Source organism: Lactuca saligna, chromosome 5, assembly GCF_052625555.1.
Source record: "Lactuca saligna cultivar CGN05327 chromosome 5, ASM5262555v1, whole genome shotgun sequence".
NCBI lineage: Eukaryota > Viridiplantae > Streptophyta > Magnoliopsida > Asterales > Asteraceae > Lactuca > Lactuca saligna.
In genome coordinates this window covers 44,099,953-44,172,041 of record NC_136421.1, presented here as the reverse complement: position 1 = coordinate 44,172,041, position 72,089 = coordinate 44,099,953, and the positions used below count along the sequence as shown (strand labels likewise).

General features: G+C 39.5%; 2 protein-coding genes across 2 annotated transcripts; one reads left to right on the top strand and one right to left on the bottom strand.

Annotated features, from left to right (window-relative positions):
- The first annotated feature begins 22,592 nt into the window (after positions 1-22,592).
- Positions 22,593-23,893, top strand: LOC144997865 (B-box zinc finger protein 20-like). Its single transcript, XM_078957731.1, has 2 exons — positions 22,593-23,300; positions 23,376-23,893. The coding sequence occupies exons 1-2, from the start codon at positions 22,722-22,724 to the stop codon at positions 23,754-23,756; spliced, it is 960 nt and encodes a 319-aa protein (XP_078813857.1). The 5' UTR covers positions 22,593-22,721; the 3' UTR covers positions 23,757-23,893.
- Positions 23,894-29,366: 5,473 nt separating this feature from the next.
- Positions 29,367-30,095, bottom strand: LOC145045242 (secreted RxLR effector protein 161-like). The gene is made up of 2 exons (XM_078993583.1): positions 29,603-30,095; positions 29,367-29,512 (listed from the first exon to the last, which is right to left on the bottom strand). Exons 1-2 carry the CDS (start codon positions 30,093-30,095, stop codon positions 29,367-29,369), a joined length of 639 nt encoding a protein of 212 aa, XP_078849709.1.
- Between the last annotated feature and the right edge of the window lie 41,994 nt (positions 30,096-72,089).

The following is a 72,089-nucleotide window of genomic DNA, read 5'->3' as shown; positions in this document are numbered from 1 at the left end:
CTGCCACAAGATAGGACATTGGAAGAGAAGCTACCCGGATTACCTGCAAGCCATCAAGGAAGGAAAGATCAAGCCATCTTTCGCAGGTATATACACAATCAAATCTAACGATTCTAATCATGCTATTTCTTGGGTTCTTGATACCGGTTGCGGTTATCACATTTGTTCTAATGTGCAGGGACTAAAAAGAAGTAGGGATGTGGAGCAAGGAAGGATCAATCTAATCATGGGGAACAGAAGATCATCGCCTGTGACCAAGATTGGAGTGTATTCTTTAGTGCTTAGGAATAGTTTAGTTTTAGATTTGAACAATTGTTGCTATTCGCTAGAAATGGCTAGAAACACCATTTCATTTCATGGTTTATATAGACAAGGATTTAGATTTTCTTTTAATAATGAGAATGGTTCTATTTTGGCTTATCTAAATGGTGTCTTTTACTTTGAAGCCATACCATGTAATGGAATATATGAAACTGTTATGATTGTTGATAACTTAGGAAATGATGTTTTGAATATTGATTCTTCCACTAGTATGGATAAAGCATCTTTGTGGCATTGTCGTCTTGGACATGTTAACAAGAAACGCATAGCCCAACTCCAAAAGGATGGAGTGTTGGAGTCATTCGACCTTAGGGAAGATGACACATGCGAGTCTTGTTTACTTGGAAAGATGACTAAGTCACCCTTCACGAGTACTTGTGAAAGGGGTGAGGGGCTATTGGACCTAATACATACCGATGTATATGGACCCTTTAGATCAACCACGAAGGATGGGAACCGCTTCTATGTGACTTTTACCGATGACTATAGTAGATATGGGTATATCTACTTAATCAAGCAAAAGTCAGAAACTTTTGAAAAGTTCAAACAGTTCAAGAATGAAGTGGAGAATCAATTGGGCAGGAAAATCAAGATGCTTCGATCCGATCGAGGAGGAGAGTACCTAAGTCTTGAATTCCACGATTATCTCAAGGAGTGTGGAATAGTTTCGCAATTGACGCCTCCTAGGACACCGCAGTTGAATGGTGTGGCAGAAAGGCGTAATCGAACCTTATTGGATATGGTTCGCTCTATGATGAGTCGTGCTTCACTACCTATCTTCTTTTGGGGGTATGCCTTAGAGACTGCCGCCCATATCCTTAACCGAGTCCCAACTAAGAAGGTTGCCAAAACACCTCACGAGATGTGGATAGGGAAAGCTCCCTCGTTGGTACATATCAAGGTTTGGGGTTGCGAGGCTTTCGTAAGACGAGATACTCACGACAAGCTTGAACCTCGAAGTGAGCGATGTATTTTCATCGGCTACCCGCAAACTTCCTTTGGATATCTCTTCTATAGACCGAAAGACAATGTTGTTTTTGTTGCGAGGAGAGGAGTTTTTCGAGAGCGAGAACTCATAAGCCAAGGAGACAGTGGGAGGCAAATTGAACTCGAAGAGATTCAAGAGTCGATAGATGAAGGAACCTCTACCGCTGGCATTCAACCCGAGGAGGAAACTCCGATTGAACCGATTGACGAATCCTTACCTCTCAGACGTTCCGATAGAGTTAGAGTTCATCCCCAGTTTTATGGTTTTCATATTACTACCGAAGGGGACACGTATATTAGTGATGGTACACTAGTAAATCTTGATGAACCTAATAGCTATAAGGAAGCCATGGCAGGCCCGGAGTCTGCGAAATGGAAAGAGGCGATGGATAGCGAGATCCAATCCATGTACGATAACCAAGTTTGGAATTTGGTTGATTATGTGCCCGAACGTAAGACCGTAGGGTGCAAGTGGATCTTCAAGAAGAAGACTGACGTGGATGGGAATGTACACACATATAAAGCGCGATTGGTCGCGAAGGGCTTTACTCAAACTCCCGGAGTTGACTATGATGAGACCTTCTCACCAGTTGCGAAGATTAAATCTATTAGAGTGATGCTAGCAATTGCCGCATTTCATGATTATGAGATTTGGCAAATGGATGTCAAGACCGCTTTCCTTAACGGAAAGTTGGCTGAGGATGTTTACATGGCTCAGCCAGAGGGGTTTGTGGATCCGAAGCATCCGAATAGAGTGTGTAAGCTTGAGAAGTCCATTTATGGACTTAAGCAAGCATCTCACAGATGGAATCTTTGCTTCGATGAGAAAGTCAAAGAGTTTGGATTTGTAAGAAGCGAAGACGAATCTTGTGTATATGTCAAAGCCAGTGGGAGTATAGTAAGCTTCCTCGTTCTATATGTCGATGACATATTACTCATAGGAAACGACATCCCGACTCTGCAGGAGGTTAAGTCCTGGCTCGGGAAGTGCTTCGCTATGAAGGACCTCGGAGAGGCTTCTTACATTTTGGGAATAAGGATAGTAAGAGAAAGAAGTAAGAGACTAATTGGACTTAGTCAGAATACTTACTTAGAGAAGGTACTAAAACGTTTTAGTATGGAAAACTCAAAGAAGGGAGAACTACCGATACAAGGAAATGCCAAGTTGAGTAAGACTCAAAGTCTGAGTACCGAAGCTGAGATAGCAGAAATGAGCCGAGTACCATACGCTTCCGCAGTTGGCTCAATCATGTACGCTATGACTTGTACTCGCCCTGATGTAGCCTTCGCTTTGAGCATGGTTAGCCGATATCAAGGGAACCCTGGCAAAGCACATTGGATTGCGGTGAAGAACATCCTTAAGTACCTTCGGAGGACAAAAGAATGGTTCTTAGTCCTTGGAGGGAGTGATGACTTGAAGGTGCGAGGGTATAGTGACGCCAGCTTTCAGACCGACAGGGACAACTACCGTTCGCAGTCGGGCTGGGTCTTTACCCTAAATGGAGGAGCAGTGACTTGGAAGAGTTCCAAGCAAGAAACCGTAGCTGATTCAACGTTCGAATCAGAGTACATCGCAGCAAGCGAAGCGTTGAAGGAGGCAATATGGCTAAAGAAGTTCATTGGTGATCTTGGAGTTGTACCGGCCATAAAGGAGCCCATGGAGATTTTCTGTGATAACGAAGGTGCGGTTGCCTTGACCAAGGAACCGAGGGATCATGGTAGATCTCGACATATCGATAGAAAATATCACTTCATTAGAAATCGTGTAGAAGAAGGACAACTCGTAGTGAAGAGGATATCATCAGAAGATAACCCAGCAGATCCGCTTACGAAGGGACTGAGTAGGGTTAAGCACTTGCAGCATGCTAGGAGTATTGGGCTGAAGGATGATATTAGTATAGATTAGATAGTATTAGAAACGTATAATAGATAAATGTAATTAACATTTGATGATTAAATAAAGGAGTTTTATTTATGAGTAAAGTTACTGTCACATGTTAGTTGTTTAACTATTGTTTCACTTTGCATGTTTTGACTTCCAGAATAATTGAGTTTATTAGGAATAATCGAATTATTCAAATGGTCCACAATCGTTCATATGTTGGAAGTAGATATGAATGAAGATTGTCATGAATTGGTGTGTAGAATGTCTAAATGGTGTTAGACATAGCAAGGGTTGCTGCAACGTTCATGAGTGCTTATGAACTGGTTTTGAGCATTGGAATAAACCCGCGCTTGCTGGAATCACCTTATGGAATACGATATAAAAGGTGATCGCAAGACGATAATATCATATAGTCTTAAAACCTAGATATATGGTTTATTATTTGTTAATTGATTGTGCATTGATAATGCGAAAACGCATCAGTAACTTGATGTTATAAAACGCATTGTTGTGTATTGTTGGTTAATGAATAAGTAAATGCATATAAGTCGAAGTTTATCTGTAAATTTTATCCTAAGAGGGTAGAAGAGATATCTTGGCCACTCGATGATTTGATTTGACTTATGTGCCGGGCCCGGTCAGAACTAAATTGATGTGTTCGATTAAGTTCTATGTCGAATAAATCGGAGATCGAGAAATTTAAATGCATGACTAACCATTCCATAGGATTGTCAGCATGATATCTAACAGAGGACTGTACGATCCCTTATCTAAAGGACAAGATTGATTAGATCAGAGTTGACAGCATCTTTGAGAGCTACGATTGCAAACCAAATTGTACTTGTATAGTTACTAGACTTATCCAAGTGGGAGACTGTTGGAATAGTGTCTAAGGCTATAACTATATTCGGTTGTGCATGGTCCTTTTGGGTTGCCTTCACCATAGCAACTTGAAGGATGATTTGTTAAGAGAGAGTAAATATTATAGGGAATAATATATGGCTATTTGATTAATATAAGTCATAAATTAATTGGTATTAATTTGGTGACTTAAAGAGATTAATTAAATAAGAGGGTATAAACTGTCAATTGTTTGATAGTTACACTTTAGACTGTAAATCCTTATCCTAGATAGGATGGACGATTTCTAGGGCTTGGATAAGCCAAGATCGTCCATAGGGTTATCTATGGAATGGATTTGGATAGCCTTAAGAGAAGATTATCCAATTAGGGTTTAGGTGGTAACCTTTAAGGAGTCTACAAGTATAAATAGACCCTAGGGGTGAGGAAATTCGACACACAACCTAAAGCAAGGAACCTCTGGCCGAATTCCTCCCCTCTCCTCTCTCCTAAATCATCTTGCTTGCCATTGGTATTTGTAAGCCATTAGAGGAGTGACATTTGTGACTCTAGAAGCTCCAAGACAAACAAGATCAACAAGGAACTCAAAGGTATGATTCTAGATCTGTTTCATCATTGTTATTTAACCTAATTAGCTATTAGAAGTCTTGGATTCAAAGCATGTTTAATTAGAAAGCCTAGATCCGAGCAATAGGGTTTAGCATGCGCACATAGGAAAGTTCTTATGGCTAAAACCCAACACGATCATCTTCTGATCATGTGAGTGTGTAGTTACTTTCTTCTAAACGCATAATTATGAAGTATTTTATACGAAATACGTGTTATGTTTATAATTTTGTTGTTATGTGCGTGAATGTATATTCACTCTCTTTAATCTCATAGATCTGATTTGTTTTCTATGAAATACGTGTTATGTGGGTATGCCTCATCTGTTATGTGAAATACGTGTTGAATGAAAATGCTATACAGGTTTTAAACTATGTATAAAAATATATATTTTTATCTACTAATATGTTGGGTAGAACATGGGTAGATAGTTGGTGTGTAATAAACAGATGAGAGGCCTCGATGTTGTTGTTGTTGTTGACCTAGTTATTCAGCGGAGTATGGATAACGACCACAGACTCCTTCTAGACAGTCTCGTGGAATGCTAGCAGGTTCATAACCTGTAGGTGTTGTGAATGATGTGTTCACCGGTGTACTCTATCCCCCTCACGGTTGCCTTTAGGATATCTATTGTTGAGGAAACCCCTTAGCAGTAATGTCCGTCCCGATGAAAATCCTAGATTAGGTCCCTTGAGATAGATGTTGTTTTAGGGACGTAAAGTGAGGATAACGGGAATGGGTAATCGGGATAGTGATTGGTTGGTGAAATTAAATATAATTTATTTATTGTGGGTTGAAAACCCTATATGCTCACCAGGCTCCCAAGCCTGACCCACTCAGTTTTATTTGTATTACAGGAAGTGGCGCAAGGGCGTAAGATGGATTTGTTTACAAGTCTGTATATGTATATATTTGTTGAATGACTTGTAATGTTATTGTTTATGCTTAATGGTCTGTATCGGAACATGACACCCCGAGTTTTGATTATATAATGAAAATACATTTCTTTTATGAAATGCTTTGGTAAACATTGTTTTATCATGTTTTGTTTTTGGGAACAAATTCCGCAACTCTTTCAAATCAAAAGGATTTACTCTGAAATTATTTTAAAAAGCATAAATGAAATCGGTCTTTTCTGGCCGTGATTTTGGGGATGTCACATCATGTTACCACGACATGTTGGTGGGGCGGCCCGCGACTGTTTTGTCGTATTCAACACCACGACATGGTACAAGGGTACCACAACGTGGCGGTCAGCTGAGTTGACTTTTCTTCACCTTTTGACCATTTGACTACATTTGACCCATTAGGGGTAATTTGGGTATTCTGGATTATATTTGAGAAATTATCTTTGATGGTTAGGAGTCGGTTAGAGGTGAGATTCAGAGTCGGGATCTCAACCGCTATTATTCAGATTGAGAGGCGAGTTTTTCACCATGTTCATGGGTCAAATGCACCAATGTCGACCCATTTCTTACTTAGATGGTTGTTGACTTTTGTGATAATGGTATGGAAGACCATGGGGGTAACCCATGGCACTTGAGTGTAAAACGGGGATTTGGCCTCAGCTTCACAAGGAAAGACCATGGGGGTAGCCCATGCTACTCATATGTAAGACAGGGATTTGACCCTCAACATCGTGTGTAAAGACCATAGGGGTAGCCCATGGCACTTGCATGTTTACTTGCTTTTAAGTATGTAATATGATTGGGAAACTCACTAAGCTTTTGCTTACAGTTTATATTTGTCGTTTCAGGTACTTCGGGTACTAAAGGGAAGGGCTCGACTTGATGGCGCAACATTGACTCCTCACTAGTTTTCTACAATTTGACAATTTACTCTGATGATCTGACATTATTTTTAATGAATAGCTTAAAAGTCAACACGCCCTCACAATCCCACAACAGGTGCTAAGCACCACCTAAATAATCACACAAGGCAAAACATTAATATACCTATTAGGACATAATAGCTGAACAAAAATCCACAAGTTAAAAGTCAACCCTCAAGGTCAACGGTCAAAGTCAACAGCCAATGTTGACTCCAGCCGAACACCACGACATGGTTTTCCTTGGCTACGCCGTGGCCCACATATGACCAAAAAGTCAGGAAAATCTTAGCCGCCATGTCGTGGTTCCTAGGACCACACCGTAGTAGCTAGGGGATCCAACAACTTAATGCATTAAGTTGTTTTCTTTGATTCAAAGAGCTCTAAAGCTCATATCATATCCAAAATGTGATCTAGAAGGATAAAGTATATAACTTTATCCATTAGGACCACCCAAAAGGTCCAAAACCTAAATCTCTATGTCCCAAAAGGCTTAACAAGGAAAGAACTTAACCAACAAGCACATATTCCATAAAGACCAAAGTCCATCCTTTCCAGAAGTGATTCTAGCACCAAAACTAATCTAAAAGTTGGTGCTCTATAGACATACATGTCCAGTGCATGTATTGAACCCATATTATGTCAAAATGAGGGTTTACGACCTAAATCTCATGCATGGATTGAAAACCCAACCAAACTACAGATCCAAGGCATAAAGTACACCAAATTCCCTAGAGATTCATAAAGTTGAAAACTTTAAGAGATCTCACCATCCCAATAAGCAAAAACAAGAAGTTAATGGGACAAAACTCAAGATCTAGCAACCTAGCATGCTAAAAATCGAGTCTTGGATACTTACAAAGGTCCAAAAGAGTGCTAAGGTGAAGAATGGAGACTTGCTTACTTGATCTTTGCTTCCTTATTCCTCCTTCCTCCTTATTTATCTTCAAGGAACACCAAAACTAGCTCAATAATTGAGGAAAGTGATTAGGGTTTTCATTAGGGATTGAGGGGGCTGATGGATGTTGAGGATTAGCAAACCCTAGCCTCCTCATTCCTTTAAATTGGTAGCAAACCCAAAAAAATAGGGTTTTCACGTCAGTCGTCCATTACACCATGGCCAATACTGCCACGTCGTGGTGGATTAAACGAAACACGTGAACCCTTCTTTCCTCGCCACGCCGTGGTGGTGCCTCCACCACGCCGTGAAAATCCTAAAAATGATAATTTAATTATGAATAATGTACCTCACGATCCGGGCGTTAAAACCGATGTTGAAACTTGTTTATTGCATGTTGTTGTGGCTTTTGAATTGGTACAAGTAGCTTGACATTGATGACCTGGAGAGGTTGGGATCTTTTGGGTAGTTATAGTCTTTTGACTACAAGTGATGTTACCAGTTTGAGACTTCATGTGATGTTTCATTTACACTTAGTTTTGATACTTGTTTTTGTTGGGTTTTACTACTTCGGATTTTGATGGATTATTTTTGAAATATTTTCTAAGTATCATTGGTGATGTTTTCTTAAGACTTCCGTTAACGTTTTCCGATACAAATTGGTGAAAAGTAAAAGAAAATTTTTGGGTGAAAAATCAAAATGTTACATATGTGTCCTTATATGTAGGATGTTTTTATGATGTAGTGTTATGTTAGACTGGTATATCTATTATGATTACTTGTGCTAGCTTGTAATGCTATTGGTGCATATGTCGACATAGTGTGGTTGGGCTGAGGTGGTACAACTTTGTGATGTAGGTCAACAAACCCATGGGAAATACACTCTTATGACTATGGGTCAGGGTCAATCTAATCTTGTTACTCTAGGCCGGGGGGAAATCTAGTCTTGTGACTGTGGGCCTGGGGGTAATCTAGTTTTACGTTGTGGGCCTGATGTGCATGCATTGTATATCTATCTTTGTGTGGGGTATTTAGGGGGAACTCACTAAGTTTTAGCTTACAATTATGGGTTTTAATGTTTTCAGCTACTTTAGATGATCGGGGTAAGACGCAGGCGTGATCGTACACATCCTCTTATGGATTTATGTCTTGAGAGATTATTTTGGTACTCTGATTTTGTGGATTTTTTTTGAAAACAATGTTGTCTATCTTAGGGATTTATGAAAATGCCTTTTAAAAATGAAAAATTTTATCATGGTTTTTGGGATGTTACATAGACTCAAAATCATTCACTTAATTCCAACATAATCTCAATAGAGCATTATTATTTTACAACCAACATAATCTAATAAAAGCGTATGCATTATCACACATATACTTATTAAGATTATTTGTGTATTATACCACTTTAATCCACCAAAGGGCCAATGGCCTAGCGGTAATGAGTGACCTCTCATATGAGAGGTCATGGGTTCAAGTCTCGGTGAACACATAACTGGTTATTTAGGAGTAGGTTAGTTAGTTGTATTTTTTAAATAAGGAAAACTTCTTTAATCCAAAACAGCTACATTCATGCATATTAGAATAAAAAAGTTTTTCAAAATTTTGTATCAACCCAAATAATCGAACCATTTAGAACTATAAAGCTCAACAACAAACCATGGGTGTTTAGATTGTAACGCCTCGATTCTCGAGTATCAATTTATGGTTATAAATTCTCATGAATTCAAGATCTACTCGACGAGTTGGTTGCCTGACTCGTCGAGTAGCAACGGGTTTGGGTCACGTGTTTAAGTGACCTACTCGCCGAGTCGGAAGAGTGACTCGACGAGTTGGAGCTGGAGGGTGAAACCCTAATTTCCGGGGTTTGGCAACCTATTTATGGGATCATTAGCTTCCCTTAGTTCCTTTGCAGTCTCTTGAGAGTCCAAAAACCCTAATTTGTGTGTGTGCTCCATATTAGTGTAAATTTCAAGCTTGGAAAGAAGACCTTGATGCAAGAAGCTTGAAGATCAACAAGTGGGAGGCAAGAATGTTTGTGGGTCTGAAGTCTATCTCAGCTAGCCTCATCTGAGGTATCAATTTATGATCTTGGCCTCATTCCTTTCTAGATCTCGTTGGATGAAGTTAGGGATTCTTGGCTTGGTTATGAAGCTATTATTGGGTATGAGCTCAGATATGAAGTTGTAACTTCAGATCTGAACTCTCTTTGATTTGTAAGTCCATAAAGCTATCAACATTGGCAAGCATAAACCCCTCCTTAAGTGTAAAACCCCATTTCAAGCTTGGTATTAGCATTTTGAGTCATTAGAGTCTTGCATGCACGTAAAGTTTGCAACTTTACGGGATAAGCATGCCTTGGGAACTTGGATCTGCAGTATGGAGCCTTGGCATGGCTTAAAAAGCATCTGTATGGATGAAGGACTGAAGGGACTCGGCGAGTCGCATGGTAGACTCAGCGAGTCATATGAAGATGGCCATGAACTCAACGGGTTGGATGAAAAACTCAACGAGTTTGATGAAGATTTCCTTGGGCTCGACGAGTGGCATGGTGACTCGACGAGTTGGCAAGTTATGCAAGGAACTCAGCGAGTAGCTGAGGGTACTCGACGACTTGAGGTCAACATGGACCGTTGACCTTGATAGTTGACTTTGACTTTGACCAAGGGTTGACCGTTTTGACTCTTGAGGATAATTGGTAAGCGGGTATTTATAAATCGGATCATTGATGGTTATAGGTGTTGGAGTTCGGGGCAGTGTTTCGGGAGTGTGATTTCATGGTTCAGTCCAACATTGCAAGGTGATTTATCCTCACTGTATCATCAGGGTCTAAGGCACTAAGGATGGACCTTTCTCGGATTGTATATTGGTATTTGTTTGATATGCTTATTGATCTGTTAGATCGGCTTCGAGGTAATTAGGACGCTATTATGTTTAGTGAACAGGTTTAGGTTGGTATCCTGGTATTTAGGATGATGCTATGTTTAGTGACCTTGGTTTGGTCGGTATCCTGGTATATAGGATGATGCTATGTTAGTGACTTGTTAGGTCGTTATCCTGGTTAGGATGTTACCATGTAATATGATCTACTGGATCGGTTTGTTTGTCTATGGACTGTTATGTGATTATCTGTTATATGTGCACATGGTTATTGTTTGGGGGTTGGGTTGAGGCGGGTCCTATTTCATGCTGTAGGCCAACATACCCAGGGCAGACCGGATAGACTAAGACCCGGAAGGGCACAAAGTTAGGCCGAAGGCCCAACGAGTGGTTCAGATAGGCTGAAGGCCCCAAGAGGGCGGTCCAGACGTGCCGAGGATCAGAGTGTCGACCAGACAGACTAAAGGCCTGATGTGGGAGGTCCAGTTATACTATAGACTCAGGGAGTGGACCAGGTGGATTGAAGGCCCGGTGCGGGTGGACTAGTCACACTGCAGACTCGAGATGCATGGTTGTTCTTTGTTTGTTATATGATATGGTTATGGTATTGTTGATCTTGGTATTTTGGGGGTAACTCACTAAGCTTTCGGGCTTACAGTTTCAGTTTATTGTTTCAGGTTCAGCAGATGGTTGCGGGTAGGCGAAGGCGTGACCGTATACTTTTTCGATTGACGATTATGATTTCTGGGAACTATGATGTATAAACTATTTTGAAAAGAAATTGTAATAATTGAATGGCTTCAAATGATTTAAAAAGTTTTAAATTTGCTCGAATTGTATGGGTGTTACAAGTTGGTATCAAAGCCTTGGTTTGAGTGAATTGGAGGAACACTCGTGTGAATCTAGTCTCAAATCAAGGAAAGATTTTCAAAATGGTTTTCAAAATAAGTAAAAGAGGATGTGAAGTGTATGATCAGCCGGAGCCAGTAAGTAGACTCCAAAATACCATATGGTTATTTAATATTGTGATATGTTAGAACAGCATGCTAGTACTAGGCTAGGGATCTTCAGGAACTGCATTATAGAATCGCCTGATTACATGATGCCTGCTAGCCTACGATTTTCCTTATATGAGATTGACATCATTACTGTAGCTACTTGTGTATGCATCACAACTATATATAATTAAGACCTTATTGCCTGAGAATGTTTGATCTGGCCTTATATTCTGTTCTTATTGATTAGGGCTTAGGGTAGGATTGGATATTCGAAAGTCTATAGGGTCCAGTGTTATGTATGGATAGCATACACTAGTGTTGCATGGGTTGGTGGAAGTTTCATGGATGGGTGGGTAGTAAGAGGCTAGGAGGCTAGTTATGAGATATTTAGCATTCCTCTAGGAGTGAGGATTTATCGCTCGCTATGTATATGTATACTTGAGAAAAATATGGGTAGGTGTGGAAGGTAGTATGGGCCCGTACTACTGAAAGCATAGGACCCATATGCGTATCAAGGAAGTCACAACCCCTAGGGTTGGGTTGGGAGTCGGTTCCTAGTTATGGTATGGATTATTCGAGACGTCTTGAGACCGGATCCTGGTTAGGATCGGGAGTAGGCAGCCAAGATAGGCCAGCATTTTCAGGGGATCATGTTAGTGAGATCATCTGGGAGAAGGTGATCAAGATTATCCGGGGGTAGTTTCCAGAGATGTCGGGTCTATTAAGACCTCCATGGTTGAGTATTTCCACGAGCGCTATGCAGCCATTTCCGAGACGATTGTCGCGACAGCTTTAGCAATTGTAACGACGGCAAAGGGAGGAGCTGGTCGAGCTTCCTAGTTTTGGGACATATTCTGATGAGCAGAGGGCTACAGTTATTTGGGATCGGGAAGATGATATGTACTCGTTATATTTTCGCGGGTGGAGCGGGAGAGGTTAACACGCGAGTTTCTAGATTTGAGGCTCGGGGGTTTACTCGAGGCCGGAATATGGGTCGCGGGAACTCCGGAAAGGAGTGATGATTATGTTCAGCTGGGGTTTTCCAGCTGGAAGTGGAATGGTTAATTGATGGATTGGACCGTCGTTTTATAGGGAAATGATTGTGCCCTGTTAGTTTTCCGAGCTCAAAGGAGTAAGCAGGCTTGTGACCCTAGGACTAGGTTGTATTCCAGCTCAGGGTCAGTTGGTTGCAGGAATAGGCAACATTATTTCAGCACCGGTGAGCGCAGGCGGTCGACGTGACATAAGTATTTGTGAGGTCCGGTTTACCTTGGATCTCTTGTATCGAATGTAAAGGATTGATTGTTTGATCTATTGCACTTTTGGGATTGTAGACTATGTCATGGGAGTAGTTTGTATCCCGGTTTAGAGTAGAGGTTGTTTCAGCTGCTGCAGTTCAACTGTGGGCGTTTGAGCTGGTAAGTGAGTCAGGGTGCGAACCCTGAAGGGAATGATTTCTAGAGCCTGAGAACGGGAAGCTTGTTTGGAACACCTTTGGAAAAGGGGTATTATGTGGGAGGCCTGCGGATAGGGTCCCCCAGAAGGGTTATTCAGCATTGTCAGGATTCAGTGGTTAGCAACCGTTAGTGATTGATGGACTAAAGCGCCAAGAGAAGTAACTCGTTGCCGAGGTATTAGTTGGAGCATCTATCTTGTGGTCTTCAGGATGTGAGTGTGGGATCATTTAAGCATTAGTGGCTGTCGGTTTCTCTGGGATTTAGGAAGTGTTCATCTGGTTCTTAAAAGTGTGTGATCAATTGGGACAAACTAGCAATGGAGCACTAGTGGTAAAGAGTGGGTTGTCATCAGATCGATCATTGGGAAGTGAGAAGGATTGAGAATCCTCCAATTTTCATGTATTATGAAGGCTTAGTCAAATCTAAGTAGGGGGAGTGTTACCCCGAGATGCGGAAGTGGGAGAGGTTTTGAACCAGGGATAAGTTTCACAACCCGACAGGGAGAATGGAGGCCCTAGTGGCTGCTTGGTTTGAGGGTTGTGTTGATTGGGGTTTCGGCAAAACTCCCCAACATAAGAACACATTTTCTGGGTTCTTGATAGCAGAAGTTGGGGAACCAGGTTGGAGTTCTAGTCATGAATCGAGTTCAATTCGAGTATTCGATCGAGGGTGTGCTCGACTCTAAGGGTTTTTGGATTGATAGATTGAGGGTTTTGTTAGCTTCCAGGGCTCAGCTGTGCATTCAGGAAGGGAGTGTGGGTTATTTAGCGTGTGTGGTAGACACGTGGGGTCAGGGAACATACCATAGATTTCCGAGAGGGTGGAAGATCGAAATGAGGCCTAGAGTTAGGCTGGGGATATAGTCCACATAGTAGATCAGGAGTTCGAAGCCCCAAGTGGGTGAGAACAGGATGCAGGGGAGAGAGCATCAGGAGGGGTGGTCCACGGAGATGCTCAACAGTTTAGAGAGGTCCGGATAGACTGAAGGCCAGTGGGGCGTACCAGTCAGACCAAAGGCTCGGAGAACAGTCCAGACAGGCTGAAGGCCCTGAGAGGTGGTCCAGACATGCTGAAGGTTCTGAGAGTGGTCCAGATAGACTGATGGCCTGTTAGGGAGGTCCAGTCATGATGAAGACTCTGTATATGTTTGTAGATCTATGTTCGGGTATTGAGTAGGCTCCTATGCTATAGAAATCAATAGGTTTGTTCCAAGTATTGAACATGCTGCTGGAGTAGGTTGAGGACTCCGGTGTATTTTGGTTGATCGGAAGTTGTTATTAGTGGTTGGACGGAGTTCAAAGGATCTTGGTGATCTCATCAGTTCAGAGTGTCTCCGAGGTTTCATCTTCTTGGATCGGGTAATACTCTAGTTGGGGAATGAGAGTGGACCCGAATGGGTATTCGTCAGTTTTGGGAAGGTTTGGGAATAGAATATCCTATCATTCAGGTTTTGGAAACCGGGTTAGATCTGTCTCATGATCGTCTGTGGCATTTGGATAGGGTTGAGGCGGTCCTGCTCTATACAGTTGGCCAAGATACCCAGTGCGGGCCGACTGTAAGTCGTAGGCAAGGAGGCTCGAAGGGAGCGGTAGGGTTGAGGCGGTAGGCCAACAAACCCTGAGAATTTTGACTCGATATTTGGATTGATTAGACATGTTGGTATTCTAACCCGAAGGGGGTGATATGGGTTAGATATGAGTGTCGTACTGGTTGGCTGGTAGTGGTAGGTATGTTGATGATGGTTTGAGTTATTGTGATGTGTATTGGGATTCATGTGTGGTAGTAGTTTTTGTATCATTATGTTGTTTGTTGATGAGAGGAGCGTCGATTAGGCCTTTCGAGTGGCGGAGGAAAGTGGATATCTACAGGGTCAGAGTGTTGGGCAACTGAACTGACGACAGTAGTGTCGATCAGTCATCAGGGGCATTCCAGTCATGAGCTAAGGGCCGGGGAGGGCATACCAGACTCATGTTGTGGGCTTAGAGGCAATCCAGAACTATGTTGAGGACCACATAAGGGTATTCCATTCATATGCTGTGGGCATAGAAATTGGGTTGGTTATGTCTGTTGTGGGAGCGCGTTCGGGTTGGATGTATTGTTAAAGATTCGGGGGAGTTGCACTCGGTTGTGACAAATCTGAGGATGGTGGAGGAGACGCAAGGATAGATGCTTGGATCTTCGGTTATGAGTAGACCCGAGTTATGTTCATGGAGGTATTCCAATCTAGGGTATTCCATCCTAGGAATGATTGGAGTCGTCGTAGGCTCTCCTGGTATTCCGGTCCGAGGCTGATTGGGGCTAGGCATGAGTGTTTGTATTCATTAGTGGATTGATTATGTATGATATTCGGAGAGCTAAAGGATGTATTATCATGTCAGCAAATAGGGTTCGCTCCAGGAAAAAGGGAAAGTTGGGTTTCTGATACCTTGGATCATCAGGATTTTGTCAAGTGGGCTAAGTGGAATGAAGGATATACCTTGTGAAAAGGTTCGATTGGGATTCACATCACCTTTCACGATTCTCACTTGCGAAAGTGCGTTATGGATCAGGAGGCGATAGTATCGTTGGATAACATTCAGGTCGGTGAGAGCCTGGATTATGTGGAGAGGCCTGTGGCCATTCTGGAGAGAGGGATGAAGGTTCTGCAGGACAAGGAGGTACCTTTGGTAAGGGTACAGTGGGAGCACCAAAGAGGGTCCGAGTGGACGTGGGAGCTGGAGGCAGAGTTGGGGGAACACTAGCCAAGGATGTTCACCACAGCAGACTTCAAGGATGAAGTCTAGTTCAAGTGGGCGAGAATTGTAACACCCCGATTCTCGAGTATCAAATTATGGTTATAAATTCTCATGAATTCAAGATCTACTCGACGAGTTGGTTTCCTACCTCGTCGAGTAGCAACGGGTTTGGGTCACGTGTTTAAGTGACCAACTCGCCGAGTCGAAAGAGTGACTCGACAAGTTGGAGTTGGAGGGTGAAACCCTAATTTATGGGGTTTAGCACCCTATTTAAGGGATCATTAGCCTCCCTTAGTTCCTTTGCAGCCTCTTGAGAGTCCAGAAACCCTAATTCATATGTGTGCTCCATAATAGTGTAAATTTCAAGCTTGGAAAGAAGACCTTGATGCAAGAAGCTTGAAGATCAAGAAGTTGGAGGCAAGAATGTTTGTGGGTCTGAAGTCTATCTCAGCTAGCTTCATTTGGGGTATCAATTCATGATCTTGGCCTCATTCCTTTCTAGATCTCTTTGGATGAAGTTAGGGCTTCTTAGCTTAGTTATAAAGCTATTCTTGGGTATGAGCTCAGATCTAAAGTTGTTCAGATCTGAACTCTCTTTGATTTGTAAGTCCATAAAGCTATTAGCATTGGCAAGCATGAACCCCTCCTTAAGTGTAAAACCCCATTTCAAGCTTGGTTTTGGCATTTTGAGTCATTAGAGTCTTGCATGGCTTAAAAAGCATCTGTATAGATGAAGGACTGAAGGGACTTAGCGAGTCGCATGGTAGACTCGGCGAGTCATATGAAGATGGTCATGAACTCGACGGGTTGGATGAACAACTCGGCGAGTCTGATGAAGATTGCATTGGGCTCGACGAGTGGCATGGTGACTCAGCGAATTGGAAAGTTATGAAAGGAACTCGGCGAGTAGCTGAGGGTACTCGACGATTTGAGGTCTACATGGACTGTTGACCTTGATAGTTGACTTTGACTTTGACCAAGGGTTGACCGTTTTGACTATTGAGGATAATTGGTTAACGGGTATTTATAAATTGGATCATTGATGGTTATAGGTGTTGGATTTTGGGGTAATGTTTCGGGAGCGTGATTTTGTGGTTCATTCCGACATTGCAAGGTGATTTATCCTCACTGTATCATCAGGGTCTAAGGCACCAAGGCCGACCCTTTCTCGGATTGTATACTGGTATTTGTTTGATATGCTTATTGATTTGTTAGATCGGCATCCTGGTAATTAGGACGATATTATGTTTAGTGACCTAGTTTAGGTCGGTATCCTGGTATATAGGATGATGTTATGTTTAGTGACCTGGTTTAGGTCGGTATCCTGGTGTAACGCCCATAGATCCGGGCTAGTCAATTTAGAGACGATAAGCATCAAAAATGACTTTTTGATGGAAGATTATTCAGAAGGATTAATCTTAACTAAGTTATAGTATATGTTACAAGGATTTCGTACATATAAAGAACACCGGAATCCGAGTTATAACGAAGAAGTTATGACCTGTCGAAGTTTCGCGACAGAACCGGCATGACACAGCGCAACGTAAATAGTGAATTTACGTTAGATTGATATTTGACCTTAGAAATCTAAATGAAAGTCGTAGAATTCATTAAACCGAGAGCGTGCATAAAAAGAACGTCTAAATCTGACTTCATATGAGGAAGTTATGATTTTTCGAAGTTTCAGCATTAGCAGTATGCAGCCCAAAGTTCGAATATGAGATCGAGTGATTTCTAGCCGAAACGATCTAAACGAGAATCGAAGATCTCATCGATAGTAGTTCAACAGTAAAAAGACAGACGAAAATGGACGTCAGACGAAGAAGTTATGGATTTCTAACGGAGTTTTCCTATCCCGGCCTACTAAAAATAATATAATAAAAATAAGTTGAAAATTAGACGACGGAGTCTAAAAGAGAGTTGTAGAGCATAATATCACCTACACATTCATATAAAGAACGTCGAAAACGGAGCTCGTATGCGAAAGATATGAATTTCTGAAGTTCGGGGATTGAAATTCGATCCTGTGTCAGAACTCACGACGTGAACACCGTGTTCACGACGTGAACTTAGAAAAACATCACCTGGACTCTGTCAACCGCCACTTGTGATGACGCATGCAGTGACGATCAAGCCCCACGACGTGAGCATTAGAAACACACGACGTGAGTGCATAAATTTCACCCTATAAATAGATATCAAGGGTCAGCCGATTTTGGTTGCTCCTCCCTTACTCTCCCACTCCCGATACCCTCTCTGGACATCTTGAAGTACCCTCGAAGCCGCGGTATCATCCCAAGACCCGAAGCAAGTCCCGAAGCCCGAAGATCCCGAAAAGAAAAAAGTTTCCGAGCGGAAGCTTTGCTTGCGAGAAGCCCGGTATGTAAAGATATCCCAGTTTCACCGGAGAATTACTACTCAAAGAGCCGTAGTGCTGTCCGAGGATCGTCTAATCAAGTGAGTGTATAGTCCCTTTCATAAACATGATTTTAATAAAAGTATCAGTTGAATGTATTACATCTATGTTATGTGTGAGTGTGTAGTTACTTTCTTCTAACACATAAATATGAATTATTTGCTATGAAATACGTGCTACGTGTTAGGTATTCTTTGTTTATTTGAGATGGGTGTGGAATGGATGTTTTATACAGGTTTTTTTAATGATTTAAACTGTCTATGTATTTTATATCTACAAATATGTTGGGTAGAACATGGGTAGATGAAATATTTGGTGTCTATGAGACATAGTGCCTACTACGTAAACCCTGATGACTATGAGACGTAGTGCCTATTGTGTAAACCCTGGTGACTATGAGACGTAGTGCCTATTGTGTAAACCCTAGTGACTATGAGATGTAGTGCCTATTGTGTATACCCTGGTGACTATAAGATGTAGTGCCTATTGTGTAAATCCTGGTGACTATGAGACGTAGTGCTTATTGTGTAAACCCTGGTTACTATGAGATGTAGTGCCTACTGTGTAAAGCATGGTGACTATGAGACGTAGTGCCTATTGTGTAAACCTTGTTGACTATGAGACATAGTGCCTGTTGTGTAAACCTTGGTGACTATGAGACGTAGTGCCTATTGTGTAAACCCTGGTGACTATGGGACATAGTGCCTATTGTGTAAACCATGGTAGTGCCTATTGTGTAAACCATAGTGACTATGAGACGTAGTGCCTATTGTGTAAACCCTAGTGACTATGAGACGTAGTGCCTATTGTGTAAACCTTGGTGACTATGAGACGTAGTGCCAATTGTATGAACCCTGGTGACTATGTGACGTACTGCCTGTTGTATAAACCGTGGTAGCAAATGGACTTTGTGCCAATTCCTTAGGTCAATCCTTAGGAATTAATGAACGAGGAATAGTTGATTCTTAGGGTAAAACCTTAAGAAATAAAGAACATAATGGGGATGGGTAATTGGGTTGATTGTTTGATGACTAAATCTAATAATTATATTATTGTGGGTTGAAGACCCTATATGCTCTCCAGGCTCCCAAGCTTGACCCACTCAATTTTCTTTGTATTACATGTAATGACACAAGAGTATAAGTCGAATAACTGGACGAGAGATTTTGGATTATAGACCAGTAGTTATAAATAACTGTTGTAAGGTCTGTATAGTACTGTTTATGCTTTTGGTCTGTAACGGAACATGACATCCGGAGGTTTTATTATTTAATAAAAATACATTCTCTTTGAGAAATGTTTTGATAAATGGTTATCATATTTTGTTTTTGGGACAAATTCCGCAACTGTTTTCTTTAAAAGATAACTATGATTTTAAAACAAAGCATAAATAAACCGGTCTTTTCTAGCCGTGAAATTGGGGATGTCACACCTGGTATAGAGGATGATACTATGTTAGTGACCTGTTAGGTCGGTAACCTGGTTAGGATGTTACTATGCTATATGATCTGCTAGATCGGTTTGTTTGTCTATGGACTGTTATGTGATTATATGTTATATGTGCACATGGTTATTGTTTGGGGGTTGGGTTGAGGTGGGTCCTGCTTCGTGCTGTAGGCCAACATACCTAGGGCGGACCGGATTGACTGTAGACCCGGAAGGGCACATAGTAAGGCCGAAGGCCCGGCGAGCGGTCCGTATAGGCTGAAGGCCCCAAGAGGGCGGTCCAGACGTGCCGATGCTCGAAGAGTGGACTAGACAGACAGAAGGCCCGGTGCGGGCGATCCAGTCATACTATAGACTCAGGGAGTGGACCAGGTGGACTGAATGCCTGGTGCGGGCGGACTAGTCACACTATAGACTCGAGATGCATGACTGTTCTGTGTTTGTTATATGATATGGTTATGGTATTATTGATGTTGGTATTTTGGGGGTAACTCACTAAGCTTTCGGGCTTACAGTTTCAGTTTATTGTTTCAGGTTCAGCGGTTGGCCGCAGGTAGGCGAAGACGTGACTGTATACTTCCTCGATTGACGATTATGATTTTTGGGAACTCTGATGTATAAACTATTTTGAAAAGAAATTGTAATAATTGAATGGTTTCAAATGATTTAAAAAGTTTTAAATTTGCTCAAATTATATGGGTTTTACATAGATTTTACTATCTTAATAGTAGAGGCTTTTTGATGTCATAGAATTGTAGCCATAAACATGTTACCTGTATAGATTCCTATAGAGCTTGGAACAATAACTACCACAGAGGGTAACTTATCAATGCAATCTCTTTTTCTTGGATTGGATCCACTAAGCTAAACACTACGAGGAGAAGGAGACGACGCTGAATGGAAGGTGGAGGAAGATTTTTAGGGTTTTGACTATTTTGCATTTTTTTTAACAACACTTATCAACTCATTTTTCTACTAAGTCATTTAGTAGGTTTTTTAAAATCTTTTCTAGCCAACTAACTTAAGTATTCCAAACCATTAATTATTTATTTAACTAATGAAATGATTTTAGTTAAATAAGATCTTTTATTTAATTTATAATAAATAAACTCCTTTATTTATTTATTTTATTTTTTATCAACAAATAATAAATAACTATTAGTTATTTTAGTAGGTAAATAATAAACTTATACACTGTAAATATATTGTTATTCGTTTATTTTTAATGTTCTTTAGTGTATGATACTATGTAGGCATGAAAACTTTTTAGAATTAGCCCACGAACCAGACCATAATTAAAAGAACTAGGAAACGATCGAAGCTGAAATGAATAGTCCGGAACGATAATACTGTGGACTAAACATGTCTTTGTTTCGGTTCTACGTACCAAACTCGTTTTCCAGCCCCATTAAGTTGTTTTCCAGTACAATTAAGTCATTTTCAACCAATCAAGTCATTTTTTAATCCCTTTAAGTTATTGTTCAGCTCATTAAGTCATTTTAGCATCTATGGTTTGGTTCGGTGGAACCAATGAAACCATGTTCGCTAGAATTGAGAATCGAATTATGTTATTAACCGGGAACCACCCGGTATCGATCTAGTTCGGGGCTTGTTCTGGTTTCAGATCAGTTCGGTTTTGTACGATCGGTCCATTTGCTCACCCCTAACCATATGTGTTTCCGTATAACTAGCAGTATAATATGTTTCTTGATCTATTTACATTATTTCCAACATTGTCCTTCCACAAGTCATCATAATTTGCCCATAACATTGAATATTAAAATTGGCATATTATAACAATCAATTAACATTAACATCATATCAAATGCATAACTACATTACTTATACAACTCAAAGTAACAATAATCTTACTCACTTTGGCGACTTTATGTAATTGCATCAAATTATACTTTGGTGTGTCCTTTCTCTAATTCCATGGTTAATTATAGTATCTTTACATTTCCTTCGCTAATTATTCGTTTCTTCACAAATAAACACATTCAATACACATCAACTACACATTCTATTCGATACAAAGAAACACATCTAAGACCCATCATGTTATTACACAATATGATATATATATATATATATATATATATATATATATATATATATATATATATATATATATATATATATATATATATATATATATATATATATATATATATATATATATATATATATCGTATATTCTAGCCTATTTTCATCACATTTACAATTAAATTAAGAAGTGTACGATTCCTAGATTCATCATTATTATATAACTAAACAAACACATATAACTTGTACTTATTTAAATATTATATACTTGTAATCTAACTCATTATAATCATCAATATCACTATTTCCCATTTAAGGATCCATAACACAAGTGCTCCTATAAATCAAAATTCTCACAGAACAACTAATATTATAATTTCAACTAACATAATATTTTAGTGTTTACTTAACGCTATAATTTCACTACATACAAAAGATAATCATGTAACAACTAACAAGCATGATTCAAAACGTCAACTTAATTTGAAACCCTAATCCCACCATTCAATATAAATTAGTAAGAGATAAGTATTTATACCTTAAATCCAAGATTATAAGAGATCCATCTTGTTAATCCCTGATAATAACACCTTAAAATGATCTAATATTTATCAAAAATCGCCTCTTAAATGTTCTCTTATGTTCTGATCCAAAAATGACCCATCATCCTCTTTAAATCCATGGTAAATACATATTAAGCAAAACTTCTCAAGCCATTTGCACAAACTGGACAAGCTCAAACATGTATATTATGTAGATCATATGAACTGTAGGTTCCCAAGTTTGTTCTAGTTTTAGTGTTGCACGATTCGAATTGCCATCTGTACGATTGCTCATAAATTGGTTGTTTTCACCTCAAAATGATAACGATTTGAAATTAACTTTTAACAAATAAAATATATGAATAAATCCAAAGTCGATACTACTTGTTTAATTATAATTTTGTAGTGTATAATATTCAAATAAGACAACGAACACACTTTATATATGCATAAAAATAATATAAATAAAGGTTGATCTTTTAACCTAATTTCAATTAGAAATCCAATTTCACACTTTAATTAATAAATAAGTTGAAATTATTGTATATGTGTTATTCAATTTTAAACATAAAAACTCCAGAGTGTTACTATGACTTTTGGTTTGATTCCACCTCACTCCCCATTTTATTGGTTTAAGCATTCATTCTCATCGCCTTTCCATTTTTATATTATTATTACTGCCGTAACACCCATCAACCTTCCTAATTATAGCATCCCCCTCCTCTTTACATTCCGAGTTTCAACCTCTTCCACTCCCACCACCACCACCACCGACGCCACCTTCCATCTTCCTCCTCTTTTATCAAACTCCATTTATGAGGATCCAGTGTGACGTCTGTAACGAAAACGAGGCGTCGGTGTATTGCTCCGCCGATGAGGCTGCCCTCTGCGCAGCTTGTGACCACCGCGTGCATCACGCCAACAAACTCGCCGGAAAACACCCACGATTCTCCCTCCTCCACCCTTCCCCTAAAGATTCGCCTCTCTGCGATATCTGTCAGGAGAAAAAAGCTTTCTTGTTTTGTCAACAAGATAGAGCTATCCTCTGTAAAGACTGTGATGTTGCGATTCATAAAGTCAACCAACACACACAAAACCACAACCGGTTTTTACTCACCGGCGTTAAGCTATCTCCGACTGCTTCTCTCTATTCGTCATCAACTCCTCCGGCGGTGATACCCACTACCAAAAACGGTGTCGTTCCCGACCAACTTCTGGAACCACTTCCTTCTCCGATCATGAACCAGACTACTTTTAAAACTCCGAACTGCCACCATGAATCAAACGGGTCGGGTAACGGTTCCACGACGAGTAGTATATCGGAGTACTTGATTGAGATGCTACCCGGTTGGCATGTCGAAGATTTTCTTGATGCTCCTTCAAACTTCTCAAAGGTCTATAATTTTTACTTTATTTTTTTGGTTTTAATCTGAAGAGTTTCTTGTTAATTAGATTCAAAATAATTTCAGGTTGTTGACAACGATCCGTCGCTTATGTGGGGTGGTGATCTACTAGAAGGAAGCTTGAATAGTGGTTTCTCGCCGGAATCAATGGGGATGTGGGTTCCACAAGCACCACCACCGGCAGCTCCACCACCTCCGCCACCGCAGTCGAGGTATACTCATCTGGCTCAACAATCCGAACCCAGTTCAATGATGGGATTTGGAGATCAAACAATCAACGGATCATCACTTATATTTGCTCCAAATAGTTACATCAATCATAATAAGATCACGAACTCCACAAAATCAACAAGAAAAAGGACACCCGACAATGGAAATTGCTTCACCGTGCCTCAGATCAGTCCTCCTACAACGACCTCCAAGAGATCAAGAACACTTTGGCATTAAAAAACCAATCAAGATTTCTTTTTTCTCGATCTTTTTTTTTTTCCTTTTATGTTTCTTTCTTGTTATTATGTTTAGGTTGCTGTTAGATTTTGAGACTCTTTTTCTTTCAAATCAAATGGGTTTTGGTTCTTCGATCATTTGGCATCTTCTTTTGAGCAAAAAGAATACAAAATCAAGCTGCTATTCTGCACTTTAATCCTGCTTGATTGGAGTGATCAAGATTAACAAATACTAATCAATGTTTAATTAAATTTGTATTTTGTATTCAATAATGTAATGCGAATGGACCAAAATTGTTTATACTTTACATAGTTTCTAGATAATTTTTTGCATTATTTTCATATAAATATACTAAATTTACTTGTTTTTTATTACCAAATATAGTAATTTAATAGTTGTTGTAGGAGATACTCAATCCATTGAAACTACGTTTATTGGGCCTTTTTGTCAAGGCAAAACGACTTGCACTAAAATCCAAATCTCCATATAATTTTTTTTCTTTTTTCTCTGTTTCGAGGTAAGAATAATATCTAATTTCGGAATCCAATCGAAGTTGATCGAAATCAATTAATTTGGTGATATTTTAATTAGAGTATTTTTATTTTTAATTTGTTGGAAATTTTGTAACAAATTTGGACGGTTGGTTTCTTGGGTTTGACCAGAAAGTAAACTAAAACAAACGTATCAAACATGATTGTGACTTGTGATTGCCACGAGTTGAAATTATCCGAACAAGAAAATACATAAATCTGTAGATTAAAACCGACGTTATTAGTTTTTCATACAGTCTAACGATTATTAGGTGAAAGAGAAGTAATATTTGAAGAAACTATTGCAAAAGATGCTTTGTTTATTTCTCGTAATTTGTCACATTAGTCAACACAAACACACATCTATATAGATCTACATAGGTACGTCGGTAACTTGAATTAAAGAAAACGGTTTTATTCTATATACAAACATAAAAGATTTATTTTATATGAAAATATCTTCTAAAAATATTTGCTCGTTTATCTCATTTTATATGTTTCATTTCAAAAGTTTATAATAATTTGTAGGTTTCCACAAAAAATTTTATACGAACAAAAACTATCTTCTACTTAACTTTCAACTTTTAGGTACCACTAACTTTTAAATTCTAATTATGCAGTTACTTTTAACAAATTTTCATGATTTATCAATTTTTTGTAATAATCATTATAATTTGATTAATTATGGTAAATAAATATCAAACTTAAAATATAATCATATATAAACTAAATTTTACTTTTAAAATAATCTTTACTTCTACTTATAATATTATGTTAAAAAAAATTATAACATATTATACTTAGTTTATTAGTTTTAATATATTGTTGGATGTAAACAATTATCATTTTAAAGATATAATTTTGGAACAATTTGTATAAAATACTTAAATTATTAATTTAAATATAAAACTATAAGGTCAACTTAAATATAAATTTTAGCTTAAGTTAAACAACCGAAAGAATATTTTAGACAAAATTTCAAAAATGGTCCTTATGGTTTTCGAAAATATCAAGTTTAATCCCTAAGTTCAAAAAACCTCACAGATGATCCCTGTGGTTTCAAAACTTTTAACAAATGGTCCTTCTGCCTAACTCCGTCAACTTTCTACCGTTAAGTAAGGGGTATTTTCGTCATTTCAATACACAAGGATCATTTATGAGGTTTTCTCTATTTAAAAAAAAAAAAGAAAAAAAAATATAATTATTTAATTAAAGGGCCCCCCTTCTCTCTCTCTCTCTCTCTCTCTCTCTCTCTCTCTTTCTCTCTCTCTCTCTACACACACACACAACTATAATTTAGTGGATCACTTGAAAACACACCTAAAAATCTTTCTCTCTTCTCATGGGTGTCCTTTTGTTTTGGGTAGCCATGGGAGAGTATTAAAAGCTCAAGAGCTTTTACGATCGACTTACCTTAGTAAACCTTGTTATATCTAGAAATTTTATCAAGCCACAAAGCACACATGTTAATGGATTACAATCACCGGTCCTTCCTAATTCTAGTCACCGCAACTAATACTCATCTCAAATCTTATTTTCCTTCGATACCCATTTAATTAACCATCTGAAGTGTTTCCTTCCCTAAAACTGGTTTCTTCTCTTTAAGAGTGCAGAATTTGCATCTTTGTTTTGACATAGTGTGTTGTTCATGTTCAAAGTGTTGTTTCCTTCCTCTAGGTTTCATGTGATCAATCCCCATTAAGGAATCTAACCATCTCCAACTTCCTTCCTCTAAGTTTCATGTTCAAACAGTTGTCGAATGTTCTCTTATGGTTTTCAAACCACAACCACATAGATAAAAACAGTTTCCTCAAAGAAATTTGGAAGAGATAGAAGGTGAGAGAGATCATGAAGAGGTAGATATGGAAAATCAAGGAGAAGAGATGGCTCACCCTATCAACAACAGGTCTATTAATTCAACGAAGGTGTAGATATGGAAAATCAAGGAGAAGAGATGGCTCACCCTATCAAGGAAACCACAGGTCTATTTCATGTTGCTGCTAGATTGCTAAGTGAAGAACACTAATTGTAGATTTAGGAATTGCTAAATGAAGAACACCGTGTCATGACCCGCCACCATCAAACACCCCAACGTTGCTGCTGCCTTCTATCTGTTCCTCGTTAAGCTACCTAATAAAAGAGAGAGGAAGCAGCGGAGCCACCCACTGCCATCACAACTCCGCCATCACCACTCGATGCTGCCACCCTCGTTGATGTCGTAGTTATCTTCAGCTATCAGCCACCACCCACTCAGTTCACCTCTGATCACCTTTACAGCTGCAGTAGGTATCGAACTCCACCATCGTAAATTTTTGCTGTTCCTTTTGATTGTGATTAAACCGAGACCCAAAGACCTAGTAGCATTCATTTTTCCCTCTGTGAAGTTGTATCAGGAAGACGATAGAATGTAAAGGTCCTTTAATTTATTGAAAATAAACCCTCAACTCCGATAACTGGAACTCAAAAGCGGCACACAAGCTACTTTGAATTTGGGAGAATTCAGGGGAAAAAATTTCTCTTTTTGATGTTGCGTACATCAGAAACTCTACTTTTGCCTCATCATTGGGTAACAAAATCCCTTCATTCTCATATGAAAAACGAAGAATCATACTCCAATATCTTGCACAAGAAATCCCATCTACAACATTAGTGTTTTCAACACTGTTCAGAAATTCCTTCCACATCTGTGTAGCATAATCAACTGAAATATCATAATATATGCCAGCAACCAAAGCATAGACCTCCAATCTCCCGTTATCTAATCCAACACTTCGACCAGTGAGGCATCGAAGGTAAATTCAAAATAGAAAAATCCAAATACATGGGAGACTTTATTTCTTGAATTCACTTATCTTGATGAGAGTGGTTTGATAACCAATCTCATTGAACATATGCAGAACTTGATCATTCATAACTTTGTAGAAGGGTGGAGAATTGGGTATTTCTAGAATTTGATAGAATAGTTTATCAGACAAACAAAACTTCTTTCATTCACCAAATTGAAGGTAATAACATCCAATGCTTTTCTATAGGTGGCAGTAGAACCTGCAAGTGATAGCCAAGTCATTGGAACTGCAAAGGAGCTGAACATTGCAGTTTCCAGAACAGAATGTTGTAATGCCACAATCAACATCTTTAATTCTCCTGGATAAACTGAGACATCACTATCCACTTGATAATTTGTACTTTGAATCTTCATGATCGGTTGAGAAGAAACATCTTCGGTGGTTTGAGATGGATCAGCAACAGTAGCAGGAGTAGCCATGATTAGGGTTTGTAGAAGTATGAAAAAGACAAATAGTTCTTTTTGCGATTTCGGGATTTTAGAAAGCGTAAACATGTAATGAACCCTTGAAACCCTTTATATAGGTGACCCTTGGATTTAAAATTGAAGCGAGATCAGCATTAAATGATATTTGACATGTCACCTAGAAAATCACCTATACGCCAATAAAACTGCCATGCGTAATAAAGTAAACATCACGTCTCCTTGAAACCTGGACAGAATACAAAATGTCACGCCATACAGCCTTGTAACTTTCCCCAATGGAATGAGAACCGTCAAAAACCTTCATAATGAAGGCTATGTTCTTTCACTTTTGGGTTGAAAAGCGAAGTCATATGCTAGACTTTCGCAATCATCAGCCTGAGTTGGTAATACTCAGAACCTTAAGGATTTTGTGAGTGCAGTGTGCCAAGGAATAAGATAAGAAGAAAATTAAGAAAAATTTGGATTTATGATGTCGAAAAATTAGATTTTCGACAAAAAAGCAGATAAATCCTAGGAAAAGATTACTTCATTAATCATCAAGAGAGAGGATCAATTGTTTGTGTGGTTTCCCATGAATTACAATCGAATACTTGTTAATAAGTATCGAAGGGCTTCTTTTTACATTGCTTTAAAGGTCGATTAACATTTCGTTACAATGCACTACAAAAGATAAGAGTTTCAATTTGTACTTGAAATTACCTATCTGACCAGTGTAGTAGTGATAAGTAGGTTTTGGAAAAACTTATGAAGTGGCATTGAATCAAATAGATACTCATACTGGAATCATATTCAAGAAAATAACAAAAGGACTGATCTTGTTGGGTGTAAAATGTCGTGGGATTCGAACATTCTATCAAGATCACTCATAACGAAAGAATATGATTTTGAGTATCAAAAGTTGGTACTGAAACAAAAGTTTCGTGAAAATATGGAACAAATTTCCCCAACACTTCCTTAGAAAGGTTCGACTTTCAGGGTTTCATGGTCTCATGATGTTAGATCATTAACACATAGTTTTGATATGACTAAATCCTGGTTGGTTTATACCAGAAATCTCTTGGACATATGTCATTGTGTGTGAAAGTGTAAAAACTTTAGGATGAAAAATATTTGGCTTAGAATTCGTAACTACCTCTACTTTGTATGGACCAAGAAGTAAACTCTTAACTCAAATGACAAGAGTAAGGTAGCTCATGGACTAATGTGAATATAGCTTGATTGGGTACAAATTTTCGTGAAAAAAAAAAACTTCATTAAGCCTTTGAAATCACAGATTGCATCAAAAGAGTCTTGGGTCGACATCCTGCAGCATGCTTCTAGGGACATCCTAACTAGTACAAAGATTATCAAAAATGTACCAGACCCTAGAACTGCAGGCATGAAGCATCAATGATCTTTGTCAAAATATTCAATAAGAAAACAAATACAAACACCAAAAACAAGAAAATCTTTTTGTAGTTTTTGATTTTTTCAAAAATGAAAAACAAAACAAAAATAAATTCTTTTTGGTCTTTTTGATTTTTCAAAAATTGAAAAACGAAACAAAAATAAAATCTTTTTGTTCTTTTATGAATTTTCGAAAAATAAAAAACGAAACAAAAATAAAATCTTTTCGGTCTTTTTGATTTTTCAAAAATTAAAAATATTTTGAAAACAAGAAAATTAAATTTACCAAACTTGTGAAGATTTTTCATGTTATACATTCACCAGAATGTCGAAGCGAAGTGTGTCGAAGCGTTGACTATGAACAGTAACCGTTGACTCCGACAGTTGTCCTTCTTTTTCACCTTATCATTCTTTCGAATTACATCATGAAACTGAACCTCCTTCGATCATTCCTAATCCTGTTAAAATTCGAACAAACAATTTTTCATCTAGTGGCTTTGTGAAAATATCAGCAAGTTGATCAGTGGTTTTCACAAAGTGAACTTCGATATTGCCATCCTCAACATGATCTTTTATAAAATGATATCAAAGAGCAATATGCTTAGTTTTCGAATATTGCACAAGATTGTGACAAATGCATATAGCACTTTATGAATCACAATACAAAGGAATTTTCTTCAAATTTATTGCATAGTCACATAGTTGGCTTTGAATCCAAATGATTTGAGAATTGGAAGCTACAGCAGCCACATATTCTGCTTCTGTTGTTGAAATCAAAACACACATTTGTTTCTTCACTTGCCAACTTACTAACTTCCCATCAAGTAATTGACATCCGCCACTTGTGCTTTTTCTATCAAGATTGCCACCCCCTAAATCAGCATCAGAAAATGCTTGTATGAAGAATCCTATTTTCAAAGGATACCACAATCCTAATGAAATAGAGCCTTTGAGATATAGAAAAATATTCCTCACTGCTGTTAAATGTGGTTCTCTTGGATTCGATTGATATCTGGCACAATTAAAAACAGAAAACATAATATCAGGTCGACTTGTCGTAAGGTAAAGTAACGAACCTATCATGCTTCTGTATAAAGTAAGATCAATAGTTGGTTTATCTAACGAAGGTGTGAGCCTTGTTCCAACTGCCATTGGTACTCATAATTTTGTGCTATTCGTCAAGCTAAATTTTTCAAGCAGATTCTTTGTGTATTTTTCTTGATTTATAAAAATTCCTTCTCTACTTTGACGAATATTCAATCCTAGAAAGTTGTTTGTTTTCCCATCATGCTCATTTCGAATTTGCTCTTCATTAAATTTTCGAATTCACTAGACAAGCCAGGGTCAGTTGAGCCAAAAATAATACCATCAACATAAATCTGAACAAGCATTAAATGATTTCCTACCTTCTTTCTGAAAAGAGTGGGATCAACAGATCCTTGCTTAAATTTCGAAAGTTTCAAAACGTTGGTTAAAGTTGCATATCATGCTCTTGGTGCTTGTTTTAACTCATAAACAGCTTTATCTAGTATATAACAATGATCAGTATATTCTTCATTTATAAAACCTGGAGGTTGTTCCACATATACCATTTTTTCAAGTTCTCTATTCAGAATTGCACATTTGACATCCATTTGATAGACGTCGAAGTCTTTATGTGCTTCATAGGTTAAAAATATTCAAACAACCTCAAGTCTTGCGACAGGGGAAAAGTTTTCTTTATAATCGATACCTTTTTATTGCGAATAACCTTTTACAACAAGCCTAGCTTTATTTCAAACAATATTACCATCTTTGTCGGTTTTACTTTTGAAAATTCATTTTAACCCGACAATTGAAACACCTTTTGGTTTAAGAATTTATCTCCAAACCTTGTTTCTTTCGAATTCAGCCAATTCAGATTGCATTGCAACAACCCAATCTGAGTGTTCCATTGCAGCCTTAACTGAATTTGGTTTAATTTTCGAAATAAAAACATTAAACATGCAAAACTCTTGATGAGTATTGAGTACCTCATTCTTTGCACGTATTTGAGCTCTTGTCATCACTCCTTCATGTGGATTTCCTATCACTTGTTCTTTAGGATGATTTTTAACCCATTTATCCATTAGAGGATATGATGGATCAAAATCTAATGGTGACCTACAACATAGATATTGTCAGATAGATCATGAAAAGTTTCATCTTGACTATTATTTGTCACATTTAGCTCCCCCTCAACAACTTCATCATCAGGTTGCTCCCCCTCAACAGCATCATCCATTCTTCTATTTTCCCCCTCGAAAGAATGCTCCCCCTCAATATAAGAATTCGAATGCAAGCGTTCCCCCTCGACTTGATCATTTAATATACTTTTGCTGTTCCTAGAAGACGATGATCTCGAGGTTTCATTAACTGCAGCTTGAGTAAATGTCGAACAATCAGAATGCTTTGATGATTCTAGAAGTTGATTATCTTGATCATTGATTTCATCATCCGCAGCCCTATCTGGAACCCAAAAATTAACTCATAATCAAAATCAGAAAAATTAAGATGTTCAGTTTCATCATTTTATTCATTAAGTATTGGTTTTTGTTCAAAACACTTTTTAGCTTGTTTGATATAATAATTATCGAATGTAAGATTGAATGTTGCTTCAATTTTCCATGTTCGTTTATTCAACACTCGATAGGCAATCGAATTATGAGAATAACCCAAGAAAATTCCTTCGTCAGCATTGGACTGAAATTTTGAATCATTATCCTTGAGATTCATGATAAAACACCTGCAACCAAAAACATGAAAGAATTATACATTAGGTTTTTGATTATTGATAATTTCATAAGGAGTAATGTTGAATCTTCAATGAATAAAAGATCTATTCTGAGTAAAACAAGCAGTACAGACTGCTTCGGCCCAATGATATTAAGGAAGGTTGGCATAAATGAGCATTGTTTGTGCTGCTTCGCAAAGAGATCGATTTCGCCTTTCAAAAACACCATTTTGTTGAGGTGTGTAGGGTGAAGGAAACTTATGTGAAATCCCTTTGTCAACCAAAAACAAATCAAGAACATTGTTCTTAAATTCGGAACCATTATCACTTTTGATTTTGCGAACTTTCTTCTTCAAGCTTGTTTTCATCTTTTTGATAAAATCAATCATTATTTAAGCAACTTCTGATTTTGACCCGAGAAAATAAACCCAATTAAATAAAAAAATATCATCAACAATGACTAAAATGTATCATTTCTTGTTGAGAGTTTCAACTATAAATGGTCCACATAAGTTGATGTGAAGAAATTCCAATGGTTCGACAACCTTCGAATTTATGATAATTGGATGAGCTTGCTTATGTTGCTTCCCTTGTTCACAAGCTGCACACAAGGTATCGTTATCAAAATTTAAAACAGGTAAACCTCTTACCAGATCTTGAACCACCAATTTGTTCAAATTACGAAAGTTCAAATGTGAAATCCTTTGATGCCAAAGCTAGCTAATATCTAATGAAGCTTTTGAAAGTAAGCATACTGAGGGAATACCAACAACAGGCTTTATATCAAGAGTGAACATGTTGCCTTTTCTTTTGGATTTGAGCAAAATTTCTTTTGTATTGACATTTGAAATAATGCTTCCTTCTTCATTGAACACAACTTGATTTCCAGTTCCCACAACAAGTTGCGAAACACTAATCAAGTTAATTGAAGAGTGTGACAACCCAAGTTGCCCCGTTACATTTTTCCGTTACCGTTAACGGAATATTCCACTGTTCAAAAGTTCCGTTAATGAAAAGTCGTCAAGTTTAATAAACATTTCAATTGTGTATGTTTATATGCCGTTAAGTCGTGATAGAAGGAAATAAAATACATAGCACATATTTCCATTTACTCGGAAAATATTAGTTTATTATCACGACCACTAAATCGGGTGCGACCAAAAGCCCCGTTTAACGGTAGTATCGGGTAGAATTCCACTGAGTCCCGACTCAGAACCCTATGTAAGGGTGAGTGGAGTCCATTGGAGACTTTTTACAGTCTCTCTCTATACTCTCTCTCTCTAGACTCGTTTTAGCCCCGAATCCGCAACCAAACGCTTCCAAATTGTAAGTCCGCTTACCCTAGCTTATGCTAAACATATTGATTTGTGTTTATAGCCCAAAAATCGGACTTAGAAGCTATGGAAAAGGAGTTTACGGCCTAAGCACCTCCTTAGGCCGTAAACACCCAAATCAAGGCCAAAATGACCCAAACTTGTCCCTAATGGATTGGAAATAAATTGAGGTATTAGCCTAGGAGTGTTTAAACATTAAAACTCATGGATTTGGGGGTTAAAAGAGAGTTTACGGCCCAAGCACAAGCTTAGGCCGTAAACACCTCAAAATCTTTTTAAAAGACCCCAAAAACACTCCCAAACCACCCTTAGGCTTCATACATAATTTAGGGACTTGGTATTTTGGGTTTAGATCACTAAAACACACCAAAATGAAGGATAAAAATGAGTTTACGGCCCAAGCACATGCTTAGGCCGTAAACTCCCCAAACTAAGCCAAAATGTTGGTTTTTGTCCCCCAAATGACCTTAGACATTTACCATAAAATACAAGGAAGGATTTAAGGGCTTAAAAATATGAAATGGAGGGGTAAAAAGGAGTTTACGGCCCAAGCAAGTGTCTAGGTGGTAAACTCCCCAAAACACACTCAAATGGTAGTTTTAATCCCCCAAAATGGCATCACACTTCATTATAAATTGCTAAGAAGGTATTTAGGGCTTAAGACTTCACAAAATCCAAGGTATGAGAGTTTACGGCCGTAAACTCACATGGGAGTGTTTCTAGGCCGTAAACTCCAATATAGCCCTTAGAAGCCTCAAACCCACTCATGCCTTTTGGGAAAAGTGCTTAGAATAAATCAATGAGCAAGTTAGAAGCATTAAACACCCAAGAATATGACCTTGGGAGTTTACGGCCGTAAACTCCCTTGATTTAGGCTGTAACCTCCAAATTGGTCCATGTTAATGCTTTAAACCCATTCATACACTTGATATTTGAGTTTAGCAAAGTTCCACAACTGATAGGAGACCCTTAGCACCCTTAAACGCTACCCGGGACCCCAAACACTTAACCAAAAGTGTTTTCCTCTCCTTTGAGTGCATATGTTTGTGTAATTAGCATTAAATATACTAATTGTATGTGAACATATGTTATCATATGTTAAATAGGTCATTGAGTGTGTTCGAGTCCTTACGTGGCACCGAACGCCCAAACAGCACTCTCGTCGGACCTACTTACATCAGGTGAGTTCATACCCCTAAATGAACCTTTTAAATACTTTTAAATGTTTTATAGGGGGGAATACAAGTTAAACATGCTAGTTATCATGTCAATCACAAGTGATTGATAGCCCGCATGCACAAAATTTTACCACTTTACACTGTTTTACCGAGTGGGACACTATAATGACTTTTACTTATTTCATAACTTTTACTTATACTGATTTATCCAAATTCATTTTAAATTGATTTATGAGAGATCCTCTAAGGTTTTAAACATATTTTCACAAAAGAATAAAGTTTGGGATTTTCTCTATACATAAAGGCTTTGCATTAAAGATTTCCTTTTTAGACGTATACTTTTACTTGTTAAATAATGTTGCTTCGCTTATACTTATTTTATACTCCTACTCGGTAACGCGTTCACTTATATTTGTAGTCACATATACCTGATGACGCTTATACTTATTCACGCTCTTACTTAGTGATACGATTTCTTCTTCAATTATACTTGATAATGACTCTACTTCACTTATACTTGATACGCTTTTGCTTCACTTATTGTCGCCTCTACTTTGTGATACGCTTATACTCGTTCGACACTTCTACTTAACTTGCGACCACTCCTACTTCACTCGTTAGACACTCCTACTTCACAAACATCACTTATACATGATACACTTATACTTTACGATTCTGTTATTCCACACTCTATGAATTCACACCACGATGATATGTCTTCAATTATTACACACTCAGTCGTAGTTAGATGTACGTCTGTGCTTATATAGATACATATAAGTAACGATTGAAAAACTTAGGAAGGCTCATCCATCCTATTTCCTTTTCTTCGTTGAGATGTGGTCTGGTGGGATTGGGTGGCCGTCCGAAAGTCGTTTGGTTCATTAGTTATATACTATGTATATGAGTATGGACATACAGGAAATTTTCCAGTCAGTTCTGTTAAGAGTCTCTACCTCTAGTCTACACTTACATTAGAAACCCACTCCCTCCTAGTAACACACTATCCTCTATTTGGGATGCATCTTCGGGATGCGGCCTTCTCTGTCGTCTAGTTGGTAACCAGAGTCTCCTGTAGGGAGAGAGGACATTGTGTGTATAGGCCTATACGGGATTGACAACCCCGCACCCTGACTGCTAGCTACAGTCCACGGCCTACCAAGCCAAGGGGTGACAAATGTCACATTATATAGATGCTTGTAGGGCGTCTAGAACTCTAGTCAGTATGGTTACGAGTATGTTGGGTTGCCTTATAATTCATGGCTTTAAGGTAACGGTATTTCGTCAGCGATTTACATTGTATGCTGATGTCACCTTTTTCAGAGTCACACTGTTTGACCTTGCTAGATGTATCTTTCATTTGATACTGTCTGGGGTCTGATATCTCTGTTTGACCTTACAAGATGTATCTTTCATTTGATACTGTCTGGGGTCTGTTATCTCTGTTTGACCTTACAAGATGTATCTTTCATTTGATACTGTCTGGGGTCTATTATCTCTGTTTGACCTTACAAGATGTATCTTTCATTTGATGTTGTCTGGGGTCTGTACCATTGTATTCACAGAATCCACTGTATTCACGGTATTCACTGTGTTCACCGTTCTAGACCTTGCTAGACGTATCTTTCATTAGATATTGTCTGCGGTCTGTATCCACATTTTAGACCCTACTAGTTGTACCCTCCATTTGGTGCCTTCTGGGGTCTGTGTCTCCACTTGTTAGATTGAATCAGGCGTGTCCTTTGTTCGATACTTTCTTGGAGTCTATGTTCTTTGCCTTAGTTAGCAGTCTTCACTGCTGAGGCATCTGATATTCCCTGACGTCGTTGCTTTCCTCAATAATCAAATTCAGTATTTTGATAATGATAGCAATTTAGGGAAAACTACTTTTTACCCCACATCACTGACCAGTCTTGGTAGAAGGCTGCTTTTATTAAAGAAAATATAGGATTTTCTGGAAAGGACTCTAATACACTGAAATCTCTTAAACTATTACTTTATTAAGTTATTTGATTGAAATGCCACTAAATGTTTATGAACTCACCAGCATTTGTAAAAAATGCTGATACTCGCTTTTCAAATAACTTGTATTCTCAGGTTAGCATTAGACAGGTACATCCCCGAAGTTGTTGATGAAGATAGCTTTGTACTATGCTGTATTTATTCTATTACTTGTATTACTTTAAATTGTTGTAATGTAACCTTGTAAAACTATTACTATTAATGCAATGTTTTGTTGTACTTTGATTACTATAATGCATGTGTTGTGATACTTGACATGACGTCATCCACCCCAGAACGTTTCCGCCGTTCTGGTTTTGGGGTGTGACATATTGGTATCAGAGCATTGTTTATAGTGAGCCAAGTATATCAATTCATAAAAGATATACAGCCTATAAATACAAAAGGGATAAAACACTCTGACCAAGAATTATACTTTAAAATATAACCATATTTTACCAAAGTATAATAACATCCAGAATCTAAGCACTTGAACACAAGTATCACAAGAAGACTAAGAATAAAAGTCTTCGGATATTGAGCACTACAGACAAATCTGGGCAGTTATGTAATCGTACGCTAGAATAAATGTAACCTAATCAACTACCTTTATTCGAGATGCGATGAACGTGTGCTCGGGAGTGATTGTGGTGTGCAACAGGTCTGAAACTTACCAACTAGGATTTGCTAAAGCCAAACATAAAGTTAAAATACTACAGGAGTATTTTAGAGCGCTAAAAGATTCACACTAATCCCAGAATGACATTCAGAAGATAAGAAAACAAACAAGAATTAAAATACCATAGGGGTATTTTAGGAATCATAAACAACCTTGCATGAATAACTAAAAGGATCTCTATTGATATACCTACATCTACAGAGGGTATACTCCCAAGGTTATATATAATAAGGACCCCATAGGCTAAGAATGTGTGATTTCGCTCTATTTCCTTTTCCTCGTTAGGATGTGGTTCTAGAGTAGTATCATATATTCGAAGGCCTATCGGATCTAAGCTATATATGATTTGTATACCCTGTGTAATCGTAGCAGGACTCGATATGGATCATCCAGCGAAATGTTAATAATCTGTTAGGATTCTTTAGACATTTCCATTCTTGCACAAACCCTGTAGAAAACCCTACCCACTTCAGTGCATAACAGAAGAGTTGATTCCGACCCCGAAGAAGTTCATTTAGAAGATTTCCTGTTCGGAAATAAATAAACTGGGTCGAGACTATTGAATGCACCAAGTGCCCATATTCTTTTAGGGACACCAGTGAAGAGATTCGCCTAAACTTCCGAGATTCCAGTCATCTATCATGAAGTGATGACACCCATAGTCGGAGTCAGAAGGAAGGCGGAGTAGAAATTCAATATATCCATACGCGAAGAGAATCTTAGGTAACCGCCCTAAGGAAACCAACGCCGATTCCAGTCAAAGATACAAGGCAGACCGAGGGAGCTAGTGCATGGAACCCGAGAAGTGTCTTACCCTCGTGTTCGTCACACTAATAAACCCTTAAAAATAATACAATTTAGTGAGTTAGTGATTACACTACTCACGCTATGTGTTAGGTAAATCTCCTTGTTCCCGTTGCCAGTAATACGATTAGAGCGGATCCCCACACCTTTGTGAGGTGTTTAGCCATAAGCCCTCATGAGCCTCTCTTTCCGCAGCTTCGTTCTGAACTGTTCTCAAATCTCTCCAGGCCGGAGAGTGAAACCTTTCTCAGTATAAAGGTAACTTAGTAGGAACGACTCGCATCTTATGGCCCTTTTTCTGATATTCATACACCCACTTCGATTACCAGGTCTACATCATAGGGATGTAGGTCGACACTCAGACAACCGAGACCCGAGGCACGAGAAAACTTTATGCCTAATGCGATTGGGACAGAAATGTCCAGGGTTAACCATCGTCTCTCATTACCTTGTCTTCCTTTCTGTGTAGGAAAACCATGCCACCGAAGAAACGTAACCAATCCACAAGCAAGAAACCTACTCTCTTATTTGATGAAGCTACGTTCCAAGCTACAGTTTCAGCAGCCGTAGCAGCTGTCATGGCTCACCTGAATGCTAACACCGCCAATGTTAGCAAGGGCCCTGTCGGGATTTCCCATCCTGGCGATGGACAGCAGCAACCAACACTTTCATACTTAGCCACCCAAGAACCTCACTCAAACCCACTAAAGAGAAAACTCAAGATAGAAGTGGGAAGTACCTCGACTCAAGGACCTTCCGATGGGCAACAAGCTGAGGCAGCCTATACTCCTGTCAACCCTTCTCTCCCGATCTCAAGGAGACCATACCTAGGAGACCTCCCCCACTGCAGCAAGTGCAGCTACCATCATCATGGTGCCTGCCGGGAACTCTATTGTGCTAGGTGCAACATGAAGGGGCATACTGCTCGTGTATGTAGAACTCCGGTGGAACGTATTGCACCAATCACCAATGTGGCGACCCGTACAGTTTGCCATCTATGTGGTAAAATAGGACACTTCAAGAAGGACTGCCCAACCGAAGGGAAAGACAAAGACACAGAAGAAACTTGACACTACTGCTTAGGGAGAAGCGGCAAGGAACTCATTAGATTTTGGTACGTCTCTCGACCTAGGATAACTAAACTAAGAACAATAAAAGACTAATTCAAATGCAAATTCTTCCCAGAAAGGCGAAAGTCGCAGCACTGTTATAAAATCTAAAATTCATTAGGTAAAACTATAATGGCTAAACGTATACGTTACGGCCATGTATATTTAAGATGGACAGACCTAGAGTGAGCGAATGCCGCCTCATTTCCTGTTCCTCGTTTGGTTGTGGATTTAGGGCGGGGTCGCTCAGTCAACAGTCCTCCCCACCTTAAATATACATGACTAGTATATGTGAGGCGATTATAGAAATGCCTCGTGAGAATCCGTTCATGAAAAGATACTCTATTCGGAAACACTTAGAACTCTCTATAGTTCCGCGTCGACTCCACCGGTCCAAGTATCCGCGGTAGTGATACGTAGGACGAAACCCGAGATGCCTCGAACTTGTGTGCCTGCTCGGCACATAACTCTATCGATCTTCACTTAATATCATGTTGGAGTGTGCTAACTTCAACGACTCTATTGATCATGGTTTGACTACGTGCAACCATGTGTACATTCTTAGTGCTGTGTAAAAAAAGCTTTCTCCATAGCCATATCGGTAAATAAAGGTTCTTCCGAACCTAAAATCTAACACAAATAACCAAACTTAATACGATCTGTCAATCGTCCCTCTTATCTCAAACCTTCCGAAACACCCAATGGAAGATACCATACACTGTTGACCGACCCCTCGTAGTCAGATAAACACCGAATCGAAAGACACTGTAGATACTTCGGAAAACGACAACCATCTAAAGCATACCTCTTAGAGTCCCCCCGGGAGATCCTTCGCACCTCGCACATCAGGTTCGTGAACCCAGAAGATAGAACTCATGAGACTGATCGCTATAATCAGGTATATGCATAAGGGCAGCATATAATTGAGATCAAAAAGATTACAGGTGTGTGTTTCCTCCCTATTCCCTGTTCCTCGTTGGGTTGTGGGTTTGGGGTGGAGTCGCACAGCTGAACGTCCCACCGACCTCAACTGTATATTGCTCGCATACACGCGGTATTTGCGGTTAGGCTTGGTATGAGCTCTACCACAAACCTCTTAGCAAAGTACTTTCACCCTATTCCATAAAATAGGAAACCGAGGCAAGAGAATCACTACGGGTTGAACTGTTAAAGTTCCGGGTGAGAAGACTCTATACTCACTAGATTCGACCTAGACCAAGAAAACCCAGAACCTTCGGAAGAGTAGTTGCAGTATATGCTCGCACTGCCCAGGCACTTCGTCCACCTCGTTATAGACAAGTGGTGCCTATCATCCTCCACCCTATTGCATGGAGGAAATCATCGTCGCCCTGTAAATGATGAAATACATTCTCCGAAGAGGACACTAGGATACTGAGAACCACAGGATAATCTTCGCAGCAAAGAATATTTGGTCAAGTATGAAAGCAGCTGTGTTAAATCTCATGACCCGGATCCCGAAGAGATCATAGGCTTCACACCAGCCCTGGTGTTAGTCGAAGGGTTATGCAGGAACATACACTTTCCATGCTAGGATAAACCACAGTTTTAGTGATTCATTGGACTATTAGGTGTTCCACGAAACTATCTCACGTAGAGATAGTAAGAACTACCTCCTGAGATAGTCCAGCTCTCGTCTGGTGGAACCCTATCTCCCCGACCCTCAGGGTTTCCGTATCTCAAGCTTCGTTAGTGTAGGTTCATTTTGCACGAGCGCGAGATAGACACTCTACAGCAACCCGATGACCATAGTCATGCAATCCTCACAGCAATCTAGAAAGTCTCTATCAGCCAGTTGAAAGAAAACACGAAACTGAAGACCCCTCGAGATTTCTAAGAACCAACCTGAAGGACTACACTACCAGTACGAGAGAGAACGTTAGGAACTTCGGAATGGCGATCACGCCAATGATGGTCTTGCCATAGAAGTACACTATGTTCTAAGTACTGAAAAGCTCTACCTTTCCGAGAGTGTAGGACCATCCGAGAATCCTCATGGAGACATGGTCCAACCTTTTTCAGGCCGCTACTACCTTCGGATATACCATATGATTCACACCCGGACGACCCATTTCTTAGACTTGACTTGATAGGTGATTTCCCGACAACAATCTTCATGCCTCACTCATCTTGATAGAATCCATCGAGAACCCTAACCTTGTAGATACACCAGTTGGAACCCACTAGCTACACAAGACGGAATACGCATCCCGTACGCGAGGGTCTGTTGAAATGACAAACACAGATCAAAGATCACTGGGAATGCGAGGACAACCACATAGGAAGTACTCTCTTACCTCTACTTGGCCATTCATACCTACTTCCTTGCCTAGATCTGAATTTCGGGACGAAATTCCCTCTAACGGGGGGATGATGTGACAACCCAAGTTGCCCCGTTACATTTCTCCGTTACCGTTAACGGAATATTCCACTGTTCAAAAGTTCCGTTAATGAGAAGTCGTTAAGTTTAATAAACATTTCAATTGTGTATGTTTATATGCCGTGAAGTCGTGATAAAAGGAAATAAAATACATAGCACATATTTCCATTTACTCGGAAAATATTAGTTTATTATCACGACCACTAAATCGTGTGCGACCAAAAGCCCCGTTTAACGGCAGTATCGGGTAGAATTCCACTGAGTCCCGACTCAGAACCCTATGTAAGGGTGAGTGGAGTCCATTGGAGACTTTTTACACTCTCTCTCTATACTCTCTCTCTAGACTCGTTTTAGCCCCGAATCCGCAACCAAACGCTTCCAAATTGTAAGTCCGCTTACCCTAGCTTATTCTAAACATATTGATTTGTGTTTATAGCCCAAAAATCGGACTTAGAAGCTATGGAAAAGGAGTTTACGGCCTAAGCACCTCCTTAGGCCGTAAACACCCAAATCAAGGCCAAAATGACCCAAACTTGTCCCTAATGGCTTGGAAATAAATTGAGGTATTAGCCTAGGAGTGTTTAAACATTAAAACTCATGGATTTGGGGGTTAAAAGAGAGTTTACAGCCCAAGCACAAGCTTAGTCCGTAAACACCTCAAAATCTTGTTAAAAGGCCCCAAAAACACTCCCAAACCACCCTTAGGCTTCATACATAATTTAGGGACTTGGTATTTTGGGTTTAGATCACTAAAACACACCAAAATGAAGGATAAAAATGAGTTTACAGCCCAGGCACATGCTTAGGCTGTAAACTCCCCAAACTAAGCCAAAATGTCGGTTTTTGTCCCCCAAATGACCTTAGAAATTTACCATAAAATACTAGGAAGGATTTAAGGGCTTAAAAACATGAAATGGAGGGGTAAAAAGGAGTTTACGGCCCAAGCAAGTGTCTAGGCGGTAAACTCCCCAAAACACACTCAAATGGTAGTTTTAATCCCCCAAAATGGCATCACACTTCATTATAAATTGCTAGGAAGGTATTTAGGGCTTAAGACTTCACAAAATCCAAGGTATGAGAGTTTACAGCCGTAAACTCCCATGGGAGTTTTCCTAGGCCATAAACTCCAATATAGCCCTTAGAAGCCTCAAACCCACTCATGCCTTTTGGGAAAAGTGCTTAGAATAAATCAATGAGCAAGCTAGAAGCATTAAACACCCAAGAATATGACCTTGGGAGTTTACGGCCGTAAACTCCCTTGAGTTAGGCTGTAACCTCCAAATTAGTCCATGTTAATGCTTTAAACCCATTCACACACTTGATATTTGAGTTTAGCAAAGTTCCACAACTGATAGGAGACCCTTAGCACCCTTAAACGCTACCCGGGACCCCAAACACTTAACCAAAAGTGTTTTCCGCTCCTTTGAGTGCGTATGTTTGTGTAATTAGCATTAAATATACTAATTGTATGTGAACATATGTTATCATATGTTAAATAGGTCATTGTGTGTGTTCGAGTCCTTACGTGGCACCGAACGCCCAAACAGCACTCTCATCTGACCTACTTACATCAGGTGAGTTCATACCCATGAATGAACCTTTTAAATACTTTTAAATGTTTTATAGGGGGAATACAAGTTAAACATGCCAGTTACCATGTCAATCACATGTGATTGATAGCCCTCATGCACAAAATTTTACCACTTTACACTGTTTTACCGAGTGGGACACTATAATGACTTTTACTTATTTCATAACTTTTACTTATACTGATTTATCCAAATTCATTTTAAATTGATTTATGAGAGATCCTCTAAGGTTTTAAACATATGTTTACAAAATAATACAATTTGGGATTTTCTCTGTACATAAAGGCTTTGCATTAAAGATTTCCTTTTTCGACGTATACTTTTACTTGTTAAATACTGTTGCTTCGCTTATACTTATTTTATACTCCTACTCGGTAACGCTTTCACTTATATTTGTAGTCGTGTATACCTGATGACGCTTATACTTATTCACGCTCTTACATAGTGATACGATTTCTTCTTCAATTATACTTGATAATGACTCTACTTCACTTATACTTGATACGCTTTTGCTTCACTTATTGTCGCCTCTACTTCGTGATACGATTATACTCGTTTGACACTTCTACTTCACTTGCAACCACTCCTGCTTCACTCGTTAGACACTCCTACTTCACAAAAATCACTTATACATGATACACTTATACTTTACGATTCTGTTATTCCACACTCTATGAATTCACACCACGATGATATGTCTTCAATTATTACACACTCAGTCGTAGTTAGATGTACGTCTATGCTTATATAGATACATATAAGTAACGATTGAAAAACTTAGGAAGGCTCATCCGCCCTATTTCCTTTTCTTCGTTGAGATGTGGTCTGGTGGGATTGGGTGGCCGTCCGAAAGTCGTTTGGTTCATTAGTTATATACTATGTATATGAGTATGGACATACAGGAAATTTTCCAGTCAGTTCTGTTAAGAGTCTTTACCTCTAGTCTACACTTACATTAGAAACCCACTCCCTCCTAGTAACACACTATCCTCTATTTGGGATGCATCTTCGGGACGCGGCCTTCTCTGTCATCTAGTTGGTAACCAGAGTCTCCTGTAGGGAGAGCGGACATTGTGTGTATAGGCCTATACGGGATTGATAACCCCGCACCCTAACTACTAGCTACAGTCCACGGCCTACCAAGCCAAGGGGTGACAAATGTCACATTATATAGATGCTTGTAGGGCGTCTAGAACTCTAGTCAGTATGGTTACGACTATCCTGGGTTGCCTTATAATTCATGGCTTTAAGGTAACGGTATTTCCTCAGCGATTTACACTGTATGCTGATGTCACCTTTTTCAGAGTCACACTGTTTGACCTTGCTAGATGTATCTTTCATTTGATACTGTCTGGGGTCTGATATCTCTGTTTGACCTTACAAGATGTATCCTTCATTTGATACTATCTGGGGTCTGTTATCTCTGTTTGACCTTACAAGATGTATCTTTCATTCGATACTGTCTGGGGTCTTTTATCTCTGTTTGACCTTACAAGATGTATCTTTCATTTGATGTTGTCTGGGGTCTGTACCATTGTATTCACAGAATCCACTGTATTCACGGTATTCACTGTGTTCACCGTTCTAGACCTTGCTAGACATATCTTTCATTAGATATTGTCTGCGGTCTGTATCCACATTTTAGACCCTACTAGTTGTACCCTCCATTTGGTGCCTTCTGGGGTCTGTGTCTCCACTTGTTTGACTGAATCAGGCGTGTCCTTTGTTCGATACTTTCTTGGAGTCTATGGTTCTTTGCCTTAGTTAGCAGTCTTCACTGCTGAGGCATCTGATATTCCCTGACGTCGTTGCTTTCCTCAATAATCAAATTCAGTATTTTGATAATGATAGCAATTTAGGGAAAACTACTTTTTACCCCACATCACTGACCAGTCTTGGTAGAAGGTTGCTTTTATTAAAGAAAATATAGGATTTTCTGGAAAGGACTCTAATACACTGAAATCTCTTAAACTATTACTTTATTAAGTTATTTGATTGAAATGCCACTAAATGTTTATGAACTCACCAGCATTTGTAAAAAATACTGATACTCGCTTTTCAAATAACTTGTATTCTCAGGTTAGCATTAGACAGGTACATCCCCGGAGTTGTTGATGAAGATAGCTTTGTACCATGCTGTATTTATTCTATTACTTGTATTACTTTAAATTGTTGTAATGTAACCTTGTAAAACTATTACTATTAATGCAATGTTTTGTTGTACTTTGATTACTATAATGCATGTGTTGTGATACTTGACATGACATCATCCACCCCAGAACGTTTCCGCCGTTCTGGTTTTGGGGTGTGACAAAGAGCTTCGACATAAGCAACTCAATTTATAGTAAACTTCTCATTCTTGACTTTACCATATCCCTTGACTTGACACTTTTGATTGTTACCAAATTCCACACCACCAAAATTTTCCAAACTTCGATAATCACGTAAATTCTCTTTCCTTCCAATCATATGACGAGAGCAACCACTATCGATATACCATTTGTCATCATATTGCTCATCATATAAAACCTGTAATCAATGGAAAATTTTAGGTACCCAAGGTTGTTTGGGTCCTTTGTGATTAGTTTGAAACACATTGTGAAATGAAGATCCTAAATCCAATTACAAACTTTTGATTTGTCACTATCAATTAAGTCCACTTCATTTCGTAAAGGCTCAGATATATAATTTTTCGAAAATTTAGGACTTTCACTAACTGTCACCTTTGTTTTCTTAGATTGTGACTTTTTTGCATTTTCTTTTGAAACAAGACACCATGCCTTAACTGAAGATATCGAGTCTTTCAATAATGAAATGACATTCGACATTTCCTTCAAATACTCTTCATAAGCATTTTTGATTTGTTGTTGAGAGTATTGTCCTATTTGATAACACTTTCCTTTGCCTTCAAGCCAATGATCGATATTTTGGACACTTGATCTTCCCTTGGTATATGAAACTTTAAAGACTTGATGTGCTGGGGGATTGGCAAAATTTGCTTGTTTTGGTGAAAATTTTACATTTCTTGTTGTGTAAACTGTATCAACCTTTTGTGTTTCAACCTTCAACTCAAAACACTGGTGAGACTTTTTCATTAAGAATGATTTGGTTTTAAATGGAAATGATTTTGAAAACCTATTAGTGATAGACTGTGTTTGATTATTAAAATGAGGTTTCCTCAAAAATGATGAATTTTTTGAATTTGAACATTTCTTGTCATGATATATGTGATTTTAAGTTCGTGCCATAAACTTAGTTTCTCGATTTCGTATTTTCGAAACATCAGCTGATGAAGTTGATTGAGACAAATGCTTTTTAGACAAATTTGAATTTTTCTTTATGACAAAACTTGATGAAGACATTGTCTTAACCGGTTCTGACATTTTCTTTTCAGTGCTTTTCATTTGCAAATCATTTTGTTTCTTTCGAGACTCAACAATTTGCCAAAAACATTTCTTTCTTGCCTATCTCTTTGAAACTCCTTTTTCTTTCAAGAATTTGTCAATTTGATACTTCAATTCTTTTGAATTTATTTTTACATTTTGTGATTTGACTTCAAATTGTGTTTCAACATCTTGTGAAATTGTTGATTTTTCAACCCATATTCTTTGAGGCTTTTGTCTTTGAAAAATGTATGAATTCTTTGTTAGATTATTTTTGACAACATTTTGATTAGAGAAAAAAAAAATCATCTTTTGAAGTTTGCTTATTATCTTCATCTACTAATTTGTTAAACTTGGGTGTGATATTTTCAACATTTCCAGATGTAACAAATACTTGATTTGGAAAAATGATATCATCTGTGCACTTGAAATTAGGATATACAACCGTATTCATTTCGAGATAATGAGCACCTTTTTCTTTCATTCCTTTGTCGAAATTTTATGTTTCACCATACACCTGATCAACAACAATTCTTGATTTTTCACATTCTTTCAAAACATCTTTTGTTGGGTTTGTCTTTCGAACTTTCATCATCACTTTATTCATCATCACTACTGTCAGTTTGACTATCTCTAACACTAATATGATCAAAATCATGAACTTTTGAAGTGGAGGCTTGATCAGTGTCAATCTTAGCTAACAAATAATTATATTTTTCTTTTCCTTTACTCAAACATGTGACATTAATGACAAACAACTGAGAATAGTCGACATCTTCAATTTCACTAATTTCGTAAAAATTGTCAGAACTATCTTAAATATCAACACAACTAGACTGATTGTCAGATTTCGAATTCTCAGTTCTTTTCAAAATTTGAAAATTTTCGTTTTTGTTTAATTTGTCATTCATAATGTCCACTAATTCATTAGAATCCATACATTCATCAATTTTGACAATTCCATACGCATATCGATTATCGGGAACTTTATCAAAATCTGAAATATTCTTTTCGCAATCATAAGAAGTTTCATCTACTTTTTCTATTTCGAAAACTAAGAATGGTAGAAGCTTCCTATGTTGTTCCCTACTAATTTCACATGAATGATGTAATTAAGTTAATTTTCCATAGAGTCTCTTAGCAGTATTACAATAGATGTTCCTCTGTTTCAGTAGTACTTATTATCAGTGCTAAGATTATCCCTATCTCTCATAGTATCTGTTATCTGCAGCTATAAAAAATCTATCTTAGACTTCTTTGATTCCAGGATTCTTTGAGTTTCTATCAACTGAGTACTAGCTTTATTAGCTTCATTGCTAGCAGAAATAACAAGATTATTCACATAAGTAACAGAAGCATCAAACTCAATTAATATAGAATCATATGCAAATGAAGGAATGTTAAAAGATTGAAGTAGAGAACGTACCTTTGCAGTCATTGATGCATTATCTCCTGATTTTGAAACAAAGCACCTGCTTGTTACATTCTCTTCTTCGACATCCTCGTACCTCGCATACATGGCCCCATGGGTTGGATTTCTCATCTCTTCATCATCGGACCCCGATGACCATATCTGGTATGTTCCCTCATCTTCATCTTCTCCTCTAGCCATAAGTGAAATATTTTTGGACTTTTTCTTGACTTCCTCCAACTTCTTTGTGTAATAGGCTTCATCCTTCACTTTGTTCTTATTCTCTTCTTTCTTTATCAGCATACAATCATTCGCCATGTGGTTTGCTCCATGACAATAATGACAGTCTATACCTGAGTCACCTTTCAGCTTTTTCTCTTGTTTTGAATCCTCAACTTTTACCTCTTTCTTCTCAAACCTCTTCTCCTCACTTACTTTCCAAGAATAAATTCCCTCCATTTCTCCAGACTTCATATTTGCATTAAATGGCTTCTTGTAAAACTTTTTCACTTTGTTGTTGGAGTAAAATGTAACTGCTTCATCTTCTGAGTTGACAATAAGACCTTCTTCCTCGGAACTCTCGTTCTCAGCAACCTCCTTCTCATTTTATTTACCACTGACCTTTGAAAGTAGAGCTAATGGACTACCCAAACTGATCCTTGAATCTTCTTCCATTTCGTTTACTTTAGTTTCATGAGTTTTTAGCTGATTATAAACATCATTCAGAGTAGAAAAATCGAAACCATGTTGTGTCTTAATCATCAAGCTAACATTCCTCCATTCTTTTCGAAGACCCATTACAAACGTAATGTTGTATTCCATGTTAGTCCTTTTGATTCCATGCCTTGTGCACTTGTAGATAAGCTCGTTCAGACAAGCATAATACATTTCAATTGTTTCTCCATCTTTCTTCTTCAATTCTATTAATTGAATCAGACATTGTCTACAGAACTGATTTTGGTTTTCTCACTCCCTTAGTACTTTTCCTTCAAAGTATTCCAGATCTAGTTTGAAGTGCAAGTGCGAACATGAATATACACCATAGGAGGAAGAGCACCACGAAGCTCTCTCATGCATTTCTTCTCATACTTCTTCAATCTTTCAGTTTGTTCGGTAACACTTGGAGTTGATGATGAAGTACCTATGCTTTCAACAAAAGAATGTGGAATTACATCATCAGTAATGCATTTCCATAGCTCTTCATCTATATCATTCAAATAATCCTCCATTCGATCATCCCACTGATCATACTACTCTAGAATCAGCATTGGAATCTTTGTAGAAGATCCAAGGATATGAGAATATGATGTCATTGTGTTCATGTTAAAATTCGTCATAGATATAGGGATGAATTCTCAAAAAAACTTCAGAAATTTGAGAATTAATAGATGAATCAGTCATAATTTTCAAACGAAATACTCCATCAAACAACTCAGTTGCAGAATTGAATCACAACTGTAAATCTAAGATGATTTTCAAATAGCAAAAAGGATGCGGAAGTTCTGAATCCAACAGTGATTCAAAATCCTTTTGACACAGATTGAAAATCAGATCACAGAAAAATGGTTCCTGCTCTGATACCAATTGTAGAAGAGATTTAACCGAGTATGAATGCAATCAGAGTAATCAAAGTAATTGTGACATCCCCAAAATCTCGGCCAGAAAAGACCGATTTTTCATTTATGCTTTTAAAATAATTTCAGAGTAAATCCTTTTGATTTGAAAGAGTTGCGGAATTTGTTCCCAAAAACAAAACATGATAAAACAATGTTTACCAAAGCATTTCATAAAAGAAATGTATTTTCATTATATAATCAAAACTCGGGGTGTCATGTTCCAATACAGACCAATAAGCATAAACGATAACATTACAAGTCATTCAACAAATATATACATATACAGACTTGTAAACAAAACAAATTGATGGTTCATCCATCTTACGCCCTTGCGCCACTTCCTGTAATACAAATAAAACTGAGTGGGTCAGGCTTGGGAGCCTGGTGAGCATATAGGGTTTTCAACCCACAATAAATAATTAAAGTAATATTATCAACCAACAATAACCCAATTACCCATTCCCGTTATTCTCACTTTATGTCCCTAAAATAACTAACACAAGGGACCTAGTCTAAGAATATTTCATCGGGGTGACAACACATGCTTCGGGGGTTCCTCAGCAATATAAGTCAAATAAGGCAACCATGAGGGGGATGGAATACAGCGAATGAACACCCAAGTTCATTAACACCTACAGGTTATGAGCCTGCTAGCATTCCACTGGACTGTCTAGAAAAGTATGTGGTCGTCATCTAAATTCCGCTAGATGACTGGATCAAAACAACATCGAGGCCTCTCATCTGTTTATTACACACCAACTATCTATCCATGTTCTACCCAACATATTAGTAGATAAAACATACATTTTTATACATATTCTCAAAACCTGTATAGCATGCTCAATCAATACATTTTCCACATAACAGATGAGGCACACACACATAATACGTATTTCATAGAGAAATAATCAAATCTATAAGATATAAGAAAGTGAATATACATTCACACATATAACAACAAAATATACACATAACACGTATTTCGTATAAAATACTTCATAATTATGCGTTAGAAGAAAGTAATCACACACTCACACATATAAACAACAATATACTTAATACACTCAAATCATACTTCTATTATTATCATGTTTATGAAGGTAGTATGCACTCACTTGATCAGAAGATGATCGGACAGTACTACGACTTGCAAAAGTAGTAATCCTCAGCAGATCTGGAAGATCTCTACAAAAATCAAACTTCTCGCGGGCAGAGCTTCGGCTCGGAAACCGCACTTCTCGGGATCTTCGGGCTCTTGGGACTTGCTTCGAGACTCGGGAATATTACCGGGGCTTCGGGGGTAAAAATGCAGAGCTTCGGCATGAAATGGAGGAGAAATGAGCAATTATGCCCGGACCCCTCGCATCCTATTTATAGGAGGCTGGAACCTCCCTGTACGCGGGGCGTACATGCCTCCGAAATCGTCACTGCATGCGTCATCCGAAGTGTCGACATTTCTTGTTTAACGCGGGGCGTACTCCGGATAAGTCCGGTGACTCGTCTTCGGATAAGGCCGGATTTAATAATTAAATTTAATTATTAATTATTTAATAAACTTCGAGAATTCATATCTTCTTCATACGAACTCCGTTTTCGACGTTCTTTATATCCACGCGAAGGTGAGACTACGCTCTTTAACTTTCATTTAGACTCTGTCGGCTAATTTTGAGTTAATTTTTATTATTTATTTTTAATAGGCCGGGACAGAAAATTTCGTTATAAATTCATAACTTCTTCGTTTGACGTCCGTTCTCGCCTAACGTTTTATCACTTTGATACTAACAACGAGATCTTCGATTTTCGTTTAGACCACTAAGGCTAAATATCGCTCTAACGTAAATTTCACTTTTTACGTCATTCAGCGGTGCCGGTTTTGTCGCGAAACTTCGACAGGTCATAACTTCTTCGTTATAACTCGGATTTCGGCATTCTTTATATCTTCGGAAACCTTGTTTCAACTACTACAACATTATCTAAAGATATCAAGTTTATTTTACACTTAAATTTTGACGCTTATTTTTATTCTTAATTAATCAAACCACATAATTAAGCAATTAAGCACAAAACACATAATCCTCAAATAATACACTTATATTAATTCAAAACGGGTTACAAAGGTTAACCTAGACTATTACATTGCAAAAAAGAGCAAGCCCAAAAACACAGGCGTTACAATTCTCCCCACCTTAGGATGATTCCATCCCCAGAATCACACCTCAACAAACAAATGCGGATAGCGACCCATCATGTCATTCTCCGTCTCCCAGGTGAGATTCGGCCCATTCGTGTGTTTCCATCGGACAAGCACTAACTCGACCATCTTGCGTCGCAACTTCTTAGTCTTTCGGTCAATAATTGCCTCTGGTTCTTCAGTCAACCTTTTGTTCTCATCGATTCTCAACTCCGAAAGTGGAATCATGTCGGGAACTTCCCCCGTGAACTTCCGTAAATAACACACATGAAAAGTGTTATAAATTCCATTCAGTTCTTCTGGTAGTTCGAGCTTGTAAGCTTGGTTCCCAATCCTCTGAAGAACTTTAAATGGTCAAATAAACCTTGGACTTAATTTTCCCCTTTTTCCAAATCTTATAAGTCCCTTTCACGGCGAGACTTTAAGCAAAACCAAATCCCCAACTTCAAAAGTCACCGGTCTTTGCTTTTTGTCAGCATAGCTCTTTTGACGATCCTAAGCTGCTAACATCCTTTCCCTAATTAATTTCAACTTTTCAGCAATTTTATGAACCATCTCCGGTCCCATAAACTGCTTTTCCCCAGCCTCAAGCCAACAAGAAGGTGTACGACACTTTTGTCCATACAAAGCTTGGTAAGGTGCCATCTTAATGCTCGAGTGAAAACTGTTGTTATAGGAAAATTCTACCAATGGTAAATGTTCATCCCAATTACCTAGGAATTCCAAGGTACATGCTCTCAGCATATCTTCAAGTGTTTGTATCGTTCTTTCACTCTGATCATCAGTCTGCGGATGGTAAGCTGTACTTCAACACAACTTGGTACCCATTTCCTCTTGTAGACTTTTCCAAAACCTTGAGGTGAAACGACTATCACGATCCAACACAATTGTTAGCGTAACACCATGAAGTCTCACAATTTCCTTCACATAAGAATTCGCAAGCTTTTCCATAGACCATTTCTCCCTGGCTGCTATGAAATGCGCACTCTTAGTGAATCGATCGACGACCACCCAAATCATGTCGTGACCATTCTTTGTTCTGGGAAGTTTAGTGACAAAATCCATAGCAATGTCTTCCCACTTACCCATAGGCACAGGTAAAGGTTCTAAACTCCCATACGGTTTCTGATGTTGTGTCTTGACTCTCGCACAAGTCACACACTCGGCCACATACTTTGCAACATCAAGCTTCATCGTCGGCCACCAGTAGTAGGGTTTTAGGTCCCTATACATTTTAGTGCTACCGGGATGAATCGAGTACATGGTCTTGTGAGCTTCTTCCATCAGAAGATCTCTGACTCCTCCTGTCTTAGGTATCCAAATCCGATCCTGGAACACCTTCAGTCCATGACTGTTTACACCGAACACCAACGTTTTGCCCAAACGTTCCTCATTTCGGTCATTCTTCTCAGAAGCTTCCTCTTGAGCTTTCTTTATACTTTCCACAATGGTCAAGACAACTTCAATTGTCAACACTCTTGGCCTTTTTCTCTCAACATTGACTTTTCGACTGAGAGCATCAGCAACAACATTAGCTTTACCGGGATGGTAAAGTATCTCACAGTCGTAGTCCTTGAGTAACTCTAGCCAGCGTCGTTGCCTCATATTTAACTCTTTCTGATTGAAGAGATATTGGAGACTTTTATGATCAGTGAAAAGTTTGCACTTCGTGCCATAAAGGTAATGCCTCCATATCTTCAGAGCGAAAACTACCGCTGCCAACTCCAAATCATGAGTCGGGTAGTTCTTTTCATGCTCCTTCTGCTGTCGAGACGCATATGCTATCACCTTTTCTCTTTGGGTTAAAACACAACCCAATCCAACACCAGACGCATCGCTATAAACAGCGAAGTCTTCAACTCCATCGGGTAGAGAAAGTATCGGTGCCTCGCATAGTTTCTTCTTTAGCTTCTCAAATGCTTCTTTATGCTTCTCACTCCAAGCATAAGTAGCTCCTTTGTGGGTCAAAGCTGTCAATGGAGTAGCAATCGAAGAAAAGCCTTGGATAAACCTTCGGTAATATCCGGCTAATCCTAAAAAGTTTCGGATCTCCGTGGGACTTTTCGGTTGTTCCCACTTCATTACAGCTTCAATCTTTGCTGGATCAACCATTATCCCTTCTTGGTTGACCACGTGACCTAAGAATTGGACTTCACGAATCCAAAAATCACATTTGGAGAACTTAGCATACAGCTTCTCCTTCTTCAAGACTTCTAACACTTCTCGCAAGTGTCTGCCATGTTCCTCCTGGCTTTTCGAGTAAATCAGAATGTCATCTATGAACACTATCACAGATTTATCAAGGAACAGATTACAAACTCTGATCATTAAATCCATGAATGCTGCCGGAGCATTGGTTAGTCCAAATGTCATAACCAAGAACTCGTAGTGTCCATATCTAGTTCTGAATGTAGTCTTCTCTATATCCTACTCTCTTACTTTTAGCTGATAATATCCTGACCTTAGATCGATCTTCGAGAAATAGCTCGAACCTTGCAATTGATCAAACAGGCCATCAATCCTTGGCAACGGATATCTATTCTTTATTGTTGCCTTGTTCAGCTCTCTGTAATCAATGCACATTCTCATACTTCCATCTTTCTTCTTCACGAATAACACTGGAGCTCCCCAGGGTGATGAACTAGGTCTAATAAAACCTTTGTCCAACAACTCCTGAAGTTGCATCATCAGCTCCTTCATCTCCGTTGGTGCTAATCGGTAAGGTGCTTTTGCTATTGGCGTGGTTCCTGGTAACAAGTCAATTCTGAACTCCACTTGTCTATCAGGTGGTAATCCAGGAAGATCTTCTGGAAATACTTCCGGATAATCACACACCACTGGAATACTCTGCATCACCTTCTTTTCCTTCTTAGCATCAATCACGAATGCTAAATATGATGTACATCCCTTGGTCAAACACTTTCTGGCTTTCATTAGGGAAATGATTCCAGAATTCACTCGATGTTTGTCCCCATACACCATAAACGAATCTTTTCCAGGAGGGTTCACTTTAACTATCTTCTTCTTGCACAATATCTCGGTATCATTGGCGCTAAGCCAATCCATTCCCAACACGATGTCGAAACCATTAAGTTCGATAGGTAATAATTCCTCGTGAAACTTATTCCCATTAAGGTCGATTAAGATGTTTTTCATACGATGGCTAACAGGTACAAACTTGCCACTAGCAACTTCGACTAATAAAGCATTATCTAGTCTATCAACAGGCAAAGCTAGTTTTCTACCAAATTCATGCGATATAAAGGAGTAGTTGGCTCCAGAATCAAATAAAATTTGGGCAGGCAATGTGTTTACGAGAAAGGTACCTGAAGCGACATCAGCTTCATCCTTAGCAGCTTCCAGTGTCATCTGGAATGCTCTCGCCTTCGGCTTTGGTGGAATGTTGGGCTTAGCTGCCTCCTTCTTCTTCGGACAGTCTTTCAAAATGTGCCCCTCTTCATTACAACCAAAACACATCCTTTTGTTGTTCGTACATTCATTGGCAAAATGTCCAACGTTTCCACACTTGTAGCAAGTTACATCCTCGCTATATTTCCTAAGGTGCTTTTTCTTACACTTATCAAACCACTTCGCTTCGCCTCCTTTTCCTCCAAACTTTTTCGAATCAGATTTCGAAAATTTGCTTTTCTTACCGGAACCAGATGTTCCCTCAAACTTTCTCTTCTCACCAACCTCAACCTTGTTGGTGGTCCTCCCCTTAATCATGTTCTCAACATACTTGGCAGCCCAGATAGCTGCCTCTAGAGTATGTGCCTGACGTACTGGCACCTCGTACTCCCATGGGAGTCCCTTCGCATACCGATCCACCTTTGTCAGCTCATCTGGAACAATACGCAAGGCAAACTCTATTTTATCGGTGAAGTTATTGGTGTATTCACCAACTGACATGCTACCTTTCGTCAATGTCAGAAACTTGTTCTCTAGTTCCAATAGATTTTGAGCCGAGCAGAACTTGCGCTTGAACTGCACCAAGAACTTTGCCCATGTCTATTGCAATGGCTCATTTGGGCTTAAAGTCTTCCCTAGAGTGTTTCACCAACGAACGGCTCCACCTCGGAACTGACGCACTACATAGATAGTCTGCAACTTGCCTCTGCAGCCACAAGTCATGAAGGCTAATTCCATTTCTGAGATCTAATCCATAACTCCAATCGGATCCTCCTTTCCATTGAAGGTCGATGGTTTGCAAGTTAGAAAGTCCTTGTACTTGCATCCCATTCCATCATTCCTTCCATCATGGTTGCCTTGCCTAACTATCGGTGGGTTGGCTTGACCAACAGACCCACTGAAGTTTCCACCTTCCAAGTGCCCTTCATTTAATTCAGGCTCTTCCACACGAATTGATAGTTCTTCATGATTCTGTTGAAGCAACCGTCTAGTTTCATCCATCTGACAATCCAACATCGTTTGAATCATCATTTGCACACCAACCATGGTTATTGGCTCAGGTGTTGCTGCTACGACATGTCTTTGTTCAATCACTGGTGGTTGATTCCTGTTTTCATCAGCATTTCCAACTCCACTTCTTGTTCTCACCATTTTTTATCTACACACCGAAGAAGGTGAAATTGGATCCTCATTCACAATAGATATTCAAATCATCCTTATCACTCCGAAATGTTTACATGCTAGTTCTAAATTCATAGACGTACACTTAGAATCCTACACACATAAAGTTTCTAGATCTGGTCGGCAACAGACCATAGATCCGAACAAATAATATCATATATGGCAACATATAACATTTAGCACATAAAACATTTTAGGCAACTTTCCTAAAATAAACTAGTTCTCGTGTCTAAAATATAACAGACACACATCTCAATATTTCACTTAGCATTCTAAGTTTAAGTCTAGAAATCCTACAAATTTCTAGTTCGCTTAAACTAATGCTCTGATACCAACTGTGACATTCCCAAAATCTCGGCCAGAAAAGACCGATTTTTCATTTATGCTTTTAAAATAATTTCAGAGTAAATCCTTTTGATTTGAAAGAGTTGCGGAATTTGTTCCCAAAAACAAAACATGATAAAACAATGTTTACCAAAGCATTTCATAAAAGAAATGTATTTTCATTATATAATCAAAAATCGGGGTGTCATGTTCCGATACAGACCAATAAGCATAAACGATAACATTACAAGTCATTCAACAAATATATACATATACAGACTTGTAAACAAAACAACTTGATGGTTCATCCATCTTACGCCCTTGCGCCACTTCCTGTAATACAAATAAAACTGAGTGGGTCAGGCTTGGGAGCCTGGTGAGCATATAGGGTTTTCAACCCACAATAAAAAAAATTAAAGTAATATTATCAACCAACAATAACCCAATTACCCATTCCCGTTATTCTCACTTTATGTCCCTAAAATAACTAACACAAGGGACCTAGCCTAAGCATATTTCATCGGGGTGACAACACATGCTTCGGGGGTTCCTTAGCAATATAAGTCAAATAAGGCAACCATGAGGGGGATGGAATACAGCGAATGAACACCCAAGTTCATTAACACCTACAGGTTATGAGCCTGCTAGCGTTCCACTGGACTGTCTAGTAAAGTATGTGGTCGTCATCTAAATTCCGCTAGATGACTGGATCAAAACAACATCGAGGCCTCTCATCTGTTTATTACACACCAAATATCTACCCATGTTCTACCCAACATATTAGTAGATAAAACATACATTTTTATACATATTCTCAAAACCTGTATAGCATGCTCAATCAATACATTTTCCACATAACAGATGAGGCACACACACATAATACGTATTTCATAGAGAAATAATCAAATCTATAAGATATAAGAAAGTGAATATACATTCACACATATAACAACAAAATATACACATAACACGTATTTCGTATAAAATACTTCATAATTATGCGTTAGAAGAAAGTAATCACACACTCACACATATAAACAACAATATACTTAATACACTCAAATCATACTTCTATTATTATCATGTTTATGAAGGTAGTATGCACTCACTTGATCAGAAGATGATCGGACAGTACTACAACTTGCAAAAGTAGTAATCCTCAGCAGATCTGGAAGATCTCTACAAAAATCAAACTTCTCGCGGGCAGAGCTTCGGCTCGGAAACCGCACTTCTCGGGATCTTCGGGATCTCGGGACTTGCTTCGAGACTCGGGAATATTACCGGGGCTTCGGGGTGGCTTCGGGGGTAAAAATGCAGAGCTTCGGCATGAAATGGAGGAGAAATGAGCAATTATGCCCGGACCCCTCACATCCTATTTATAGGAGGCTGGAACCTCCCTGTACGCGGGGCATACGCCTGTACGCGGGGCGTACATGCCTCCGAAATCGTCACTGCATGCGTCATCCGAAGTGTCGACATTTCTTGTTTAACGCGGGGCGTACTCCGGATAAGTCCGGTGACTCGTCTTCGGATAAGGCCGGATTTAATAATTAAATTTAATTATTAATTATTTAATAAACTTCAAGAATTCATATATTCTTCATACGAACTCTGTTTTCGATGTTCTTTATATCCACGCGAAGGTGAGACTACGCTCTTCAACTTTCGTTTAGACTCTGTCGGCTAATTTTGACTTAATTTTTATTATTTATTTTTAATAGGCCGGGACAGAAAATTTCGTTATAAATTCATAACTTCTTCGTTTGACGTCCGTTCTCGCCTAACGTTTTATCGCTTTGATACTAACAACGAGATCTTCGATTCTCGTTTAGATCACTAAGGCTAAATATCGCTCTAACGTAAATTTCACTTTTTACGTCATTCAGCGGTGCCGATTTTGTCGCGAAACTTCGATAGGTCATAACTTCTTCGTTATAACTCGGATTTCGGCATTCTTTATATCTTCGGAAACCTTGTTTCATCTACTATAACATTATCTAAAGATATCAAGTTTATTTTACACTTAAATTTTGACGCTTATTTTTATTCTTAATTAATCAAACCACATAATTAAGCAATTAAGAACAAAACACATAATACTCAAATAATACACTTCTATTAATTCAAAACGGGTTACAAAGGTTAACCTAGACTATTACATTGTTAAAAATGGCAAGCGCAGAAACACAGGCGTTACAGTAATATGAACACGAAGAGTAAATAAGATCTGGTTTATAGCTCAATTAAACATTCTCATACATAGAGAGTATTAGGCAGAAAGACTTGGAAAAAGTTCTATCTAACCTTGAGTACAACTCCTATTTATAGAAGAATCAGAAAGTATACAAAAAATACTAAGGGCTAAACATCAAGACTTCAAAACATAATATGCCTTAGTAAATAGATAAAATGACTTTCGAAACAGACATCAATAACTTTGAAACGTGGTTTATGATACAGAAGTAATGATGAGCAGGTACGAGGATAGTGGAGTATCCATGAAGAATATAATGTGGGATAGCCTTTAGTTTACAAGTAGTGATATGTCGTTGAACAACTAGGGGACTGAACCCTACATCAGTAAGGGGTTGGTCGAAAAGATGCTTATCCATATGATATATGTGGATAATGGAAGTTCAATTAACATATTGTATGAACACTAATTTTCAAAATTATATAGGATATTAGGAGCTTCATTAAACCGGCCACGTTAAGTATGGTAGGTCTCATGGGACAACCAGTATGACCCGAAGAAAAATTTTCATTTCCTTCTACTGTAACGTCGTGATTTTTCACTTCAATTTTTTTTATTAAAAACGTTATTGTAACGACCAAAAATTTCAACAAAATTTAAACTTTTCAAAAACATCCCAATTCATTAAGTTATTACAAAAAGGTTTTCAATACATTTATTATCAGAGTATTCCCAGGTCCATATCATAAAACATAAACACGAGGAGCGGTACAATCACGCCTTTGCCTTGCCACGTTCTCCTGAAGAACCTGAAAAACATTAAACCACAACTGTAAGCCCGAAAGCTTAGTGAGATACCCCCAAAATACCAACCACATATACCATACACATAACATGCTATATCATATCGAATCACAGAACAGCCATGCATATCGGGTCTACTGTGGGACTGGTCCGTCGTGTCGGGCCTTCAGTCCACCTGGTCCACCCTCTGATTCCAGTCATGTCCCTCGAGTCTGTAGTGTGGTTGGTTTGCCTGCACCGAGCCTTCAACCCACCTGGTCCACTCTCTGAGTCTACAATATGACTGGTCCGCCCGCATCGGGCCTTCTGTCAGCCTGGTCCACTCTCCGAGCCTCGGCACGTCTGGTCCGCCCTTGTGGGGCCTACAGGCTATCCAGACCGCTCGCTGGGGCTTCGGAACAACCGGTCCGCCCTAGGTATCTTGGCCTACAGTACAAATCAGGTACCGCCTCAACCCAACCCCAATCAAACAACCATGTGCACATAAACATACTATCATATAACAATTCACATTAAATCAAACTGATCTAGCAGATCACAACATACTCTAAGCAGGATACTGACCTAACCGGTCACTAGCATAGCATCTCCCTATATACCAGGATACCGACCTTAACCAGGTCTCTAACGAATACCATCCTAACTACCAGGATGCAAACATAGTAAAACAACAACATAACAACAATACTCGGATTACAATCCGATAAAGGGTCGGCCTTGGTACCTTAGACCCTATTGATATAGTGAGGATAACTCACCTTGAAACTGCCGGCTGAACGGATAACTCAAGCTGCTCCGACTACTGGTAGGATCTCCACCACTCGCCAACCACCAATACACTGAACTTAAAACAATATTCAACAATTACCAAAATGCCCCTGGAAATAAACCAGTCAACCCTTGGTCATAGTCAAAGTCAAAGTCTACCCTTGACTGACTCTACTCGCCGAGTCAACCCGATGACTCGTCGAGTCCCCATACACAGAACCTCCTTCAATTCGCGACCCAACTCGCCGAGTCACCCCGAGACTCGCCGAGTACAACAACTCTGAGTCCACTCGCACATAACTCACCGAGTCATCCCGTGACTCACCGAGTCACAGCCCTTCCAAAAGAAACTTGGACCCTACGACCAGACTCGTCGAGTACAAGAACAGACTCGCCGAGTCTACGACTATCTTCAACCTACTCGCCGAGTTGTTCTTACAACTCGCCGAGTTCCAGGCCATCTTCATCCAACTCGCCGAGTTCCAACCTTTCTTTAAGCAACTCGCCGAGTCTACCCATGTGACTCGCCGAGTACCAGTGGGTCTGAATCCATACAGAGGCTTTCCAAGCCATGCAGATGATCCAAACCATAGATCTACCCCTCCTAAGGCCATCCATCACGTAAAGTGGCAATCTTTACGTGAATCCAAGGAGATCTAGGCATTTTCACTCTAGGGTTTGGGTTTGGGACAAGATAGCTCCATCAATCACTCAAAAACAGGGACCTTTATGCATTCTAACCCTTCTCCATTCTAGATCTGAGGTAGCAACCTCAGATCTAACCTCTAAACTCTAATACATCAAAAGATATGATCTCTAACACCTCCAAAAATGATTAATCTAGATAATAGCAGTTCAAACAATGAAATAATACCTCAAAAAGAAGCTCCAAGAGAAGGTTAATCCGAATCCTTGCAAAGCCCTTTGATCCAAGTCTCTTCTCCTTCAAGATTTCTTCAACAATCACTTCCCCAAGCTCCAAATGCACTCTACTCCCTCAAATTCATGCCTTAGGGATTTCTAGACTTCTACGGAGGGTAAGGAGGCTGGGGAGAGGGTATAATGTCCTTTAAATAGGGCTCATCCTCCGGATTTAGGGTTTTCTCCACTCAGCGCCTACTCGCCGAGTCCATCCGCTGACTCGCCGAGTCCACCCATGGACTCGTTGAGTTCCCCTTCCCAATTTACTCTTTTAGTCCTTCAACTTTACTCTTGATATTCCGGGATGTTAGAATTCTCCCCCACTTAATTTAGTCTTCGTCCTCGAAGCCTGCAGCAACTCGACTATTGAGCTACTCCCGTAAGGCACCACCTGACATTAACCAGACCAGGTTCCTCAAGGCACAACCATCGAAACTCACACTCACTTTCTCTTTTCTTGCGGTGTACTGACCACCGGCTTTACCCTATGATAACCACACTTATCGACTGAGTACTACCCATGATGCAATACCGCTCCAAATCACAACAATCACTCGACCCATATGAGCTAGAAATAACCATGAACCACCGGATTCCCGATCCGAATCCAACTATATCCATTCCATGATGACAGAAAGACACACTCTTCAGTCTCAGAGCAACTCCCACGAGTTTTCTTCTTGCAATCACACGCACCTGCTGAACTAGCTCTAGCACCCTCGGGTTAGGGAAAACCCGTCACACTGACGACACCTCCAACATCCCCCACTATGAACCACCACTACTTACACAATTCCTTGACCATAATCAAATCGGGAGTCCAAGACTCCATTCCTGCATCCATTCTGAGACTCTTGGCTCTATACCTGCGGAAATCCTCCTGCGACCTCAGCAGACATCCCAACATGATGTCATCCCATACCACTGCCGCAAACGCGCTGCTCAATGACCACAATTGGACCACTCCGGTCATAACCCTGCGCTACTGCTTTCTCTTTCATGAATTTACACTCCCCTCCGAAACTACATTCCTCCCTCTTTCCTTACCAAGGAAATCCACTTGGCCGCCTTGTCTCCATGACAAGTGCCACGGTGCTCACCCAACGCTACACCACCCCTTTATAGCATAACCGCTATGCATGCAACACACATGCTCTGAATCTACTTGCAAAGACTCTCGATTCCATGCACCAACTTCACTAATCAAGATCAATACCTGGGACCAGACCTTACAATGCTAACATATCGCGACATACTCAATCCATTTCCTTGCACCGATCTAACGACACATGCGGAGTCTTCAACATGACTGGATCACCTTACCAGGCCTTCAGCCAAACTGGACCACTCTCATAACCTTCAGCAGACTTGGACCGCCCTCCATGGCCTTCAGTCTGGCTGGACCGTTCCCCGAGCCTTCGGCCTGACTGGTACGCCTACCGGCCTTCAGTCTATCCGGACCGCTCGACTAGCAATCAACATTCCGAGTTACTCCTTCGGGAAACTCCTCCCATGCATACTGTTGTAGCCCTCTAGGGGTTCCGAACTCTACCTCCATCCCATATACTCAGTCCCGGCTCGATCCTAGGCCTTCCACAATCAATCACTATTGGTCTGTATCCCGCCCGCACGTCTGCCACTTACTCATACCAGCTGTTCTTGGCTGACTGAAACACTGCTGAATCCTAAGCAGCTAAACAATCTCTCAAGCCCATCAACCATCCAGAGAATTTCCAATTCTCCCCCACTTGGGGCACTGACTATCAACCACCGGTCGCTATCACCGACCTCCCAAAACAACCTTGCACAAAACCCAACACTTGCACGCGTATTGATTACCACTAGCACTAGCAACCTTCATTAAATCACGTGACAATACTGATCATCCCGGTCTTGAAAGAAACTCGATCTTCAGCTAACTACTCCTCAGAATGCAGATGCTACCCGATATCCAGACCAACACCCGATTCACACGAACAACCCTCATGAATGATAACCAACGAAATTTCTAACACTAAGCCCATAACCTTGCCATAACCCTCAAAATCAAAAAAAATACAATACCAAAAATCGCACAACGAGACTAGCAGATAAACAATACTCCATAATAATCGTAAAATAACAAGACATCAAGAAAGAAACATACCCACTGCTGCATCCGGCACTGCCCTGACCTCCTCCGCTGTAAGCTGAAAAGCACGACCCTGAGCCCTTGGGGGCTCCGCTCCACCCTAACCTCCACCCGTGATCCTCAACGTGGCCGGTGCTGGAGCCTGCACCGGTCCTGCAGTAAGCTGTGGACAGTTGACCCTCAAGTACCCCACCTGATGACAATGATAACAAATCCTCAATTCCCGACTCGGGACTGCCTGCCGACAATCCCTAGCATAGTGCCCCTCCTTTTCCGCACTTGCGGCACACACCAACGGACCGAAAAACTCCGGTGTGACCCCTCCCACACTTCCCACAAGCATGGCTGCTCTGATCTCCCACCCTAGAATAAATGGTCTTAGACCGTTTCGGCGCCGGCTGCGACTGCACCGGAGCCTATCTCAGCTCACGCAACTGCAACTCAATCTCTAACTCGCGCCACCTGGCCGCCTCCTTCAATTCCAAAGCAAACTCAGGGCAGAACATCGCCCTCTCAGTAAACATCCTGGTGATCTCCATCATTGACTCCGAATCCTGTTTCAGCTCAAGGAACTCCTAAGCCAATCTCTCCCTCTCGACTTGCAGAACATAACAAGTGTTGAACATCTCTCTGAACTGATCCCATGAAACTGCAGCCCTCTGCGCATCCGAATATGACCCCGTGGTCAATCTCCACCAATCCTTTGCCGCTAGCCTTAACAGGTTCAGAGCACACCTCACCCTTTGATCAGCAGGGCATGAACACGTGAAGAAACACCCTTCCATGTCTGACAACCATCTCATAGCAACAATCGGGTCCTGAACTCCATCAAAAGTGGGAGGCTTCGTATTATCGAAGTCCCGATACTGAAAACCTCTACCAGCTCCTCCCCTGCCGCTGCTACAGCCGTTGTAGCTGTCACGGCAACCGTCTCAGTGAGAGCTGCATAGCGCTCATCAAAATAATCCACCATGGCGGTCTTGATCGACCCAAATAGTTCCGGCAGCTCGGCCTGGAACAACGCATCAACCTCATCATGCAGGATCTCATGAATCCTTGCATCCAAATTGCCTGTGCTCATCTGACCAACAACCTGGCGGTACAGACCCGCCCAAAACTCCCTCTCCTGCTCCCGATCCTGACCCGGATCCACTCCCAGCATGCCTCGAAATCTCCATACTGAAAAACACCACAATATCTCAGATACTTCCTACTACCCCGGGGACCAACCCTCAACCCAACCCTAGATGTCATGGTTTCCCTGATACACATATGGGTCCTGTGCTTTCAGTAGTACGGGCCCATACTACCTTCCACACCTACCCATATTTGTATGAAGTACTACCACAACACCTTAGTGACAAATATACATAGCAAGCGCTCAATCCTTACTCCTAGAGGAACACTGGAAATCTCTCACAAGGAAACCCAAGGCTAACAGGCATCATAAATCAGGCAACACATCATGAAATCCTGAAGATCCCTAGCCTAGCACTAGCATGTTGTTCTATCAAAGCTCAATAAAAACAAATATCATGTATGGTATTTTGGGGTTACTTACTGGCTCCGGCTGATCGTACCTCCGTGTCCTCCTTTTACTTAATTTGAAAACCATTTTAAATTCTCTTTTAAAAACCCTCCTTGATTTGAGACTGGAGTCACACGAGTGTTCCTCCAATTCACTCAAACCAAGGCTCTGATACTAACTTGTAACGACCAAAAATTTCAACAAAATTTAAACTTTTCAAAAACATCTTAATTCATTAAGTTATTACAAAAAGCTTTTCAATACATTTATTATCAGAGTATTCCTAGGTCCATATCATAAAACATAAACACGAGGAGCAGTACGATCACACCTTTGCCTTGCCACGGTCTCCTGAAGAACCTGAAAAACATTAAACCACAACTGTAATCCCGAAAGCTTAGTGAGATACCCCCAAAATACCAACCACATATACCATACACATAACATGCTATATCATATCGAATCACAGAACAGCCATGCATATCAGGTCTACTGTGGGACTGGTCCGCCGTGTCGGGCCTTCAGTCCACCAAGTCCACCCTCCGAGTCCAGTCATGTCCCTCGAGTCTGCAGTGTGGTTGGTCCGCCCGCACCGGGCCTTCAACCCACCTGGTCCACTCTTTGAGTCTACAGTATAACTAGTCCGCCCGCATCGGGTCTTCTGTCAGCCTGGTCCACTCTCCGAGCCTCGGCACGTCTGTTCCGCCCTCGTGGGGCCTACAGCCTATCCGGACCGCTCGTTGGGCCTTCGGAACAACCGGTCCGCCCTAGGTATCTTGGCCTACAGTACAAATCAGGTACTGCCTCAACCCAACCCCAATCAAACAACCATGTGCACATAAACATACTATCATATAACAATTCACATTAAATCAAACCGATCTAGCAGATCACAACATACTCTAAGCAGGATACTCACCTAACCGGTCACTAGCATAGCATCTCCCTATATACCAGGATACCGACCTTAACTAGGTCTCTAACGAATACCATCCTAACTACCAGGATGCAAACATAGTAAAACAGCAACATAACAACAATACCCGGATTACAATCCGATAAAGGGCCGGCCTTGGTGCCTTAGACCCTGTTGATATAGTGAGGATAACTCACCTCGAAACTGCCGGCTGAACGGATAACTCAAACTGCTCCGACTACTGGTAGGATCTCCACCACTCGCCAACCACCAATACACTGAACTTAAAACAATATTCAACAATTACCAAAATGCCCCTGGAAATAAACCAGTCAACCCTTGGTCATAGTCAAAGTCAAAGTCTACCCCTGACTGACTCTTCTCGCCGATTCAACCCGATGACTCGCCGAGTCCCCATACACAGAACCTCCTTCAATTCGCGACCCAACTCACCGAGTCACCCCGAGACTCGTCGAGTCCAACAAATCTGAGTCCACTCGCACACAACTCACCGAGTCATCCCGTAACTCACCGAGTCACAGCCCTTCCAAAAGAAACTTGGACCCTACGACCAGACTCGCCTAGTCTACGACTATCTTCAACCTACTCGCCGAGTAGTTCTTACAACTTGCCGAGTTCCAGGCCATCTTCATCCAACTCGCCGAGTTGTTCTTCCAACTCGCCGACTTCCAGCCTTTCTTCTAGCAACTCGCCAAGTCTACCCATGTGACTCGTCGAGTACCACCGGGTCTGAATCCATACAGAGGCTTTCCAAGCCATGTAGATGATCCAAACCATAGATCTACCCCTCCTAAGGCCATCCATCACATATAGTGGCAATCTTTACGTGAATCCAAGGAGATCTAGGCATTTTCACTCTAGGGTTTGGGTTTGGGACAAGATAGCTCCATCAATCACTCAAAAACAGGGACCTTTATGCATTCTAACCCTTCTCCATTCTAGATCTGAGGTAGCAACCTCAGATCTAACCTCTAAACTCCAATACATCAAAAGATATGATCTCTAACACCTCCAAAAATGATGAATCTAGATAATAGCAGTTCAAACAATGAAATAATACCTCAAAAGGAAGCTCCAAGAGAAGGTTAATCTGAATCCTTGCAAATCCCTTTGATCTAAGTCTCTTATCCTTCAAGATTTCTTCAACAATCACTTCCCCAAGCTCCAAATGCACTCTACTCCCTCAAATTCGTGCCTTAGGGCTTTCTAGACTTCTACAGAGGGTAAAGAGGCTGGGGAGAGGGTATAATGTCCTTTAAATAGGGCTCATCCTCCGGATTTAGGGTTTTCTCCACTCAGCGCCTACTCGCCGAGTCCATCCGCTGACTCACCGAGTCGGCCACTTAACACGCGACCAAAGTCGCGACCCTACTCGCCGAGTTCCCCTTCCCAATTTACTCTTTTAGTCCTTCAACTTTACTCTTGATATTCCGGGATGTTACAATTATTTAATAGATTATAGCAATAGAAGTCTTTATTTATTCATTAGAAAACATCACCAATGTTACCTAAATTAAATCTTTCAAAATGAACCCATCAAAATTAAAGTTTCAAAAACCGATACCAAAACCAATTACCGAAAACAAGTGTAAAGGAAATGTCATCGACAAGTCTCAAACTAGTATCCTCAATAAGTTAATATTATAAGTAACCACCTTAAAGAATCCCAACCTCACCAAGCCATCAAATCATGCTACCTGTAGAAATGCAAGGCGAAAGCAACTACCAAAGAAACAAGTGTCAACATCAGCATACTGAGTCAATCTCAAGCACATAGGCATGGAAACAAGCACACTTCATACAATATGTTTAGTCATGAAAACAATTTATAACATAACACAAACATCACTTATTACTATTAATGTATAGTGTAATTACCATCTTTTATACTTTGCAGTAGCTACTTAGTATCATTTATACATCAGTAGCACCACTAATCATTGCTATTTTTATAAAACAATACATATATGAATATAGAAATTTTCATCATAGTAATTATTATATGTTTTTTCTTTGAATTAATTACCTTTAATTTCCATCAATATCGAGGGTCTATAACACCGCTAGTCCCTCAAAGAATGACCCTATTCGTTACTAACATGACCTGACAACCCAGTGCACCAAATGGGGCGTGACTCCCACTCATAACACCATCTCTGGTTCTTTGTGTTCACTACTCTTACTTTACATGTACAAGCAATATGTTTTGTATTTTGAGGGTGGTGCAATGGTACTTATAAACGTATACCCCCTCCTAAATGTCATGATTAATCTGGCGTCTCCGAGTAGCCAACATCACTCCAACCCTAGTGCACCAACATACACCGAAACCATGTTTTGAAATGGTTACCTAGAAAACCACTCGACATCAACTTGGCTTAAGCTCTTTTATCTAATGATATCCTTCCACCATGACACCCAATAGGGAAAACACATAAGTTTAGAGTACTACCCTTTTACCCCCACTATATGTATTATAAGAACCTGAAATTTAGCAGGAGTTGACTTTTAGTCAAATATTGACCATAAGGGTAAAAAGGTCAATTATGAGAAAGAGATGAGATTATGAAGTTGTGATTTCATGAAAATGGCCAAAACACATTTAAGTAACTTAGAAGAGTTTAGATGAGTAGGTTCAAGAGAGAGAATGCATGTCAATATGTATTTTGGCCAAAAGGGTAAAATGGGAAATTATACGTTTTTGGGCCAACTTTATGACTTAACAAATTAAGATACATATTAAGGCAGTTAGATATTTCTACAGAATTGTAGAGTATGTTCCCACCTCTATGTGGATATATAGAACATCGAAAACGAGTTAGTAACGAAGGAGATATGAGGGTTTGATGATTAAAGAAAAGTTATCTCAAGGTTGGAATGGAATCAGCCCAATGGACTCCTATCAAGCCGGAACCGCAGAGCAGTGGGCTGAGTGTCATGGTGCAGCGAGTGCTCTATGAAAGAAATAATAACATACTTTTCTTTGCGGCGCGAGCATATGGGTGCCACAGCGCGGTAGCCAAAGTAGGTTGCTATTGGGGATAGAGTACCATGGCATGGTAAGAAGGATGCCAATGTGTGGCAAGCGTTTATACAAAAAATGGCCTCAGGTAAAAAGGTAGCCACAAAATGGTGAATAGGTAACTATGACATGGTTATGAGACAAAACAAGAGGTTGTTAAGCCAAGCCCTCATTCTCTCCATTTTTCACCCCCAAACCCTCCCACTTGATGCTTTGACGATTTCAAGATGGGAGGAGGGGCATGTGGCGGTTTAGGGTGCATATGGATTAGATTGAAGGTACCAATCTTGTAAGGTAATCATCTTCTCCATTTTTAAGCTAGGAGGTCTTTAATGGTATTGTGAAGAGTTATTTACATTGGTTGGTTTGATTAGCATATAGATGAAGTATAATGTTATTGATAGTGTCTAGAAGCCTTAACAAAGCATAGAATATGATTTCCATGGTGTAATCTATGGATGTGAAGTTAGGATTTGAAACATTAACTAGTTGGATGATGAATTGATGCATTAGAGTATATTATGATGAATTAGGCATTGTGGGATGCTTAATTCATCATTTGATTGAGATTAAGAGAGAGAGAGAGAGAGAGAGAGAGAGAGAGAATAAAAAGATAGAATTGATCGGTTTTGAGCATTCTAACACTCCTATGGTGTACATGCAACCCTAGAAACATTGGATCTATGTTTTCTCTAATATACATGCAAATATTATATTTCCAAGGTTCTCATTCTAACTAGCATACCATGGGGGTACTTGTAATATAAAAATCACTAGAATGACATACCTTTGTTGTTTCTTGGATTCCTAAAGACCTTGTGAGCCTAGCGCCCAAAATGTGATGCCTCAGATGCTTCACACAACACCACAACTCTTGGAATAACTTGAGAGAAGTACACTTGAGTACAAATTCGTCTAGCCCTCAATCTTTTTGTCTTAGTGGCCGATTTTGCTCCATATGAGGTTCTTTATATAGTGTGTCACATGTAGGGTTACACCATGTAAACCTTAATATGCATGGCTTTCATTTCCCCCATGGTCCATGGGTTTTAACCTCCATGGAACATCCATGGAGCACCCAATGGGTCCTATCCAAATCTAGTGAATTATGGACCTTAAGTCCACTATATAAGAATGAAAGATTTACATAATCAATCCTCATATATTTAGTTAGTCTCTTTTGATCACAAAATTAATTCTAAATTAATTCTTGATCAATACTAATTAAATAATATGATTTCATATTAATATATTAGAATATATTAACAAATTAGAAGTGTTCTTATTCACATTTTGTCTATCCAATTGTTAAGATTCCATGCACCCCATTTGGACCATGCTAAGCCGGGTCAAGTACATACCAAATATAGTTATGGACTTAGACACCTTATCCAACAGTCTCCCACTTGGATAAGTCTAATAACAATAGTTACAGGTATGACTTCAGGATCTGACCAGCAATCGTAGCTCTTTCAAATTCTCGCGGAACTAAGATGATGATACGCCATTTAAGATAAGTGATCATATAACCCTCTGTTCTAGATATCAGCTGGAAAAATACATGGAACAATGTCTTACTTATTGTCCAGCAGTTTGTTTCCCGATTTCCAATTTTTGTATGACATAGAACTAAACTTAACACATCAATTTGGTTTTGACCGCGCCTGGCACATAGGTCAAAACAAAATCATCGAGGGGCCCAGATATCGCTTTTAATCCACCAAGGATTAAAAGGAACAGATAAACTTCGACTCATATGCTTGTACTAACTACTTGTTGAATCATACACAAAAGCACGTTTTATAACATCAAGTTACTGATTCGTTTTCGTGCAATCAATGTGAAACTAACTCATCAACAACTCATATCTCTAGGTTTGAAGATTATATGATATTACCATCTCACTATCACTCGAGATAAATTCCATGAAGTGATACAAGTGATCATGGGTTTAATCCAATACTCAGAACTTATGAGCACCCATGAATGTTGCAACAACTTTTGCTATGTCTAACACCTTAGACATCTACAAGCCTAATTCATGACAGTCTTGATTTATACATACTTCCAACATATGACTGACTGCGGAGAGTTTGAATAAAGTAATTATTCTTGAATTCAAAACATGCATAATTGAAACAATAGTAAACAATTGACACAAGATAGCAACACTTTACTTATAAATAAACAACAACTTTTATTTAATCATCAAATGTCAATTACATTTTACAAGTTTCAGAAATAGCTATCTAATCTGTAAAACTAATATCATCCTTCAGCCCGATGTGCCTCACATGCTGCAAATGCTTACCCTACACAGTCCCTTCGTGAGTGGATCTGTTGATTTCTCATCTGATGATACTCTCGTTACTACAAGGAGTCCTTCTTATATCCGATGTCAAATGAAGTGGTATTTTTTCGATGTGCATGGATCTGCCATGATCCCTTGGTTCCTTAGCTAAGGCAACTGCACCCTCATTATCACAAAAAATCTCCATAGGCTCCTTAATAGCTGGTACAACTCGAAGGTCTCCAATGAAGTTCTTTAGCCATATTGCCTCCTTTGCTGCCTCGCTTGCTGCTATGTACTCTGATTCACAAGTTGAATCAGCTACTATCTCCTGCTTGGAACTTTTCCAAGTAATTGCTCCTCCATTTAGGGTAAAGACCTAGTGCGACTGAGAGCAGAAATTATCCCTATCATTCTAGAAGCTAGCATCACTATACCCCACTACTCTCAAGTCATCACTCCTACCAAGGGTAAGGACCCAGTCCATAGTCCTTCATATGTACTTGAGAATATTCTTCACCGTATTCCAGTGAGCCTTGCCCGGATTCCCTTGATATCTGCTGACCATGCTCAAAGAAAAGGCCACATCAGGGAGAGTACAAGTCATAACATACATGATCGAGCCTACAGCGGAAGTATATGGTACTCAACTCATCTCAGCTATCTCAGCCTCTGTACTCGGGCTCTGAGTCTTACTCAGTTTGACGTTACTCTGGATTGGTAAGTCACCTTTCTTGGAATCCTGCATGTTGAACCTTTTCAACACCTTATCCAAGTAGGTACCTTGACTAAGTCCAATTAGTCTCTTACTCCTGTCTCTCAATATGCTTATCCCTAAGATATAGGCAACTTATCCAAGGTCCTTCATAGCGAAACACTTCCTAAGCAAGGATTTAACCTCCTGCAAGGTTGGGATGTCATTTCTATGAGTAGCATGTCATCCACATACATCACCAAAAAGCTAACTATGCTCCCACTAGCCTTAACATATACACAAGACTCATCCTCGATCCTCAAAAAACCAAAATCTTTGATTTTCTCATTGAAACAAAGATTCCATCTGCGAGATGCTTGTTTCAATCCATAGATGGATTTCTTAAGCTTACACACTTTATTAGGGTGCTTTGCATCAACAAAAACCCTCTGGCTTACTCATGTAAACATCCTTAGCCAACTTTCCATTAAGAAAAGC

Excerpts from the sequence above, each read along its gene's own strand:
- LOC144997865 (XM_078957731.1), top strand. The coding sequence starts at position 22,722 with ATGAGGATCCAGTGTGACGTCTGTAACGAAAACGAGGCGTCGGTGTAT. Across the intron at positions 23,301-23,375 it reads CTCCTTCAAACTTCTCAAAG|GTTGTTGACAACGATCCGTC; the intron begins GTCTATAATTTT and ends AAATAATTTCAG.
- LOC145045242 (XM_078993583.1), bottom strand. The coding sequence starts at position 30,095 with ATGGCAGTTGGAACAAGGCTCACACCTTCGTTAGATAAACCAACTATT. Across the intron at positions 29,513-29,602 it reads GAAGAAAATTCCTTTGTATT|ATCATGTTGAGGATGGCAAT; the intron begins GTGATTCATAAA and ends ATTTTATAAAAG.